Source organism: Rhinatrema bivittatum, chromosome 10 (assembly GCF_901001135.1).
Source record: "Rhinatrema bivittatum chromosome 10, aRhiBiv1.1, whole genome shotgun sequence".
NCBI lineage: Eukaryota > Metazoa > Chordata > Amphibia > Gymnophiona > Rhinatrematidae > Rhinatrema > Rhinatrema bivittatum.
In genome coordinates this window covers 25049046-25121134 of record NC_042624.1, presented here as the reverse complement: position 1 = coordinate 25121134, position 72089 = coordinate 25049046, and the positions used below count along the sequence as shown (strand labels likewise).

Genomic DNA, 72089 nt, shown 5'->3' with positions numbered 1-72089 from the left:
AAGTTAAACTCCAAAACAAGGAATCCTCAAGATTTGACTCTGTCATAGGAGTCCCTCAAGGTTCTTGATTATCTCCGACCCTATTTAATATCTATCTTCTTCCTCTCTGCCAACTTCTTACCGACCTCAATCTAAAGTACTTCCTTTACGCAGATGATATTGAAATCATCATCCATATCAAAGACACATACTCTAAAACTCTTGACTACTGGGAAACATGCCACCAGAAAATCAAACAAGTAGTAAACAACCTACACCTCATCTTAAACTCATCCAAGACAGAAATCCTACTCATCTCTCCTGAAAACAATATCTCCAACACTACTCTTCCCAACAACCTACCTACCACACAAGTTACAGACTTAGGAGTGATAATAGACAACCGGCTAAACTTCAAGGCACATATCAACAAAACAACCAAAGACTGCTTCTATAAACTCCAGGTTTGGAAGAGGATAAGACCTCTTTTCCATGCTCAAGACTTCAGAACGATCATCCAAGCAGTCATTTTTGCGAAATTAGACTACTGCAGTTCCCTATTGCTAGGTCTGCCCTCATCCTATTCCAAACCACTACAGATGGTTCAAAATTCAGCAGCCCGATTACTAACAGGCGCAAGAAAGAGAGACCACATATCTCCCATTCTGAAAGAGTTACATTGGCTACCCGTCCACTTCCGTATCATCTATAAAGCCATATGTGTCATCTTCAAAACTATTCATCAACGCATCTTATGCACTTTAGCTGATGACAAAGGAATCGGAAAATCTCTCAGAAATAAGAATACGCGTGGGAACACAAGGTCTGGATGAACAGGCACATCATTTGAGGACAGATGTCAATCCCAGCTAGGGACACAAGCAGCGTAGGAAAAGAAACTAACCAGGATTCCCTCAGTAACGGCGAGTGAAGAGGGAAGAGCCCAGCGCCGAATCTCCGCCACTCCGGGTTCGGGGATCTGAACCCGACTCCCTTTCGATCGGCCGAGGACGACGGAGGCCATCGCCCGTCCCTTCCGAACGGCGCTCGCCTATCTGTTAGGACCGGCTGACCCATGTTGAACTGCTGTTCACATGGAACCCTTCTCCACTTCGGCCTTGAAGAAGAATGCTCAGTCTGTTTAAAAGAACAAAATTAACGGACCCACTCAAGGAATATGCTCAGTCTGTTTAAAATAAGAAAATTAACGGACCCACTCTGAAGGTCAATGCTCAGTCTGTTTAAAAGAACAAAATTAACGGACCCACTCAAGTACAGGCAGGAACAGCAACGGAGTTAAAACACTTGTGGGAACACAAGGCCTGGAGGAACAGGCACATCATTGGTGGACAGAGGTCAATCCCGGCTAGGGACACAAGGCCTGGAGGGACAGGCAGGCACAGCAATGGAGTTAAAACACCAGTAGAAACACAATGGCTGGAGGTACAGGCAGGAACAGCAACGGAGTTAAAACACTTGTGGGAACACAAGGCCTGGAGGAACAGGCACATCATTGGAGGACAGAGGTCAATCCCAGCTAGGGACACAAGTCGCATAGGAAAAGAAACTGACCAGGATTCCCTCAGTAACGGCGAGTGAAGAGGGAAGAGCCCAGCGCCGATTCTCCACCACTCCGGGTTCGTGGATCTGAACCCGACTCCCTTTCGATCGGCCGAGGACGACGGAGGCCATCGCCCGTCCCTTCCGAACGGCGCTCGCCTATCTGTTAGGACCGGCTGACCCATGTTGAACTGCTGTTCACATGGAACCCTTCTCCACTTCGGCCTTGAAGAAGAAAGCTCAGTCTGTTTAAAATAAGAAAATTAACGGATCCACTCTGAAGGTCAATGCTCAGTCTGTTTAAAATAGCAATATCAACAGACCCACTCTGAAGGTCAATGCTCAGTCTGTTTAAAATAACAAAATTAACGGACCCACTCAAGTACAGGCAGGAACAGCAACGGAGTTAAAACACTTGTGGGAACACAAGGCCTGGAGGAACAGGCACATCATTGGTGGACAGAGGTCAATCCCGGCTAGGGACACAAGGCCTGGAGGTACAGGCAGGAACAGCAACGGAGTTAAAACACTTGTGGGAACACTAGGGCTGCACAGTAGATGCCGGTCAGACACAGCGATTCATGTCAAGAACATGTGCTGCAGTGCTTACTGCTTACATTATCTTGAGCATAGGAGGCAATTGGAACTGCTGCAAGGCTCCTTTCAATAGCTTTTATTCATTTTGCCATTCACAAGGAAAATCGGGAAAGCCAAGCACTGGCAGGTTTACTTTCAAAAACACTAGCATTTCCATCAAGACCGGTGAAAGCCTTGAGCGGTGAGGGCTCATGATATCCCCTGTCATTGAAAAAACACGTTCACTGGGCACACTGTTGGTGGACATGACAGATATCCTTCAGCCACTTTGGCTAGGTGTGGCCAGACAGTGGACTTGTGTGCCCAATATGCCAGCGGATCTGTCTGCGTATTCTCTATCGGCTCTGAGAGATACCGTTTCACTGACAGCTCTGCTGCTGTCTCCTCCTGTGCTTGGGAGGGCTGAGAGTCACTCAATCCAGTTACTTTCTCTCTCGCCTGTTGCACTACTGATGTATCTTTATGGCCAACATGCCTTGGGCGTTCTGACGTTGAGGTGGAGGCACTAGTAATAGTATCTGTCACTGACACAGTCCTTCTCCTGCCAGGGCTAGCAGCAGCACAACTCTGTGACGTGCCTGCTGTTTGCACCTGTGCTTCAAGCCTAATCTGTCTCCGCCTATGGTGCTCCTGTTCACGGACCTGTGCTAACAACAGCTCCTTCACAAATGACAGACAATTGGTCTGTAGGGCGATTTTACCTTTCACACGGGGATCACAGACAGAGGCGAGCATGTATGTGCTGTCCTCTGTTAAAGGCCTTAATCTGTCTTTCACCTGCTGCTGCAAAACGTCCACACACTGCAGCACCTCAGCAGTCATTCCCTCTTGCCGTTTAATGCCTTCCAAATGGTCATCCAGGAATTTCACTATAGGGATGATGTCAGCCAAGGTGGAACTTCTGGAACTCAGCTCCTCCGTGACGTCCTTGAAGGGCTGCAGGATTTTTACCAGCTGACTCATGACTAACCAATCGTGATGCCCTAGGGGATTCTGTACACCTATGTCTATTGTACCAGAAAGTTCATGAAGGGGTGTCTGCAGCTCCAATAACCTCTCCAGCATCATAAAGGTGGAATTCCACCGGGTGGGAACGTCTTGAATGAGACGCTTCTGGGGCATATCCAAAGCAGTCTGATTTTCTCGGAGAACCTGCCCCGCCCTGACACTTCTGTGGAAGTGTGCTGCTATGTTCCTGCACTTCTGTATTAACCTACGCAGGTATTCAGTCTCCTTGTCCTTGGACTCCAAGCCCAAACCTGACTTCACTACCAGATGCAGAGTGTGTGCAAAACATCGGATGTTCTTAAACCGCCCATCGCTTATTGCCTTAACCATGTTTGCACCGTTGTCTGTGACAAAAAAGCCTGCCCGCGTTTTACTGTCTCGCTGGTGTACTTTCCAGCTCGCCAGCATCTTTCTGATGCATGCTAGAATATTGCCAGCGGTATGGGCATGGTCCGTCAGGTGGGTGTTCAGTAAAGCCCACCTCCACCCTGATGCTTGTTCAGTAATAGAGCTGCTGGCTGCCCCTGCCTCTGCCATGTCCCACCAGTGTGCTGTCAGAGAGAGGTAAGAGTGTGCAGCATTCATGGCGGTCCAGATATCGCAGGTGAAATGCACTCTTCCGTCTGCCTTACCTAGCAGTGCTTGCACGCGACTGACACAGTGCTTGTACAGGCTGGGGATGACCTTTCTACTAAATGTGGTTCTGGAGGGGACTTTGTAATTTGGAAGTACGACCTTCAAGAAACGTTTGAAACCCACATTCTCAACTAACTGCAGGGGCTGGTCATCAAGGGCAATCATTTCCCCAATGCTCCTGGTTACTACTTTTGCGGCTGCCTGCCTCCTACCCCGGGATAGCGTTACCGCACTCCACCCCATTTCCTCCATGGTGCATTGTCGCTTCTCCCACATGTCAGTGGGTTTCTGGCCTGCCGCCTGACTGCTAGAAGGGTATGAGGGCGTGGGCTGACTCTGCTGCTTTCCTACCACTGCACCCTGGTTGGAAGGGGAAGGGGTCCCCTGACGGAAAATGCTACCATCCCCAGATGGCAGTAATCTTGTTGGGTGTTGCCTCTTAACATGATACTCCATGCCAAAATTTGACAGATGTCCCAGTTGCTTGCCTCTGCTAATATCCCTGGCACAGTAATTACACCGAGCATAACGCGGGTCTTCTGTCACTTTAAAATGTGCCCAGATCGCAGATTTCTTTTGTGATCCTCCTCTCTTTCCCGCCCTGGGGGTGGATGGTGGCACTGGAGTTGAGGTACTACTGGGTGTGGGTGGTGCACCCACTGCACCCGGCGAAGCAATGCCAGCGGGGGCAACAGTCACCCTCTGTCTCCCTTCTGACAGCTCTTCCTCCTCCTCGATATCAGTGGAATGTCTCCCCTGCCGCAGATTTCTGGAGGTGGAGGCTAAAACAGGACTAACTGACAATTCTACCGAAGATTGCTCAGGTATAACATCTTCCGTTTCTGATGAGAATCCCATCCAAGAAGATTCTTCTTCTGAATCAGAAGCTAACAGTGCCAGCGCTACCTTGTCACCGCAAAGTTTTGCAGGACACTTCTGTCCCCTGGATGCTCTTGGGTGTGTAACTTTTGTCTGGCTAGACTCTGCCTCCTCTTCACTCTCCTCCAAAACTACAGTGCCAGAAACAGGTGCTGGCGATTGCAAAGTTTCATGGTCTGATTTCTTTTTTTTTGCCATGGAACTGCCATCCCCTACAAAGACGTTTGATTGCGACAGTTGCCTTTTTACCTGTACTGGTGGTGTTGCGCTGGTGTCTTTTGCGGTGCCTCCGCTGCCATTCCCACTAAGTCGCTTGCATCTCCCTTTCCCTGACATTATGGATTTAATGTCAATGAGTACTAGTGGTAACACTGCCCACTGTCCCACAATAATAATGTTCGGTCAGTTTAAAATAACTAAATTAACAGACCCACTCAAGAAGAATGCTCAGTCTGTTTAAAATAACAAAATGAACGGACCAAGTCAAGGACAATGCGGTTAAGTCTGTTTAAAAATAGCAGATTGAACAGACTCGCTGAAGGCCAATCTTCACTCTGTTTATGCCCACTGCCTGCCTGGCAATGCACGGAATGTGTCTGTCTGTGTGTGTGCAGTGAGTGCACAGAGAACAAGCTTCCTTTTCAGTAGATATGAGGCAGGGTACTCCCAGCCCTGGAACTGCTGCCCACCCAGCACTGAACCACTCAAGGACAATGCGGTTAAGTCTGTTTAAAAATAGCAAATGTAACAGACTCGCTGAAGGGCAATGTTCACTCTGTTTACAATGCCCACTGCCTCACTGTCTGCCTGGCAATGCACGGAATGTGTCTGTCTGTGTGCACTGCAGTGCACATAGAACTAAAGTAGATATGAGGCAGGGTACTCCCAGCCCTGGAACTGCTGCCCAGTGCCCACCCAGCACTGAACCACTCAAGGAGAATGCTTTTAAGTCTGTTTAAAAATAGCAATGTAACAGACTCGCTGAAGGGCAATGTTCACTCTGTTTACAATGCCCACTGCCTCACTGCCTGCCTGGCAATGCACGGAATGTGTCTGTCTGTGTGCACTGCAGTGCACATAGAACTAAAGTAGATATGAGGCAGGGTACTCCCAGCACTGGAACTGCTGCCCACCCAGCACTGAACCACTGAAGGAGAATGTGTTCACTCTGTTTACAATGCCCACTGCCTCACTGCCTGCCTGGCAATGCACGGAATGTGTCTGTGTGTGTGCAGTGAGTGCACAGAGAACAAGCTTCCTTTTCAGTAGATATGAGGCAGGGTACTCCCAGCCCTGGAACTGCTGCCCACCCAGCACTGAACCACTCAAGGACAATGCGGTTAAGTCTGTTTAAAAATAGCAAATGTAACAGACTCGCTGAAGGGCAATGTTCACTCTGTTTACAATGCCCACTGCCTCACTGCCTGCCTGGCAATGCACGGAATGTGTCTGTCTGTGTGCACTGCAGTGCACATAGAACTAAAGTAGATATGAGGCAGGGTACTCCCAGCACTGGAACTGCTGCCCACCCAGCACTGAACCACTGAAGGAGAATGTGTTCACTCTGTTTACAATGCCCACTGCCTCACTGCCTGCCTGGCAATGCACGGAATGTGTCTGTGTGTGTGCAGTGAGTGCACAGAGAACAAGCTTCCTTTTCAGTAGATATGAGGCAGGGTACTCCCAGCCCTGGAACTGCTGCCCAGTGCCCACCCAGCACTGAACCACTCAAGGAGAATGCTTTTAAGTCTGTTTAAAAATAGCAAATGTAACAGACTCGCTGAAGGGCAATGTTCACTCTGTTTACAATGCCCACTGCCTCACTGCCTGCCTGGCAATGCACGGAATGTGTCTGTCTGTGTGCACTGCAGTGCACATAGAACTAAAGTAGATATGAGGCAGGGTACTCCCAGCACTGGAACTGCTGCCCACCCAGCACTGAACCACTGAAGGAGAATGTGTTCACTCTGTTTACAATGCCCACTGCCTCACTGCCTGCCTGGCAATGCACGGAATGTGTCTGTGTGTGTGCAGTGAGTGCACAGAGAACAAGCTTCCTTTTCAGTAGATATGAGGCAGGGTACTCCCAGCCCTGGAACTGCTGCCCACCCAGCACTGAACCACTCAAGGACAATGCGGTTAAGTCTGTTTAAAAATAGCAAATGTAACAGACTCGCTGAAGGGCAATGTTCACTCTGTTTACAATGCCCACTGCCTCACTGTCTGCCTGGCAATGCACGGAATGTGTCTGTCTGTGTGCACTGCAGTGCACATAGAACTAAAGTAGATATGAGGCAGGGTACTCCCAGCCCTGGAACTGCTGCCCAGTGCCCACCCAGCACTGAACCACTCAAGGAGAATGCTTTTAAGTCTGTTTAAAAATAGCAAATGTAACAGACTCGCTGAAGGGCAATGTTCACTCTGTTTACAATGCCCACTGCCTCACTGCCTGCCTGGCAATGCACGGAATGTGTCTGTCTGTGTGCACTGCAGTGCACATAGAACTAAAGTAGATATGAGGCAGGGTACTCCCAGCACTGGAACTGCTGCCCACCCAGCACTGAACCACTGAAGGAGAATGTGTTCACTCTGTTTACAATGCCCACTGCCTCACTGCCTGCCTGGCAATGCACGGAATGTGTCTGTGTGTGTGCAGTGAGTGCACAGAGAACAAGCTTCCTTTTCAGTAGATATGAGGCAGGGTACTCCCAGCCCTGGAACTGCTGCCCAGTGCCCACCCAGCACTGAACCACTCAAGGAGAATGCTTTTAAGTCTGTTTAAAAATAGCAAATGTAACAGACTCGCTGAAGGGCAATGTTCACTCTGTTTACAATGCCCACTGCCTCACTGCCTGCCTGGCAATGCACGGAATGTGTCTGTCTGTGTGCACTGCAGTGCACATAGAACTAAAGTAGATATGAGGCAGGGTACTCCCAGCACTGGAACTGCTGCCCACCCAGCACTGAACCACTGAAGGAGAATGTGTTCACTCTGTTTACAATGCCCACTGCCTCACTGCCTGCCTGGCAATGCACGGAATGTGTCTGTGTGTGTGCAGTGAGTGCACAGAGAACAAGCTTCCTTTTCAGTAGATATGAGGCAGGGTACTCCCAGCCCTGGAACTGCTGCCCACCCAGCACTGAACCACTCAAGGAGAATGCTTTTAAGTCTGTTTAAAAATAGCAAATGTAACAGACTCGCTGAAGGGCAATGTTCACTCTGTTTACAATGCCCACTGCCTCACTGTCTGCCTGGCAATGCACGGAATGTGTCTGTCTGTGTGCACTGCAGTGCACATAGAACTAAAGTAGATATGAGGCAGGGTACTCCCAGCCCTGGAACTGCTGCCCAGTGCCCACCCAGCACTGAACCACTCAAGGAGAATGCTTTTAAGTCTGTTTAAAAATAGCAAATGTAACAGACTCGCTGAAGGGCAATGTTCACTCTGTTTACAATGCCCACTGCCTCACTGTCTGCCTGGCAATGCACGGAATGTGTCTGTCTGTGTGCACTGCAGTGCACATAGAACTAAAGTATATATGAGGCAGGGTATTCCCAGCCCTGGAACTGCTGCCCAGTGCCCACCCAGCACTGAACCACTCAAGGAGAATGCTTTTAAGTCTGTTTAAAAATAGCAAATGTAACAGACTCGCTGAAGGGCAATGTTCACTCTGTTTACAATGCCCACTGCCTCACTGTCTGCCTGGCAATGCACGGAATGTGTCTGTCTGTGTGCACTGCAGTGCACATAGAACTAAAGTAGATATGAGGCAGAGTACTCCCAGCCCTGGAAATGCTGCCCAGTGCCCACCCAGCACTGAACCACTCAAGGAGAATGCTTTTAAGTCTGTTTAAAAATAGCAAATGTAACAGACTCGCTGAAGGGCAATGTTCACTCTGTTTACAATGCCCACTGCCTCACTGTCTGCCTGGCAATGCACGGAATGTGTCTGTCTGTGTGCACTGCAGTGCACATAGAACTAAAGTAGATATGAGGCAGAGTACTCCCAGCCCTGGAACTGCTGCCCAGCCAGCACTGAACCACTCAAGGAGAATGCTTTTAAGTCTGTTTAAAAATAGCAAATATGAGGCAGAGTACTGCCAGCCCTGCCTGGCACTGCCCAGGATAAAATGTACAGACTCACTCAATAAGAATGTTCTTTTTTTTTTTTCCCTAACAAAGAATCTGTTCTGTGTTGTCTATCAAATCTGGTTCTGTTCTGTGTTGTCTATCAAATCGGGTTCTGCTATCTTCTCTGCCTCAGCCTGCCTAAGCCCACCCAGCACGATCCCAATCCCACCTCCCCACTGAATCGCTGAAAATGTCCGTCAGTCCTCGTGCTGCTGCTGCTTTTATAGTGCTGCTGGCTCGTCAGGAAATCCTCAGAGAAGCACGGAATGACAGCGCGATTCGCTGCATTCAGTGCTTCTCTGAAAAGGTGAACGCAGATTCGCTGCGTTCCGGTATCCATGCCGACCTGTCCCACCCTTTCCTGTGAGTCACTGAGACTCACAGGACAGGGTCAGACAGGTTGGCATGGTTACCGCAGGGGCGCCGCCATTTTCAGGTAATCCGGGGCTCCGAGCTCGAGTCGCAGGTAATGGCGGCGAGAAAGCGCGCGCATGGCGATTCGCCGTATCCGACATATCTATGTTCATTTATGTCGGAAATCTGCTCGTATACGCCCCATCTTTTTTTTAAGTTAAAAAAAAAATTTGAGTTGCGTTTTCCATATGCGGTCAATCCGAATGCACATCCCTATTTCTTGTATTTCATCTATGGCGTGTTTATCCATTTCCTCTGCACTTTCAAGCTTTATGAAGAAAGAACCAAAGATATACATAAGTAAAGTACTTGGAAAAAAAAAGGTTAAAACCATGTCTTGATTCCACAAAAATGCATGAAACCTCAGAATACACTTAATAAAGAACTGCCCATTGATCATCATCCAACTGTATCCGTCCTATTCCATCGCAGGACGCTTGCTCCAAGCAGCTTCCTCCAAATGTCTTCGCTCTGCCCTGAGGATCTTTTCCTGATGTCTGAAACACTGCCAAATCAATGGGAAGAAATCAAATAGGATTCCAAGCTGTCTTCTTGAAGACTTTTCATCAGAGTTGGTGTGGCTGTGTCTTCTTGAAGACTTTTCATCAGAGTTGGTGTGGGTGTGGCTGTGGTAGGGGAAGGAGGGAGGGAGGCTGTGTACATATTCAGCCAAATTTTAAATCCCCCCCCCCCCCGCACGCAAACAGGGGTTATGCGTGTGGCCGGGCCTTGCGTGCACCGCGCTCATCTTCAAAGGGGCCCGGCCACGCAGGTAACCCCTGTTACATGCCAAACTGCCGGGCCCAGTAAAAGGGGCTGTCCAGTGGGCAGGAAGGGGCGTTCCAGGGGGCAGGGAGGGGTGGGGCTAGAGGCAGCCGGTACAGCGGCCATTTGCGCTGTACCGGGGAAAGATCGGAAGGCGCTCCATTGGAGCTGTAAGCAACAAAACAAAAAAAAAGACAAGTAAGAGAAAGGGTTTAGAGGGTGGAGTAGAGAGGTGGGAGGTTAGGGTAGGGGGTAGGGAACTGGGGAAGGCCTCAATGCGTCACTGCGTGGAAATTAGAATTATCTACCCCCTTGCACGCAAAATCCACTGCGCATGGGCATGCGCTGGGTCCACGTGCCTTTAAAAATCTACCCCTTAGAGTGCCCAATGTTCGAGTCGGTTAAAATAATGGCTTTCTTTTTAACAGCAAGTATACCTGGCCAACCTTCCACTCTATGTGCAAACTGTCTCAAAGCAGACTCACAAATGGTGACAAATTTCTGTGGACTGTTTTGGGTTAAATGTGCCCTGCATTTAAAAAATGCACATGCCCAGGAGGCATATATGTGTGCATACTTTCATGGTGAAGATACGCAGTATTTTCTAACCTGCATGGTGAAAGCATATAACTTCTGCCCGAATCCACCAACTGCACACCATGGAAAATGACCCTCCCAGAGTCTAACTGTAAATTATTTGCAGAGATAAAATGAAGTATTGATTTTCTCTTTTTTTTTCTTTTTGGGTTTCATTGCTTTAGAGACACTCAAACAAAAGCAGGCCCTTTAGTTGAATTTTAAAATGTGGAAGTTAAAGACATTAATACGGTTAGATTTGGAAGGGTTAGTATGTCTGATTCCGGCACTGAGCATGCACAGTTACGTCCTCCGATTCGTTTTATCTCACATTTTTATTGCACATTTATTAAGTTTCCTCTGGTTAATTGTGGTATATATTGTACACAGCTCTGTTTTACAAATTTAATAAGATGTGATTAATTGAAAACGTGAATAAACGTGTAGCAATACAAAGACAACACAAGCACTATGACCTAAAAGCTGGAAGCCTGTGATCAGAGCGCTGTGTCGGAATCCCATGTTTATATTCGCTGAGGACTCCTGATAACAAGAAAGCTTGCTCACTATCGGAAATTATTCACTTAGAAAACACCTAAAGGTCTCCTTGAGTAAACTTGTGGCTGAAACTTTATGTTCCAAAGCAGGAACGGATTGCAGGAAAATATCAACCCAGGGGATTTTTATCCAAACCAGTGCACGCTTTATCTGTCCAACTTCCTTGTGTGCTTTCCCTGCGACACATGCTTCAACAGTTCCCAAAAGCACATCAAGCTGAACCTTGAAAGGTACATCATGTGATCTGGAGCCTGACAGAATTCAGCCAAAAAATCTCCTAAATAAATCGTACATTTTTCCTAAATAACTAAGAAGTAGAGCACAACCTATACCAGGGGTGAGCAAACCGAGCTACAGTGCCCCTTCCATCCATGCAATCAGTTGGGTGCCCCACAAATTTGGTTACATCTCTGGTCTGGTGTTAGTCTCTTGCCAACCAATCAGTTCTTGAACCAGTTGGCAAGTAATGAGAAAACGACACTGCCAGTCAGTGTCTGGCACACATGCACTCTCAGACGCATACTGTATCAGATACACTCTCTAGGACACAGGCACCCACTCTGACACACAGACAGATTTTCATATTGAGGAAACTTTATTGGCACACGTTCTTAGGCACACATACACTCTCAGACACATACTGTATCAGATACACTCTCTTGGACACAGGCACACACTCTGACACACAGACAGATTTTCATATTGAGGAAACTTTATTGGCACACATTCTCAGGCACACATACACTCTCAGACGCATACTGTATCAGATACACTCTCTTGGACACAGGCACACACTCTGACACACAGACAGATTTTCATATTGAGGAAACTTTATTGGCACACGTTCTCAGGCACACATACACTTTCAGAGACAGAAAGTATGTATGGGAGCGTCTTTCTTTCTGATACAAAGAGACACCAATACACTGAGAGTTTATGTGTAGGTGTGTCTCAGTGTCAGAGAGATACCCATAAACACACTTTGTGTCTAAGAGAGCAAATGTATGAGTATATGTTTGTGTGTGTATGTCTCTCTCTCTGACACAAAGACACATGTACACACTCTCTGACTCTCAGAGTATGGGTGTGTCTTTGTGTCTAATAGAGAGAAAAACAAACACTCAGATACACTCTCTCGGACATAAAAAGTATGTGCATGGGTGTCTCTATCTGACACAAAGACACACACACACACACTTTCTCTCTCTCAGATACATACATTCTGCTGCTCATGTGCTCACATACGAGCTAATTTTAACCCCCCCCCCCCATACACATACACACACACACACACACACATATACACACACACATGCGCAAAACCCAGCAGATATGCATGTGGCCGGATCGAGCGCATTCTCTAAATGGCCCAGCCATGCGCGTATCTACAGATACATGGGGAAGAGCCGGGCCAGGGTCTGGAGCGGGCTGGAAGCCGGCCGGGACAGCGCCATTTTGGCTGTCCCAGGGAAGCACGCGCCGACAACCGGCCAGCGCACTGAACTTACTTCATCTATTCAGATAAAATAAGCTCCGAAATAAAAAAAATGAATGTAGGGAAAGGGGTTTTAGGGGAAAAGGCAGGCAGAGTAGGAAGGGGGTACTTCCTCTTCCTTAATTGGAGCGGACTGGGATGGAACTGGAAAAAAGCCCGATTGCGTTGCTGCATCTATTTAAAAAAATCCCCCCTCCCCCCGTGTGCGCGAGTGGGGCACCCGCCAGCTCATGCAGCGCGTGCATGTTATAAAATCAGCGCGTCCATGTGCGCGCGGGTTTTGAAATCTACCCCACAGTGAGAGGCACTGCCGTATCATTAGGTACAGTATTTGTTTGCTGCCAGCCCTTTCCCAGCCTGCAACAGCTCCCTCGCCTTTCCCATTCCCAACCCCTTCTCAGCAGGAGATTCGCTGGCTCCACAGCGAGCTCGGCCCAGCCACCTCTGACGCAAGGCTCACCACCACTGCACAGGCACTGCCTCCTGGCTCACCCACCTCCCTTTCTGTGACTGTAGTTTGCATCCACTTCTCCCACCACCACCATCACCACCACTCTAGCACATTCCCGTTGACTGTATGTTATACAGTCTGCAGGTCTTTAATGGTTCCCCAACCTCTGCTCTGCCTACCTACACCAGAAGAGGGGAGGACCAGAAGTGCTCCATGCTGCCCTGGCCTAGACTGAGGTGAGCTGCTGTCACAGATGGACGCAGTGCAGCCAGGTTGGTGTAAGAGTATTAGAGGTCATAGACAAACCTAACAGCCTTGCATGCCCTAGCCCCACACTGCCCAAACACAATTAAAAATAATGCATTTATGTAAATAGGGTAAATAAATGAATACCTGCCCAGGAATCGCCGGTGGGCTAGGGAAGCCCAGGAATTGTTGAGGATTTTCACTGAGCACATTGTGAAATTGCAGGCAGAGCTGAACTGGAGGCTGAAGGGGAGAGATCAGGTTGCAGGTTACTATCACAGAAGTCTAGACTAAATGGAAAAGAACCCAAACACCTTAGGAAACACTGGGGTAGATTTTAAGAAACTGCACCCGCGCGTACGTTTGTTCGCGCGACCGGTGCAAGGCTGCGCAAAATTGGCAGCCTGCACGCGCCGAGCCGCACAGCCTGCCTCCGTTCCCTCCGAGGCCACTGCAAAATTGGGGCGGCCTTGGAGGGAACTTTCCTTCCACCCCCCGCACCTTTCTCTCCCTTCCCCTACCTAACCCCCCCCCCCCCAGCCCTATCTAAACCCCCCCACCTTTGTTGGCAAAGTTATGCCTGCTTGAGGCAGGCGTAACTTGCGCGCAATTCCCCAGCCCGGGAGCAGTTTCGGAGGCCTCGGCCACGCCCCCAAAACGCTCCCAGGCCGGAACCACGACCGCGACCCCGCCCCCGGATGATGCACCGCCGCAAAACGCCCCCCCGACACACGTCCCGGGGCTTGTGCGTGCCGCCGAGCCTATGCACGCAGGGGGAGTTTCGGGCAGGTTTTAGGGGGGTACGCGCGTATCTTACACGCGTACCCCTTTGAAAATCTGCCCCACTAGTTTTATGTATCACAGTGCGTGTAATGGAAAATATTTGTTAATGTATTGCTGACGGAGGTACAAATTGGTTAAAGTAATTTTAATTTCATAGCTGGTCAGCAGTGTTTAACAGCTTTAATAGTCGCATGTGAGAAAAGTGGATGATTCATGATCTGGTTCTGAGTTGACTGAACTGAAATTCATACCACTTCAGCAATATTATTTCAGAGAGTCCCATACTGTACACTCCACCTATAGATAAAGGTGTTGCAGTGTTGATCTCAGATCCTGTATATAAAAGTACTTCTGTGTTGTTTCCTTACAGGATTAATCTTTGGAATTTGGAAGGTAGAAATCCCATAACTTGTTCTTGTCTTTACTGGCAAATTTATTAGAATGGGAGAACAAAAGTCAAATATTTTTCTTGGGGTGGGGCAAGATGGCCGCCAGATAGGTCGCACAGGAAGCAAGCTCCTGCAGCGGCGTTTATCTTTTTTCTAAATTCATATAGAAAATGCCTCATACGAAACGTAAGGGGAAAATCCGGGGAGCCTAGACTAGCTCCCCGGTAGTTGACCCTTACCAGTCGCGCATCGAGGGATTCCTGGCTGGAGCATCTGCAACGCCTGAAAGGCAGGTCGCTGGAGGGATGTTGGGAGAACGAACACTTTCCCCCCTGACCTCGAATGTCACCTTGAGCCCAGGCGATCCGACGAGACCAGAGCGTCTAGCGCAGGGAGAAGAGTCCCCGCCCGAGTTTGAACGAGGCGGTGAACAACAAGAGTCTCCTGAGCCAGGGTGAGAGAGCACTGGGTCGACTCGAGGGGAGACGGATGCCACACGAGTTGTGGAGCCCCCTAGACAGCTGAAGACGGGTCCGGGAGAAGAACTAAGGACCTTCACTGCAGATACCATTGCAGGTAACATTCATAGCCTGGAAGCACAACGGGACTTGGATGGAACCCGAGAGGAACCTTCTGCAGTTAAAGTAAATCTAGGATTGCCTGAAGATATAACTTTGGGGAAAGTCTGGTATGCTCTTAAAGCCATTGATTCAGTTTTAAAATCGATTGCTCAGTCTATTACGGAAGTTAAATTGTAAACTAAGGAAAATGATACCATGATTGGTATAAATAATGGGAAAATCCAACAACATGAGGAAAGTTTGTTAAAGATGGAGTCCTTACAGCACAATTTTGCTAAATCAGAAACTATGGCTAAAAGAAGAATTGAAAGATTGGAGAACAATTTAAGAATGTTGAATTTGCGTGTGATAAATTTTCCAGTGATTAGAATGATTTCCCCAGTTGAATTATTTAAAACATATTTGAAAGATGTTTTAAAAATACCAGAAACTGCTTTGCCCATTTGCACTAGAGCTTATTACCTCCCACAAGCTGTCTCTGAGGCTGGAGGAGAAGACAGACCTTCTATGGATCTTTCTGAGATATTAGAGTTATCGTTGGAAGCAGAGGTCAAAGAAAGGAAAGCAATGTTGATAACTTTTGCATTTATTTCTGATTGTAATTACGTACTAAAAATGTTTTTGAGAAACAGATTGGCTCTATTTTATGGAGCCAAGATCTGGATCTATCCCGATGTAATAAAGGAAACGCAGCAGCGCAGGAAAGATTTCTTAGTTATGAAACAAAGGGTTTGGGATTTGGGTGCCCGTTACGTATTAAAATTTCCCTGTAAATGCTGCGTCAGGTATCACGAGAACAATTATGTTTTCTTTGATCCTAAACAACTGCAGGATTTCCTTGTAGGCCATTCCCAAGATGTTCCTGGAGTGTGATCGACTAAAGTAACAGTTGTGTACCTATCTATAGGTAGTATAATTTAATAATATGCTTATTTCGTTCTGAAATTTCACTTGTCCCAGAATTTCCTATGTTTAAGTGCATAATCTGGAAATATTTTTTAATTTCTAAGTTGGAACTACTTGTTATTTCATCCTAGCTGGATGATAAGAAAAATATGTATACCAGAATGATGTACTGAATTTCAACATATTTGATTTATGTAAGAATATTTGAAATTTTGAAAATTAAAAATTAAAAAAAATATATATTTTTTTCTTACATACAGGCCAATACAGTACAGTGTGCTCTGGTGGAGCGCACTGTTAGCCCACATTTGGCCGCGCATTTTTGACGCACTATTTTTACCCCTTATACAGTAAGGGGTAATAGCACATCGAAAATGTGCGGCCAACCACTCCCCCCCCCCAAACTAATAGCGCCCGCAACATGCAAATGCATGTTTATGGGCCTATTAGTTATTCCCACGAGATACAGAAAGTAAAATGTGCAGCCAAGCCACACATTTTACTTTCAGAAATTAACGCCTGCCCAAAGGTAGAAGTTAATTTTGGCCGGCACACCCTCCGACTTAAGAACATAAGAACATGCCATACTGGGTCAGACCAAGGGTCCATCAAGCCCAGCATCCTGTTTCCAACAGAGGCCAATCCAGGCCATAAGAACCTGGCAAGTACCCAAAAACTAAGTCTATTCCATGTTACCGTTGCTAGTAATAGCAGTGGCTATTTCTAAGTCAGCTTAATTAATAGCAGGTAATGGACTTCTCCTCCAAGAACTTATCCAATCCTTTTTTAAACACAGCTACACTAACTGCACTAACCACATCCTCTGGCAACAAATTCCAGAGTTTAATTGTGCGTTGAGTAAAAAAGAACTTTCTCCAATTAGTTTTAAATGTGCCCCATGCTAACTTCATGGAGTGCCCCCTAGTCTTTCTATTATCCAAAAGAGTAAATAACCGATTCACATCTACTCGTTCAAGACCTCTCATGATCTTAAAGATCATAGCGATATTAAGTTGGAGGCCTCAAAAATAAAAAAAAATTAAAAATTGCCCCGCGGGTCGGAAGACAGATGCTCAATTATGCCAGCGTCCGTTTTCCGAACTCCTGGCTGTCAGCAGGCTTGAGAACAGATGCCAGAAAAATTGAACTCCTGTCAAAAAGGAGGCGCTAGTGATGCACTAGTGTCCCTAGTGCCTCTTTTTACCACGGGCCTCATTTGCATGCGGGCTGATACTAAATCGCGTGCACAGGAGAGTGGCCTGTGCACGCATCAGGAGAGCGGGCACTCGCTGGCTCTCCCGCACTTTCTTCTGTATCGGCCCATTTATAAGTTCTCAAAAAGCCTGCATAATTAGACAGGGTTGATATAGCTATCTTTTGATTTCTGTGAACAAGAACTTCAGTCTGAATTAGATGTTGAGACACACACTAGCACCATTGTAGCTGTGGAAGTTTGGCAGTGTGAAGGTCAGTATTTGTTTTTGATTTGGTTTGGGTTAGTGTTGTAGGTAAACCACTGTATCCTGAGAATGGTAGTGCAGGTCCAGCGTATGCCATCAAGCAGTGTACTCTATTCCTTCATAACAAGCCAGCAAAGCTTCACTTCATTCCTGGGTCAGCATTCTATATCCAGCATTTACAAGCAGTGCTCTCAAAATGTATTACCCAGAAATAAAATAAAGATAAGTGTGAACAAACGAACTGTAACCAATATAGTAAATTGCACTAGTACCACACACATGGACAGACAAGAGTGAGATCATAGTTAGTCATTGAAAGGTTAAAGAGAAAACCTGTTCATACTTACCTGATGGGAATCCTGGAGAATTCTAAAATATCCTGAAGAGCTCGTAATGATAAAAAGTTAACACAATGAATCAGACTTCTTGAATTAAAGTCTAAATTCAACATTTGTTCTCATTAAGAAAAGCTAAATAAGAAAAATACTTTTCTGATATCTTGGTGAGAAGTAATCCTTGTAAAGGAACCAGGTACTATTCAAAACACCGTCTTAAAAACTAGAGTGAGAGTCACAAATAAAAATTGTTTTGTATATCAGAAGCAATATATTCTCATTGAAAATATTGACATTACTGAAATGTTTATTCTGTTATACTTGCTTCTAGAAGTGAAGAACCTGAAAAATTATCCATTTGCCTGCAAAATAAAATTATTTATTTGATTCCAGAGGTACCTTTGAGATCATTAGTCTATTTTAATTTATTTCTTGGTGAAACCTTAAACAAGAGCTAAGACACAAAGAACAGAGATGGCACAAGGACCCCAACCCCACTTCACTGTCAGCCTACAAAGCCACCATGCACTCTTACAGGAACATCATACTCCGCACTAAGAGAGGTTTCTACACCAGCAAAATCCACAACTTCCTCTACAACGCAAAGGCCTTGTTCTCATACATTTCAGTACTCACAAAACCCTCCCCTCCCTCCATACCAGAGGACAAAGCCCAAACTAAGTGTAATGAACTGGCAACTTTCTTCGAGAAAAAAATCTCCAACCTTCTAGCCCCCCTCATCCTCTCAAATACCCAGCCTCCTCCACCCTACACCTCCCCAACACACAAAAAACAAACTTCGATTCCTTCGAACTCACTTCATCCCTAGAAATCAAATCCATCCTCAAAACATGAAGCCTTCTTATCACCCTTCAGACCACATCCTCACAAAACTTCTACTCACCATCCCTAACACCATCTCCAAATCTCTAGCCGAATCATAAACTGCTCCCTATCCCAAGGATCTGTACCTGACCCTCCGAAACTCGCCTCGCTTAAACCACTACTAAAGAAACCCAACTTGGATCCTGTAGACCCCACCAACTTCTGTCCCATCGCTAACCTTTCTTTTATTGCCAAACTAATGGAGAAACTGGTCAACACCCAACTCTCTGACTATCTAGACTACCACAAGATACTCTATTTTATTTATTTATTTATTTAAAGCTTTTTTATACCGGCATTCATGAAAGAATCACATCATGCCGGTTTACAAATAACAAGGAGGGTGATAACCTAGAACATTTAACAGGTGACAAGAAGTAAGACAAGAAGTACCCTGCTCAGTTCGGATTCCGTAAATCCCTAAACATAGAATCCCTCCTAATCTCACTCATGGATAACATCCTCATGGGCTTAGACAATCTTACCTATTGGCATTGCTGAACATTTCGGCAGCATTTGACACCGTGAATCATTCCATTCTCATTAACCGCCTGACCGACATTGGCATCTCAGGTACAGTCCTCAGCTGTGGGCATGGAGAAAAGCCTTTAAAGAGCGATTCATATGCTCAGCTTGTCCATTGGCTTGAGGGTGGTAGGTTGTTGTCAGACTGATGTTAATGCCGAATTTACGACAAATAGCACGCCAAAATCTGGCAACAAATTGTGGACCTCTATCAGAGACAATGTCCTTGGGTAGGCCATGTAATCTGAAGATGTGACGAAAGAACAGGCATGCCAACTCGGGAGCAGATGTTAGGCCCGGTAGAGGGACAAAATGGGCCATCTTTGAGAATCGATCTATTGTTACCCATATAGCGGTTTGGCTCTTAGATGGTGGCAAGTCCACGATGAAATCCGTAGACAGGTGGGTCCACGGTTCCTCAGGAGGTAGAAGTGGTTGAAGTAAACCCCAGGGTCGACCGACCGGGGGTTTTGGTTGAGCACAAGTGATACAGGATTTAACGTACGCTTTAGCGTCAGAGACCATAGTGGTCCACCAGAAGAACTGCTGGAGCAGCGCCAAGGTTCATGCTCATCCTGGGTGACCAGAAAACTTTGAGTCATGTGCCCACCGGAGGACTCTTTCTCGGAGTCATCGAGACACAACAGTCTTCCCAGTAGGGACTGGGTGAGATGCAGACAAGCAGATACAGGCTAGATCGATTATGTGACCAGGTTCTTCCGGAATATCTTCTGGCTCAAAAGAGCGTGATAGGGCATCCTCCCGGAGGTTTTTCCCAGCTGGATGGTAATGAAGTTCAAAATTGAACCTGGAAAAGAATAATGCCCAACGGGCCTGGCGGGCGTTGAGCTGTTGGGCATGGCTCAAATATTCCAGATTCTTGTGATCAATGAATACGACAAACTTGTGTTGAATGCCCTCTTACCACGGGCGCCATTCTTCAAGGGCCAGTTTAATGGCGAGTAACTTGCAAACTCCGATACTATAATTTAGTTCTGCAGACGAGAACTTGTGATAGTAGAATGAACATGGGACTACAGATCCAGAAGCGGTGCATTGGCTCAGGACTGCCCCAGTCCCAATTGCGGAGGCATCCACCTCAACCAGGAATGGGCAGTTCGGGTCTGGGTGATAGAGACAGGAACCAGCTAGGAAAGCTTCTTTGAGGCGGCGAAAGGCTGTAATCCAATTTCAAGTATCTTGGCCCTTATGAGTCAATGCAGTCAGAGGGGCTGCCAAGGTTGAATAATGTGGAATAAAATGACGATAGTAATTTGAGAATCCTAAGAATCGTTGTAATGCTTTAACTCCCACGGGCTGCTGCCAATCTTGGATCCCTTTGAGCTTGATGGGATCCATGGAAAATCCTTGTTGTGAAATGATGTACCTGAGGAAAGGCAGACTGGACTTCTCAAACAAACACTTATCCAATTTTGCGAATAAGTGATTCTCGCGAAGTCGTTGAAGGACGGTACAAACGTCCGTGCAGTGTGTAGCCAGATCTTTAGAAAAGACAAGGATGTCATCAAGGTATGCCACAACCTTGGTATATAGTAGGTCTCTGAAAATTTTGTTCATCATTCGTTGGAATACTGAAGGCACGTTACAGAGGCCGAAGGGCATCACCAGATATTCATAATGCCCGTCTCTGGTTTTGAAAGCTGTTTTCCAAATATCATCAGGGCGAATCCGCACCAAGTTGTACCCCCCACGTAAGTGCAACTTGGTGAATATGGATGCCCCGTGCAGACGATCAAATAGTTCTGAGATCAGAGGCAGAGGGTACTTGTCTTTGTGGGTAATCGAAATCAGGCCATGGTAGTCGATACATGGCCTGAGAGACCCATCCTTCTTAGTCATGAAAAAGAATCCTGCACGAGCAGGAGATGTAGAGTGTCAGATGAACCCCTTCGAAGGTTTTCTTGAATATGCTCTTCATTGCCTTCGTCTTGGGAAGAGACAGAGGATAAGTATGCCCTTGGGGAGGCATGGTCCCAGGTAGGAGTTCTATGGGACAATCAAACCTCTGAAGATCATCTGCTTTTTGCTTAGAAAATACGTCTTCAAAATTGGATGGCACACATAACAGTACCACCTCTTTTACGCCGCCCCCCCCCCCACACCCCCCCGTGGAGGTCTGGGTTTGCTCAGATGGGCCCGATGAAATTGCAGGAAGAGGGTTTTATCCAAGATGTTTCGAGCTGGTTCCCACAAGTTTTCTTTGGGGCCATAACCCTTCCAGGAAAGGAGGTATTCTCACCAGCGGCCCCTTCGGTGGATGTTGAGGGCTTCGTATACCTTAAAGTTGATATCAGTCTCAGCCACCAAAGAAGATGATCCAGGAGACTTTCATGAAGGTCAGGCAGGACCACTAGTTTTAAAAGAGATATGTGGAACATATTGTGGATTCCCAGCATAGGCGGCAGCCGAAGCTGATATGTAGCTGGTCCAATGCATCGAGTAATCGAGAAAGGTCCAATATACCTTGGTGCAAACCTTTGAGAGGGTATCTTGAGCTGGATATACCAAGTGCTCAACCAGACTTTCTGCCAGGAAGGAATTCGGGAGCTGAGCATCGGCGATCTTCAGCAGATCTCTTGGGACAGAAAGCAGCTAGGTGTAAGCGAAGGCAATTTTATCCTCAAGGATCTAGTTCAACTACTGTGTATAAAAACCCATCCTCTGGAGACCTCCTTGTGCATTGCTTCTATCTATGGAGAACCGCTACCCAGTCGAGTATTCCTGACCACAGAGCCAGTTCAACTTTGTACTAGCGCCCTCCACACGGAAGAAATTGAATTACTGATACTGGAGAAATCCATTCATCTGGTAGTCTTAGGACTACCCTGACTCCAATGTCATTCCCCTCAATTTGATTGAGGGTCGCACTAGCTGGTGGAATGGGGTTCCACCTGCCATCAGTCTTGTCTACATAAAGTGGTGCCGCCACCTGTGGTTCCTTTGGCAGCCACCTCTTCAGGTATACCCGCTTCCTATGCGCACTGTTAGCCCCCGTTTGGCTGCGCATTTTCGACTCGCTATTTTTACCTCTTATCCAATGGCAGGAGTTAATTCCAGCTGGCACCGGAAAAGTGTACAGAAAAGTAGAAAAAACTGCTTTTCTGTATACCCTCTGACTTAATATCATAGTGATATTAAGTCAGAGGCCCCAAAAATTAAAAAAATTAAAAAATTAGAAATTAAAAAAAAAAAAAATTAAAAATCTGCCCGCAGCCCGGAAGACGGATGCTCAATTTTGCTGGCGTCCGTTTTCCGAACCCGTGGCTGTAAGCGGGTTCGAGAACCGACATCTGTAAAATTAAGCGTCGGCTGTCAAACCCGCTGAGAGCTGCCGCTCCATTCAAAAAGGAGGCACTATGGACACGCTAGTGTCCCTAACGCCTCCTTTTACCGCAGGCCCTAATTTGCATATGTTTCTTTACTGAATCGCGTGCCCAGGAGTGTGGCCTGGGTGAGTGTTGGGAGAGTGGGCGCTCCCGCACGTTTTTCTGTATCGGCCCGTATGTTTGCTAATGCTGTTCATACTTTTACTCTGCATAAACTTCTTTCTTTATTGGTATACCATAAGCTATTTATTTATTATTTATTTATTTAAGGATTTTTATATACCGGGGTCCGTAAGAAACATCACCTCGGTTTACATTCAAACATTAATTCAGCAAAGAGCTTTACAATATAACATAATAACTGTATGAATATAAAACTAATTATAACTTTGTAAAAAAAAAAAAAGAAGATTAATATAAGAGTGTCTGTAGAAATATTCTGAAAGGTATATAATAGAACTCAGTTTATTGATAGAAGGCTTTTTTGAATAGCCAGGTTTTTAGGTTTTGTTTAAATTTTTTGTGGCAAGCTAGTGGTTGGCCTGCATGTTCAGTGCTTCTGCTGTATTCTGTGCAGAAACCTGGGAGATTTCCTTGTGTGTCTACGCCTGCCCTGCCCTGTCCTATCCCTGCAGACTAGTCCTCCTTTTACCTGTCCTTAATTTCTCTGACCCAGGCTGCTTTGATAGCTGTTTCCTCCAGCTTATTATCACAGTAAGACTCTATCTTCTTGTTCTGCCTGTTAATAAAGGTTGGAATTGAAGCGACCACCTCTGTCTGCAAAGTCAAGACTGAGTAAAGCCAGCTGTGCAGTTACACATAGGAGGCTTTCTTTTGTTTGTCAAAGGAGTTGTTATGCAGGCTCCAAGTAAAAACGTACTAATACTAATACTCCTTAAGTTTCTATAGTGCTGCTAGACATCTGTAGTGCTGTACAAATACACTAAGAGACAATTACTTCCCTGTAACCCTTACAAACTAGTCAAAAAAAATATACAGAATGAAAAGGGCTTCGGGAGTTCCAGTTATAAAGAAAATGGTTAAAATGAACAAGGCTATAATCACATAACATTTCTCTGAGACTTTTTTTTAGGAGACATTTTCCTCCCTTGAATTTTCCAATGGCAAATACGATTCTTCAACAGAATTTAAGCCACAGCATTTTGTTTATGCCTTGTTCTATGCTGTCTCTGAAATTTTTAACCTCTGACATTTTTTTTTTATTTCTAAGGAATATGCTAATACTCCGTTAAGATTCATTAGCGGCCAATAGCTTGCCAACTTTCAATTTTTCAAATATTTCTTGGAACCTGCAGCTGTTTAGTTAAACTTGTGGTGGCTGATAAGGCATAACAAGGGAGGACATGCTGATTCTGATTAGTATCAGCTCGTACCAGGAATTCTGTTAAACTTTTAGCCTGCGATTTCATTTCTCAGGGATGACAAGCTATGTAACAGGTTGAAACTACACAGAGATTTAATATGATGAAAAATATAATTTAATTACATTTAAAGGCCTAACATATACAATATATAAAGCATAAGAAGGTAGATATCCAAAAAATATCCAATATATAAAGCATAAGAAGGTAGATATTCAAAAAATATCCAGCTGGGAAAGTTACCAGATAAACATTACTGGCTAACTAAGCCACACCACTGAATATACTCAGGTAATTTGTAGTTATCTGGCTAACTTAGCCAGATAAGGCTGAATATTGCTACTTATCTGACTAACAGGGAGATGCATCAAGCTGTGGTGATGCTCTAATGTGTAGCAATATTGCCTAATATACACATTATTTTGCATCTCCCCACCCAGGTTTCCTCCCCTATTACAATGGCCTTCTTTGCATGTGATTTGAATGCATTAATAATGCAAATGCATACAAATAAGGTCATTACTAGGCAGTCTGATGCAAATGTTTTATCGCAGCAAACCGAGGAGGTGGTCAGCCAAGATAAAATACCTACATTTTTTTGAAAAGCAGTAAATGTGAGGCGGGAGGCCTGGGACTTTAACGTGAGTCCTGAGGCTCCCACTTCACATTTAAAGAGCCGGAAAAAAAATAAAAATAAAGTCGCACAGCCAAACGGAGAGGTTGAGCGGGGGTCAGTGAAGGTCACTGCTACATCTCAACCCGGGGCCATGACTCCCTCAGACTAAAAATAAGTACAAAATGCAGCCATTCAGTGATGCCTCTACCCTCCCCACCCCCAAAGTCCAATGATAAATTGTAGGGCCCTGGACCTCCCTCCCGAAAGCTCAAATACAAAAGAAAGTGGGCCCCTGAGCCCCAGAGCCTCCTGCTAACCTCCTCCTTCCACCCTCCCCGCACTCCTCAAACCTTAAAATCACACCCGTGGTGGAGCTGGTAAACACCTCACACCCAGCCTGATCGGTGCCAAAATGGATCTGGCCTGACCTTGCCCCAGCCATGTGACTGGGGCAAGGTCTGGGGATTGGACCCATGACCCATGGCTGGAGCAAGGTCAGGTCAGTGCCTTTTTAGAAAATGGCGCTGACCGGGCTGGGTGCAAAGCTGTTCGCCAGCTCCACCACAGGCCCCGCAATGTGATTTAAGTTTCGGAATGCAGGAGGGTGTCGGTGGGTGACCCGGTGCTTGGGGTCCTATTGTTTTGTATTTGAGCGAGGAAGGGGGCCTATGGCCAAGACCCTACAATTTATCTTTGGACTTTGGGGACTGGGGAGCTAGGGCCACCGCTGTGCAGCTAATTTCGTACATCTTTTTTGGTTTGGGGAAGCCAGGGCTGCCTCAAGTGGCAGTCCCAGCTTGAGACTGGGTTCAGCACTGATCCCCCATTTTCTTGGGACACTTTTATTGGGGCCAGCAGCCCTTTAAGGAGATGGTGGTCCCTTGAGGTTGGTGTCCTCATTGCGTTGAAGGGTCACTAGGCATATTATTTTGTCCTACGGTGTTTGGCCACAAGACAAAAGAACACGCTATAGAGCCTCAATGTTTTTGAGGGGAGGAGCCCCATTATCACAGCGACACCCCTTGCAATAGTGGGAGCCCTCCCACAATTACACTTCAAGGCTTAGTGGCTCTAGGCCCAAGTTAACTGGATAAGTAGTTCCTCCCTTGAACACACTCATTCTGCCTACCACCTAGCCGGATAAATAGTTATCTGGCTAAGTAGCAGCCATTGAATGCTGCTGGATATTCAGATGCCACCACTTAGCAGGATAAGTCTGAACTTACATGGCTAAGTGGTGCTGAATATTGACCTCAAAATACAATCCCCATCTAATTCTCTCCCTCCATATATCTATTTATTATACTTATATATCACCTTCCTCAGTGATAGACGCATGCACAGCTCTTCCCCTAAACTCCCCAATACCACTACCCAAACTCTCAAAAGTCAATCGTCCCATATTCCTCTTTGATTTTTTGATTGTTAAGACTAATCGGAGAAAATTTTAAGACTAATCGGAGAAAATCGGAGAAAATTTTAAGACTAATCGGAGAAAATTCTTTTTCAGTCAATGCACAATAAAGCTCTGGAGTTTGTTGCCAGAGGATGTGGTTAGTGCAGTTAGTGTAGCTGGGTTCAAAAAAGGTTTGGATAAGTTCTTGGAGGAGAAGTCCATTAATGGCTATTAATCAAGTTGACTTAGGGAATAGTCACTGCTATTAATTGCATCAGTAGCATGGGATCTTCTTAGTGTTTGGATAATTGCCAGGTTCTTGTGGCCTGGTTTGGCCTCTGTTGGAAACAGGATGCTGGGCTTGATGGACCCTTGGTCTGACTCAGTATGGCAAGTTCTTAAGTTCTTAGAGGTATAATCAAAATAAACTTAAACATAACCAATAAGCCTTCTTTCGCTTGATGCAAATCCATCATAGCTCTCTGGTTCAACAGCAGGAGGAAAAGGGGAATTGAATTTGAACAGCAACCAACAAGGGCCCCAACGTTTGCAGTCTGGGGAAACAAATAAGTATGGCGGTAACTTGCTGATATGGCAGTTATTATTCTTAACCAATAAGCCTTCATACTTTTGATGCAACTCCATCATAGCTCTTTGCTTCAACAGCAAAGTGTAACGGATTCAAACAGCAACCAATTAGGTCCCTGGCTTTTACGGTGTTGGAAACTGAAAAGCATGAGGGTATTGGGGAATTGGATTCAAACAGCAACCAAAGAGGGCCCTGACTTTTACAGTCTGGAAAACTGATAAGCATGGTGGTAAGCATGGTGCAGCAGATACTACCTGCTTGCTGGGCAACTGGATGGGCCATTTGGTCCTTTTCTGCTGTCATTTCTATATTTCTATATTATGCTTGCAGTGTGGCTGTCATAGCAATGGTACAAATGTCTGGGATCATTCAACCACACTGCGATCCCAGCAGAAGGGTTTTCAAAGGTACCAGGTGGGTGAGAGGACTAGTATTGGGTTTGGGAGGAGGAGGAGGAGGGAGGGGGAAGAGGAGGAACATGAGTGTGTATCAATTGTGCCTTGGCAAGAGGGGCTTACACTCATGTCACTCACAACAGGTTGCTAAGGCAATGAGCTCGGCGAACACGTCCCCGCAATGGGCCATCACTGCGTTGGTCACCCAGATACAGGAACAAAATATGGAATAGAATGGTCTCCTGAACAGGTTCATGTATCAGGCCCAGCAGTAACTTGATCAAGTAAATGGGTTACTACAGACCTTGTGTCTCAGTGATACAAGTCCAACGTCTGGCCTCAGTCCTAGTACAAGCTTTGGTGAACCTTACACTTGCACCCATGAGGACCATGGAATCCATGAGGTATAGTGGGAACCTCAAGGGGTGCAGAGAGTTTCTCAATGTCTGCAAGTTGCATTTCGAGTTACAGCCAGCACTTTTTTTTCTGATGTCAAGATTATGCATATTCTTTCCCTGTTGGAATGTCCTGCTCTCACCTGGGCTTCTCCCTTGTGGGAACAAGATGCCTTACTCATCAGGAACTTGGATAACTTCACATCACAATTTTGTCTGATCTTTGACCAACCTGAGAGTGTCTCATCTGCTGCCATGGAACTTCTTCGTATTCATCAAGACACTTGCTCAATCGGTGAGTATGCAATAGAATTTCATACCTTAGTTTCTGAACTTGGTTGGGGCAAAGATAGCCAATCCACCATTTTTTTTGGCATGGTTTATCTGGGAGAATATAAGATGAACTAGCAGCTTGAGATCTTCTCCTGGCCCTAGAAGCACTTATTGCCTTGGCTATTTGAATGGATCTAAGATTTCAGAAACAAGCTCGAAATAGGAAGAGCTCCCACTGGTCTACTCCCATAGCTCCCAAGCCCTTAAGTCGCTCGGATTCCACCCCAGAACTACTGAAGGTTGTTGCCTTCGAAGAGCCCATGCAATTTGGTAACACCCAACTTTCAGTCGATGAAAAACAAAGATGAAGACGGCATAAACTTTGCCTCTACTGCATAACAATTGATTGCCTTTAACGATTTATTGTAACTGAACCTTTTGTGGCACCTGTTAGAATGTGCTATAGTACGCATCCACCTACATTAATTTATGTGCCTACATGTAAACCGTTGCGATGGTATATAACTTAGCGACAGTATAGAAAAGAATTTAAATAAATAAATAACCTAGGGACATTTTGTCAGTAGGTGCCCAAAATACTTGGAAACTCCAATGAAACAAGTCTAGTTGGGAGGGCAGTTCTTCACCATCCTGTTTCTCCTCCACAATTGATAGTACCAGTGTCCCTCACCTTTGAGAAATAGTCCAAACTGAAGCTTTAATAGATACTACAGCCGGGGGCAACTCTTTGCAAGATTCATTGTTACACAATGTGACTGCCCAACCACCAGCTTGATTACTCCTCATGTTATTTCTTCCATTTTAGGAGAACCCTTACCTGGTCATGTGACCGCAGTCACCTTGCCCATCACTATGCAGATAGGATCTCACCAAGAGAAATCTTCTGTTCTATGTGTTACCTAAGACATCCAGTTCTCTTGTATTTGGACTTCTCTGGCTTAGACTCCATCAACTGTTTATCGACTGGAGCACCTTACGGATTAACCACTGGGACCCACCCTACCAGGAGCATTGTGCCACTTCATCTCTGAGTGCTTCACTCTGGACTTCCTTGCCTGAAGTACTGGATCTGCCGCTCCTGTACACATCCTGTTCCAGCTTATGTTATGAGACACAACCAGAAGCCTTAGCATCTTGCAATTCTTCTGACTGTCCCAAATCTCTGAAGTCCATTGTCGTGGAATGACAGGACATCTGGAACTAGGACCTCTGAAACATCAGGACAAGGCAACGAAGGAGCTCCGACGGGGAACGAGACCAGTAACAAAGAACCATCTCAGACACACGAAGACCACAGAGGACCTGGACCGGCAAGGAACACTTGGAACACTCGAAACTTGGAACACTTGGAACTCAGGATCATCAGGACTTCAGAATGACAGGACATCTGGAACTAGGACCTCTGAAACATCAGGACAAGGCAGCAAAGTGCTCCAGAACATCATGACAATACAACGAAGGAGCTCCGATGCGGAACGAGACCAGGAACAAAGAACCATCTCAGACACATGAAGACCACAGAGGACCTGGACCGGCAAGGAAAAACATGGACAATCATGGGATCCAATCCAAAGGCCTCGAGGAACTGGAAGTGAGCCCTTAAATAGGGCTGAATCAGGAAATGAAGAGGACTTCCAGTGGGGTCACGGGCTTTTCCCACCACTGGCCGTTTAAATGCAGTGAAGAAGCACGGCTACGCACCTAGAGGAGGGCCCAGGGAGTGAAGCAGGACATGGACAGTTATGGCCTCCAGGCCGCAAAGGTGAAAAGCAGGCAGGCGTCGGGAGCAGCCTGCAGGCCACAAGATGGCATCTACAGCGGTTTCCAGAGTGGCACAGGCCGCGAAGAGGATTCCCAGAGGGCCGTGAAGGAGAGACTCAGTGGCGGCTTCCTGCCGCATGAGGTGTCCTGGCAGCAGCGCTAAGAAGGATTCATTGGCAGTTTCCTGCCGCATGGATGGAGATGTGCGGTGGTTTCCACAAAGATGAAAAGCAGGCAGCAGCTTCCTGCCACTTGAAGGTCCCAGCAGCGGCGGCACTAAGGCCACAAAGACAGAGGTGGCAGCGGCAGCTCACAACCGCGAAGGGAGATATCGGCGGCCCCTCCTGCCTCAGAATGGTGTCAGCCTGCACAGAGGTGGCAGCGGCGATGGTGGCAGTAAGTGGAGGCCTGCTCATGGGATGGGGTCCACGAGCAGGTTCGTAACAGAAGCTCTAGATTTCAACTTTCTATCTAAAAGTTATTGATACCCACATGTACCACAACAACCAGCTCCTTTCCAGCACTGTCTAAAATCATATCTAGGTGGCACATGAAGTCCTCCATCTTTGCACCAGGCAGGCAAGTTGCCAGTCATACTCACTGCTGGACACAGGCCCCTGAAGACACATCCTCAGTGTGAGAGGATCCTAAATTATATGGTGGAAGGTCCTAGCTACAGGATGATTTCCTACCACACCAAGATGATGCATTCCTTCCAGGCAACTTTGCTTCTCCAAGGCAGCACATAGAAGGGGCTTCCAGACTGGAGGTATGACTGCTCTACTATTATGTCCCTGAAGGTCTCCTCTATATACCTTTGCCTACCCCAGCTACTCCAGATTTGCCACCTTAGCCTCCAGAGACTGGACTCATTCTCTGAGAGTCAAGAGCTCTCTGCACCAGGTGCACACATACAATCTCTCAGAGCTGTAGCCAGGCAATGTAGTGCCTATGGCGAAGTGAAAAACTGCACCCTCACCCATTACACAACACATGACACTAAGGTTTGGGCCTCTTGGATGCTATAAGCAGTTCCTGATTCCTATTGGCTTCTTGAATTCCTGCCCTGATCAAGATACTTGGGTTCTTCCTGCACTAGGGTGAGCTCAATGAGAGATCACTTACATGACCCCAGTTAATCCCTTAGAGGTCTATGTACTTCTGTACCTACTGGAAATGTAGACATGTCAACCCCTTGTTTGGTTAGGAATGCTGGATGACTAGATTTGTATATAAAAAGACCGTTTAACTTGTTTTCAATTGTACCTATTCTACAATGATTTAGTATGTGTTCACTCAGTTACTTTTATTTATTGTAGATTAGAAACCCAATGAAAGCCAAAAGTGAAAATCTCATGACTATAAAACAATTTTGCGTAAGCAGTGCCACATTCCATTGCTTCATTCAATGTACCCTCCCTGATTTGTCAGTACCAAGGTCTGTTTACTCCTGCACATCCAGCAAATGCTTTTTAATGTAGTAAACTAAAATAGCTAACACTGTCTATCTGATCAGATCTCTAAACCTGTATTTTAAAGCAGTATGCATGTCTCGTGTAGCTAAAGCAAGCATAAATTAGAGTGATTATCCAAGGTAGGAGTTTTACCATTAATTGAATGGAGTAGGATTTGTACTAAAGAGCAACAGCAAAGTACACTTGTGCAAGGATTTCAAAGTGTTTCTTCATGCTACGATGCAGGGAGACAAAACCCCTAGTCCAAAATTGACGTAATGTTTGCACCCCTTGGCAGGAGATATGATGTTTATTGTGCCAGAAGTGCATAATGCATACCTCCAGTATTAGCCACTAACCATTATAAAGTATTCCTGTTCAATTAGTTCTTATTTTACAACTTTCAGACTATGCTGCCACCCTCTATCAACCACTGAAATTAGAGGTAGAGATAAGTAACACAGTTTAACAATTAATACAGAGAAAAATGAGGGCTACAAAGATCTGATTTAGACTCCTTCTACCCCACAATTCTATTCACAGATAGTCTTCCCTTGAGGAAATACTGTTTATCCTTCTTCTGGATATTCCTCTGGAATATGCACATCACCCATAACTCAGCCACAGAGGTTAAATGAAGCTCACCCACAGGGTACTTGCCAGGTTCTTGTGGCCTGGTTTGGCCTCTGTTGGAAACAGGATGCTGGGCTTGATGGACCATTGGTCTGACCCAGCATGGCAATTTCTTATGTTCTTATATTCTTATCACAAAATAGAAACCCAGTAGAGTCATGGGGCTCCCCGTCCTACATATTTCTCCCTGGGCAGTATTCCAGTGACCAGGGCCTAGCTTAGGGGCCCATCACACATGAATTGAAAGGATAAGTTGGCAGATTGAAAGGATAAGTTGGTCATTTTCTCTTGTCGCCTACTGTGTTACTATTAGGCCAATTTGGCACTCTGGCTTTTGCAGAAAATGTCCTAAACCCAGGATGCCAAGATGTGGTCACCTAGATTTAAGTTGCTAAGCCTTGCCTGAAAATGGGCACCTAAGGGTGCGCAATTCGATCCTCTTCACTGATCTCCTTCTTTCTGAACCTCAATATTTAAAACCCACTGTACCCCCAACATGCAAGCCTCTCCCTCCCTCCTACCAATCCCTACCATCCAGCAATCTGGGATCTCCTTTATCCTCTCTCCACCTTGGTACAATGATTGTCTGGTGGCCAGCCTCTTTCCCAAGAAGATGCCGAAGTTCATCCACACCCCTCTGGAAGCTCACCTTATCATTCCAGAGGGTCTTGCATTTTTCTCAATCTTCTCTCCGCCTGGCACTGCTGGTGGTGCTATTCAGCACAGGCCTGTGGTGATGGCAGGATGGAAATGATGTCCCTCCTGGCTGTGAAAATGCGAGTCCCTCCAGGATTACAAAATGAAATTCCAGAGGGATGCAGGTGGATACAAGCATTTTCTTGGGAAGGGGGCACTGACCATTAGGTCATCATTGTACCAGAGAAAGGGGAAGAGGGGGGTCATAATTGTAAGGAGTTTGAGCTATCAGGATTGGGCAGGAGGGATGGAGAGGATTATGGCTAGGATGGAGTTGGGGTTATAATTTTGGGAGGAAAGAGATCTGCACAGCCAGGTGATCACTTACTAATTTAGGGATCTAGCACCAAACATCAATGCTACATCCCTAAATTACCTTCTCTGACCTATCTTTACCTGCTTACCTAGCCATTCTTTAGGCCCCTAAATTATCTTCCCTGACCTAAGTTTGACTTTCTGTTTATCCATTTTTATGTCCCTAAAATGAGACACCTTGTGAACTTAGGTGTCAAATGGGGAAGAGGAAGGGGAAGGGATGTTCAGATTTTCAGTTCAGTAGGCATCTAACTCTTTACATTCATAAATGAAATATTTATTTTATTTTATTTATTTATTTAAAACTTATCTACCGTCATAGCAAATAAAATCTGATCAAAACGGTTTACAAATAATTCCAATTTAATAGAATAAAATGTAAATAAAAATAAAATAAGGTAAAGGTTTTTTGTTTTTGATTTTTTATTTATATTTTATGCTTTTACCTAATTTACAAAGATAGACTTTGATCAGAAATCACAAACATACATTTTCTCACATTTTTATAATTATTCCATACAGAAAACTATATTCAATTATTTAAACCACAATCGTATCAAAAAAAGAGAGAAGGGGTGAATATCATTTAGGGAGTCTCAAAAAGCTAAACAAACAAACCTCTGAAACCAGCATAGCAGGCTAATTTCTTTTACCCTCACCAATATTTAAACTTGCTTTTTCCCTATGGCCCTCTTTTGGAGAGGAGGATACAAAGACCTTCTTTCTAGAGTCTAGAAATACTCTGAGCTGTTCCGGGGCATAAAATATATATACATCTCTGTTATAGGTAATCACGCATTTGCATGGGTATCTTAAAAGAAACAGCCCCCAACGTATTTAATTCCTGTCTCATAGAGAGAAAGGCTTTCCTCCTATCCTGCGTTATCTTCGATAAATCTGGGAAGATTTGGACACATTGCCCATAAAACTTTCTCCCATATATTGAAAATAATATTATTTCATTAACAAACTCACATCTGTTTCAGTAGCCATGGAAATAAGTAATGTCAACCTCTCCAAGATATCAGTTAAATTATTTAAATCTAACTGTAGCTGATTACCCTCTCTAGATTTATTTTATGGAAGAAAATAGACTTTATTCACAGATGGTAAATGATCATTTGGTATTCTCAAAGTCTCTAACATATATTTCCTCAATGTTACTCGAGGTTGCTCCCCTATAACCTTAGGGAAGTTCAAGATTCTTAAGTTTAGTCTCCTCGGTCTATTTTCTATAGATTCCACTTTTCTGTTTACCACTTGCTTATCTTGGATTAGTGCATGACAAATATTCTGCGTCGACTTTACTTCTTCTTGTAAAAGAGTAATCTTGTTTGTATTTTCCTGTAACAAATTATCGTGCTCCTGGGACACTTTATCCAGCTTTCCAGATAGCAAATTTAACTGCCTTGCAAGCCCCTGAAAAGTGGGGCCAAAAGAGGCTACCAACTTCCGGAGGGAGTCTAGAGTGACCATGTCTGGTTTAGAGAAGCCCTTGCACACTAGTCCTCCCTGCAGGCCTCCCAGTTCTTCCTCTGCCGCGAGTCCCCCAAATTCATCTGACCGAGGTAACTCACCGCCTCCACCGAGGCTTGGCAGGATTGGGGCCGCAGCGCCTAGCGTTTCTAGGCTTCCGTCGCTTCCGCTGTCTCCGGACCACTCCTCAGCTTCCACTCCCTCCGACTTATTTGCAGAGCTCTTCGGTTCGACGTCTAACGCCATGGCTGCTGAAGGAGATTGCCGTCCTGGCACGACCGGATTCTGGGGGGGGCTGAGAGATGTTTCCCCAGATGCAATACGACGCTCCCAACAGTGATTCGTCAGCAGGGACTTTACCTTCCCCAAGCGGGTAAAGTGCAGCCAATTCCGGGATCGTGCGTTGCCCTGGTAGAGTTGGGGGTATGGAGGGATACACCCTCACTCATCCTTTTCTCTTGGGGGGCATTTTGAATTTCTTTAGAGGCAATATCCAAAGTTTTTCAAATAAAACCTCGAGCAGCTCCAGACCGCCGTGGTTAGCCTGCCGCCATCTTGGCTCCACCCCGGTGTGAAATAAGGTAAAGTTTTAAGAGTAATAAAGTTAGAGCAAAAAAATACAATTGGTAACATATCAATATAAAATAATAATTTTATGTTAATAGAAGTTAATAAATCTATTTTACTAAAACAAAAAAGATTGAAATAAGATAGTTATATCAACTAGAGAAGAGTAGAAGAAAAGAGATACTTTGCCTCTTATTCTGTGTTTTTAAATGCTTCTTTAAAAAGATATGTTTTTAATGACTTCTTAATGATAGCAGATAACGTCCAAGTAGCCCATCTAGTTGCCCAGTAATTTGCTTACAGTAGTAACTACCATGTTGTGCCCTCTGTTAAGGGTAGTAACTGCCGCTCCATGCAGGTTACACCCATACCTTGTTAAGGGTAGCAATTTCCGTTCTTTGTAGGTTACCCCCATGCAGAAATGTTAAAAGTTAACATAGGTTACCCCATTTCTTTATTTCCATCCTCTAGCCTCTAGAGATTAGCATTTAAATCTTTGAATATTTATATGCCAAATTTGGCTATGTGATCAGACTGTCAGACCAACCTTTCAGACCCAGTACTCATGACTCATGTAGCAAAGGCAAGCATGAATTAGAATGATTTTCAAAGGCAGAGGTTTTATCAGGGATTGAATGACATTCTTGGATGATCCCAATAGTAGGGTTTATATTAATCAGCAACAGCAATGTACGGTTGTGCGGGGATTTCAAACTGTCTCTTAATTTCATGATGTAAGGAATCTTTGGTTTCCTTTTGAAAAGGAATGTACAATCTAGCTGGGGAAATTCAGAGAGATTTAGTGAAGAGAGCTATGGCTTTGACTCCCCCAAGTGAGAGTTGTAGATAATGTGCTCTAGCAGTATATATATAAATATAAAGCTTGCTGTCTGTGGAGCACTGCAGCCGGCCTCACTCACCCGATGCCGTGACGCCATGGCAAGGACAGCCCTGGGCTCCCTTGTAGCAATGGGGAGCCGCCACCGTGGTCCTGAATCTTCGCGGCCCCGAGTGCCACTATGCTCAGGGTGCCACAGATACCGTTGTCTCCATGCACTCCCTCTCCGCAGCAGGAGAACGCTACCAACTTCAGCTTCTGAATCAAGACTCCCTAGGCACACACATGTGCCTCTCCTCGTGATTTAAAAGGCCCTTGGTGGCAAAAGCTCCGCGGTCCTCTCTAATCACATCACCATCTAGGGACTACTTAAGGCTGGTCCCTGCCTTCAGCCAGTGCCTTGGCAATAGGTTTCCTTGCTCCTGAGAAGTGGATTGCCGTTCCTGAGTTCATTATGTATTCCATGCCTTCCTCCTTCTTCCCTCGGACTGCTCATGGCTTTGACTTGGACCAGATTCTAGGGATGTACAGCAGGGATGGATTCATCCCATTCAGTATTCGTATTTGTTGGGACCCAAATTCGTTGCATCCGTTCTCAAGGGAACCCGATCCGTTCATTAGTTACATATATATTCATTTCCCCCCAAAAAAACCCATCCCAACCCTTTAAATTTAATTAATTACAACCTCCCACCCTCCTGACCCCCCCAAGACTTGCCAAAAGTCCCTGGTGGTCCAGCGGGGGTCCTAGAGCGATCTTCTGCACTCGTGCCGTCGGCTCCGGTATTCAAAATGGCGCCAATAGCCTTTGTCCTTACTATGTCACAGGGGCTACCGGTGCCATTGGTTGGCCCCTGTCACATGGTAGGAGCACAAGATGGCGCCGGCTGTCCCTTGCTCCTACCATGTGACAGGGCCTAGGCTGGGAGGCCTTGGAGGTACTACGATATATGTAATGTGGGGCCTTAGCAGGCCTCAGCGTTTCTAGTGTTCCTTGCATATCATGGCGCAGGTTAAGATTGTTACAATGAACGTGGATGCATCCATTCTCCGATTAAGAGGACTAAATTAAATGCTGAAAACACAAGTGGCTTTCCTACAGGAAACTCACCTAGGGGACGGGGAACACACTAAGTTACGGAGAGATTGGGTGGGCCAATGCTACTATTCCTCTTATAATAGGCGACAACGGGGGGTTGCCATCCTCATCCATAAAAACATGCCGTTTCAACTTTCACGTACCTGCCGGGATGAGGAGGGCAGGTATGTTGTAGTGGCGGGCACCCTGTACCAACAAAAGATCGTTTTTTGTAATGTTTATGCCCCAAATATGTACTCTCATGGGTTTTTTGTTTCCCTGATAAATGTACTGGCTGACTTTTCAGATTACAGCTTTAACATAGTTGCGGATAAGCACCTGGATATCACCCCCACCTAAGTATCCCTCTAGGGCTGATAATACAGAAGGAATTAACCTGTTGTGTCAGGAATTGCACCTGATCGATGCTTGGCGGATACTTCATCCACAAGACTGTGATTTTACCTTTTTTTCTCATTCCCATCGTACATACTCTAGGCTAGATTATTTGTTGATTTCGGATCAATGCTTCCCTAGAGTAAAAGAGGCTAATATTGGGACCATTTCCTTGTCTGACCACACCCCTGTTACGATGATCCTTCAGTGGGGTTTGGGGGCCCGCCCCCCATTTTCATGGCACATGCGGCTGGACCTATATTTGGATAAGGAGTTCCATAAATATTTGCAGGCCAGCTGGAGGGAATATGTTGAACACAATGTTACTTCAGAGGTTTCCCCTACGACAGTGTGGGACGCGGAGAAGGCGGTCATTAGGGTGGCTGTGATCGCCTACGTAGCCAAGAGAAACCGGCAATGTAACGCAAAAATCCTAAGACTTACTGCGGTTCTTAAGGCCGCACAGAGGAATTGGCCAGAGGTGCCTCCTCCTCTGAATCCTCAGAGTCCCCCTCCATAGTGTTTGGATGGGCCGTTATACCTAGGATTCTCCAAACCCTCAAAGAACTGTTTTCATGTGAAATCCTTGATCTTTTCCTGGGTCATGATCCAAGGGATGCCTCCAGCTGCCACCCCGTGGCTTTCCTGGCTAGGTATGCTTTGTGCAGCAGCACAAAGTCCGATGAAAAGGCTGAAGAATTGCCAGAATCTTCCCCCAGGAGGTCTCATCCTCACCTGACTGTGCTCCCTGCCTTTCCTCGGAGCTCTGAATGGCAGGGGACAAAGGCAGCTCCTGCAGCAGCTGCAAACGAGGACAAAATGGCTGCCATTCCCGTGCTAATCAGGAAGTCGGCCACGGCCTCTCCAGATGCTCCAGCAACTTCTTTAGGTCCCTGCTGCTTTTTGGGCACTGCCATAGCCTATCTCGAACTGCCCTCTCCACCAGAGAGGCAACAGGAACTAAGGTTGGTTCGGGAAAGCCTTGCGTGTGCATCGCCGCATGAAGTGCACTTGTTGCTGCTGGCCATGTCCCAGCCTTCCCTGACCGCATGTTTGTGCGAGCCACTGCTGAAGAACAACTGCCCCAGACCTGGGAACCATGCTGCTGCAGAACCGGCACCTGCACAACCCTGCTGCTCGATCCTCTTCCCCTCAAGTATGGTGGGTTTTTTTTAATAAAACTTTAAAAAGAAACAACAGCTATCTCTATGGTAGCCAGAAGAAAGTGGCTGAAGAACTGCAGCAGGTTTTACAAGTCCTCCTGGGGGAGAGGGAACTGGCACCACCAGCTGTCTACCCCCTGTGGTGAAAGGACTGAGCTATACAAGGGTTCCCAATCCCCTGCTCATCCCTCCCAATCCCCTGCTCATCCTTCCCAATCCCCTGCTCATCCCTCCCAGGACCTAACAACCTCCTGGGAGGGAATCTTCTCCGTATTCTAGCTCTTATTTATTATTATTTTTTAAGCTAAACTAAATTTCTAGACTGTCGGTTTTGCATCCCTACCATCTGCTGGAGACGGAGAAATACTGAGGGACTGCAGATGACACACTAGGTTATATGGCAGTGTCAGTAAAACTTTCTCTGTCTCCATCTGCTAGAAGGGAGGAAAAGCCCAGGAGTCTGGACTGATCTGGGTATGAACAGGGAATCCAACCCTCATAGCTCCCTTTTGGCTTAGACAGATTTTGGTTTCCAGTTCTTTAGAATCTGTTCCTGAGAAAACCAAGAAGTTGGACATTTTTTTCATTATATAGAGCCAAGAAGTGTTGCTCACCCTAACATCCAGGTTCTCGCCCTTACAACTTAGATAAGTTGTTCAAAAATCTATCTTTCTGACTTCTAGAAAGTATTCCATTAGGTTTAGAAAAGCATTTGTTGTTTCTCTTCTGTTAAAATTATAGATTATTTCAATTTTTTAGTCATTTAGGGTCTGATATTAAAAAAGCTGAGTTCCCAGATTTAGGCGTCTAAATTAGGAGCCTCTTTTCAGACAAACATAGGAGTCTAAGTTTTCAACTGAAAATGTATATACATTTAGGAGCTTAAAAATTTAAGGTTTGCTATTCATTATCCTAAATGTAGGATCCTCAATTAGGTGCCTAGTTCTGAAAATCAGAGCTAAACTCCTTTGTTTCCCACATTTCCTTAGCTACCTACTCTTTCATTTCTTAAATTTAGGAGTCTAATGAAACCAGGACCCTAAATATAGGTACTAGGCTGTACTAAATTTTCAAAAGAGATAACAGAAGCCTAACTCCAAAGGTTAGGAGCCTAAACACTTTGAAAATTGGCCACTTAGATTTTATACTGTACTTTTATGTCCTCTTCTCCCTCCCCCCCCCCCCCATACGCATACAGTTAGAATAAAATTGATATCACAGAGCCCAATATTAGCTGGGAGCTGACAGTCACTAATGTACATGGCATTCTTTAAAACAGAGCTACAGGAAAGACGTTTAATACTAAAGAAACATGCAAAAGAATATCCCAAACTATTAAAAATAATATTAAACATGGATATGGAAAGAGGAGGAAAACTCATAATGGTAACAGAAGCTATTTCTAACATGTCAAAGAAGTAGAGGGAAAAGGAGAAGAGAAATAAAAGGTGACAAAGAAGAAAAAGAAACTTAATCAGTTGAATTTAAGCATGTTCCTTTTCCTTCTCAATAATCTAATAATTAGAAATATTGGAAAACTGCAGCAAAGAAGAGCCAGTACTTTAAGAAGTAAAGGGATTGAAGAGGATTGCTCCATTGTTTTATTATCCAGTTGTCGAGTTTTTGTGGGTTTGATAATTCGGTCTCTTTGAGTCAGTATAGCTTGCCTGGCTCCTTCCCACTTTCCAGGTCCTCTCAGGCGGTACTGATATGGTGTACATGGTCCAAAGAACACTTCCTTGGCTAGCTTTGGATCCGTAAGGAGAAGGGAGAGCAAGTTGGGCTTCACATCTATCTGTATGGCAAGTTCATCCAAGTATTCTATGAAGTCCACTTGTAAAGTGTGGCGTGGGCTATCCACATAACTGGGAAAGGAAGAGAAACACAATGATCAATACATCCTGCTTTCATAACTACAAATTACTCAACAAGAACCATAAGAAGAGTAGTTTTACTTTATTACCAGAATGATAAGCATCCTAGACAGTTATGTATTTGGTCACAACAGTCTGGGCAGCAGCATTTAACACCCTCACTTCCACCATTTAGTTTGAGACCAACCAACATCAAAGATCTCTTGAGACCTGGAATGCCTCAACGAGTTCATGGTCATTCAAGCTCCTTCTTTCTCCAATCTGCTATTAGTCTCCTACAGATGCACACCTATCCTTAACTCTCCCCACTGAGAGTATTCTTTGTTGCTTACACCTGTAGTCCAGACTACAGAGCCCAGGGGTGTCTATAGAATTTGGTCCACAGGTACCTGTTTATTTATTTACCTTCTAGCTAATCTTCAAAGTAAAACCACGCAGTTTCCTTTTGAAAATTAGCTACAAGTTATGTGGGGACGAAAGTACCCATAGACTTTGCAACTGCAATAAATGGGTTGGCGTCACACTTGAAAATATGGGTGTCGATTTGAAAGTGCAATCTACATGGGTCTTTTCCTTCCCCCAACTCATCTCCATCCTCAGCATGGCCCACTTTTGTGATGGCTAAAGCTAGTTGCCTAGTAACAATAGATTACTAGCAAGATTCTGTTTTAGACATTCTATCGTGTGAGTATTCCTATTCCATGAATACCCTGAATCTTGGCACTCAGAAAGATTCAGCATTGTCCTTACAGCCTCAGGTTAAAGCAGCATTGAAGAGTGCTATTTTAAACTCCACATGCTTCGGTATATGAAACCGTTTTAAGAGTCCGGTTTTAGAATAGTCGTTCAATCTCTAGTTATTACCACATTGGATTATTGCAATGCATTGCATGTTGGTCTTCCTCCCTCTACCTTGAAGGCCTTACAGTCAGTTCAGAATGTGGCCATCAGGATTATTACTGGCTCTTGATATCAAGACGACATAAACTTGAAAAAAAATGTGTTATTTTTTTATTAGAAAGCATATCAGTTACATCAAGGAAGGTATATAAGAATAAGTAGAAGACAATTACAATTTACAAATTATTGAATTTGAACCCCCCCCCCTCCCCACAAATCCTCCGAACTGCATATGCCCGTCAATATTAGTATAACAACAAACCAATAATGCAATAACTGAAGAACATGAGCTTGTGATTAGAGAATGTACAGCCTTGGATATAATTAGGATGACAGAATTTGCTGGCGGTTGTTCGCCTGTAGGATGCTTGATGCTTTACTCAGGTCTTATCATATATAACTTTGTTGCATAGTTCTGCTGTTAAAGAGGACAGAAAACCTGACCATGTTTGTTGGTGAAAGAACTGCTTTTTAGTCAAACTCTCTCACAATTTTCCATTCTAACAGATATAAATCCAGCATGGATGTTCTCCAAGCAACGAAGTCTTGGCTTGTGTTGCACTGGAGGTGTATCTTGGCCTGGTGCAGGATTGGTACGGCCCTCTGGTCAGACCCAGAAAGCGCCTGCTACCAGGAGGCAGAGCACACTAGGAGACAGAGGCTAGCTGGAGCTTCACCAATAACAGTCCGTAGTTTCCTCAAGTTGAGCCCTTGGGTACCCGGACCGCCTGGACTAAGGTGGGCCTCAGATGGTCTCCCGGAGAGGTATCGGAGAGGTGTGCCTACCATGAGAAAGGATGTATGGCTGATGCAGTATGGATGAGCTAGACCTGAACCGGAAGCTCTGGAGACCTCAGGGAGGCAACCGTTCAGGGAGGTCCTCTGGGTGAGGCAGGCACGCCTGTAGGTCTAGCCAAGTGGAAGCCACGGTTGGTCTCTAAAGCAGGTTGGCCCACAGGTCGCAGGAGGCCAGAAGAGAGTGTCCGAGTGAAGCGCAAGGGTTAGAGCCAGAGTATCAGTCCAAGGGTGGTCAGCCAAAGCAGGGATCAATACCAGAATCAGTCCGTGAGAAGTCAAGGCAAGCGAAGGTCGGTTCCAGGCGGCAGACAATAGATTGGTCAGGCAGGCAGTGGTCAGTTTCAGGTGGCAAGCAGAAAGTGGTCAGGCAGGCAGAGGTCAGTACCAAAGTTCAGTCCGGATAGGTACTACCTGGGGATGATACAGGAACATGAAAACATTGGAACAGGAGACACTGGAAACACGGAGGCAAACTATCACACCAACGGTGTCGATCCAATTGCAAAGGCGAGGCTCTGGGGGAAGAGTCTCGCCTTAAATATCAGGGCTACATGATGTCATCTCTGGGCACCGTGGGCCGCGTTCCCGCACTGGGCCCTTTAAAGGGAAGCGCAGCCCCCCACGCATGCGCCTGGAGGCGGGGCCAATGCCAAGGCCCACCTAGTTACTCGAGGTGAGGTTTAGGTATTAGTGTAGGGGGTTAGGGGCCATTTTGGCATTCAAAGTGAGACGTACGAACAGAACAGTGCTCTCTTGTGAAGATTTGATGACCTTCGGAGTGAGGAAACTCACCCAAAGCTGAGATTTGTGCAATGTTCTCTCAACCTAGCTTGATGGACTCTCTACCTGGGTAATATCAAGCTAGGCTGAGAGAACATTGCACAAATCTCATCTTTGAATGAGTTTCCTCACCTAAACCTCACCTCGAGTTACTAGGTGGGCCTCCCATAGAGATATAAATATCTACCTAGTGTACATAGGCGACCTAATGAAAGAGGGCAGGTTCTCCCTCTTTCATTAGGTCGCCCTAACAACAGGGAGTACTGTGCAGCTTCAGCCCCTGCTTGCTTTTCATATTTCTCCCATACCAGTAAACCAGCATTCATATATTGATCATCCCACTCAGGATCCCCATAAGGACCTCTAATACACTGACGAGCTACATTCATATCTCTGGAAGATAAAGAACCCTGTTCTTTATCTTCCAGAGATATGAATGTAGCTAATGATCCAGAGATATGAATGTAGCTAATGTAGCTAATATGAATGTAGACCTAATGAAAGAGGGAGAACCTGCCCTCTTTCATTAGGTCGCCCTAACAACAGGGGGTACTGTGCAGCTTCAGCCCCTGCTTGCTTTTCATATTTCTCCCATACCAGTAAACCAGCATTCATATATTGATCATCCCACTCAGGATCCCCATAAGGACCTCTAATACACTGACGAGCTACATTCATATCTCTGGAAGATAAAGAACCCTGTTTTGGATACGGAGACATATCTCCTCTCCTGTCCTCAGTCCAGCTAGATAACCTATCCACCCATAAATCCACATAATATCTACTAGCTTCTTTCTCAGCCACTATTTCTTTTGGTGTTTGTTTACACACACTCTGGACTACCATAATCAGATCCCCTTTTTCATCTCTACAAGCTGTCTCTTCATCCTTCCCTTCGTGTGTAATTACACAGCCCTGCGTCTTACATTTTCGGGGTGGCTGTTGTCTAGGAAAATAATTTCCTATCTTAATCGGTTTTGTCTTACCCTTTTCCCGTACGCTTTTATCCTCTCCTGACTAGTATGAGGGCATTATGGCTAGGTGCTCGCTCTCTCTCCTGACTAACGTTCCAGTGTATTTTAAAGGACAATCATCAAGCTCATTTCTTGGTTGGGGCCTCAAGAAAAGTTCTTTAGCCACTTTGCTTTTATTTGTATTTTAATTGCATTACAAAATATTTCAAAAAAATATATTTGGGGCTTATATCAGATTGGACTCTGATTTGGGCCAAAGATTCTCCTATAAAACTTCCATTAAATTTATTCAATAGCATTATTCAATCAATCCTCTTGTATGGGAATAAGATCTGGGATTTTTTATTAACCCTAAACAGTACAGAGCAGAACAGAACTCCTGCATCTCAAGTTCTGCAAACAAATACTCTGTTTCCACAGAAACACCACTAATAATGGATGCAGAGAACTAGGATATTTCCCCTTAAAATTCACCATATATTCAAATTTCAGCAATATCTCAGTAACAGCAATGCAAACTCCCTCCTCTACCAGGCACTCTCTGAAGAAGCATAAAATCCTGCAAAAAACAAACATTCTAGCAAACCAACTATTTCCAAACAGCACTAACACCCAGAACCTCAAACACTATCCTACCTACAAAAAGGTAGCACTGCAAATATTACACTGGGATAAGAACTCCAATACATCTCCTATTGGAACAACAGAAGAAAGTAGAATAGCAGATTGCTACCAATCCTTACACAAAAGCTACATACTAGCAGTATACCTCATCTTGACCATACATGCAGAGGAGAGAAAGACCACCAAATACAGAATAACTGACCGGAAAATAGAAATGTGCAAACAAAAATGAAATGGAACTCTCAAGAAGCTAGAGTACACATGCAGTGCAACACTGGAGAACTCAAAACAGGAATGAATTTCTTTCTGTACTAAGCAAAATAAGAAGTTAAGAGATGCATATTTCCAAAGCAGCATATTTCAGTCCTAAATTAGTAATGAAATGCTTTCTAGTACCTTTGTTTTCTTGTCAAAAGATATCTTATTTTCTCTTTTCTACATCTCCTTTAACCTTGCCCAGGGTTCCTTTTCCATTTCTTCTCTCTTCTCCTGTCTTCTTCACTTTATCCCCTGCATCTGTAAGATTTACCTTTCACTTTCATTTCTTTTCTTCATTTTTTTTTTACCTCTAGCCAATCATAGCTAGATTTCACCCCTCCTTCCCCTCATCTTTCAGTCAATCTCTCTCTTTTCTCCTCTCATCTATCCATCTTTCTCTCTTACTCCCACCACCTTCCTGTTGGAGGTTGTGGCAGCCTCGAGCTCGGGACGCTCAAGGCTTGGCACTCTTGTTGCGTGACGATGGGATGGAGCGCAACCTAGAGCTCTCCAACATAGAACAAGGAGAATGTGTGCCCTTGCAGAGAAGAAAGTCCAAGTCTGGGAATCAGGAACCCTGAATCCTCCGCTGACCTGCACACCAATGAGGCCATCAACGCAATGGTGGTCTATGAATGGTCCTCTGACCGTTCCAAGCCCTTTTGGACCTGCCACAGGGTGTAGCAGAGGCTGCAGGCTGGACATAGGTCATGGTGGAAGGAGGTTGGGATGAAGATAGGAACTAACAGGGATGAGCACAACCCTCAGGCGCCTTACACAGCACTTGGGACTGGTCGCAGATCACACTGTCCCCTTCATGCCCTACACAGCCAGGTGGCGGGTCACGGACCACGAGGAGAATGGGACAGGCTCGGGAAGTCTCATAGCGCAGGTTAGTAGAAACCCCTTGGATCCTCCGGAGTCGGGACTTGGGAAACGAGATAAAGCCTTGGAGCTTGGAAACTCAGAGTAAAAGCAGGGAATCTCCAAAGGTACAGGTCCCACCAGACCTGGAGCATTAGGACCGGGAACATGATGGAACTTGGGACGTCAGAACATTAAGTAACATCAGGACATCAAGAAACATCAGGACATCACGAAACATCAGGACAGAGACCAGGAAGATAAGAAGAAAGGTGCAAAGAAGGCAAAACAATTACCGGCATGGTTAAAAGGGGAGGTGAAAGAAGCTATTTTTGCCAAAAGATCTTCATTCAAAAATTGGAAGAAGGATCCAACAGAAGAAAATAGGATAATGCATAAACGTTGGCAAGTTAAATGTAAGACATTGATAAGACAGGCTAAGAGAGAATTTGAAAAAAAGTTGGCTGTAGAGGCAAAAACTCACAGTAAAAACTTTTTTAAATATATCCAAAGCAGAAAGCCTGTGAGGGAATCAGTTGGACTGTTAGATGATCGAGGGGTTAAAGGGGCACTTAGAGAAGATAAGGCCATCGCAGAAAGATTAAATGATTTCTTTGCTTCGGTGTTTACTGAAGAGGATGTTGGGGAGGTACCCGTACTGGAGAAGGTTTTCATGGGCAATGATTCAGATGGACTGAATAAAATCACAGTGAACCTAGAAGATGTGGTAGGCCTGATTGACAAACTGAAGAGTATTTAATATAACTTGCCTAATATTACACACGATGTAATTTTGGTATATAATGCTTACCATGTAAGCACTTACGTTTCTGCTTATTTGCTTTGTTCTCCTGTTAGAAATTGTTTAACCTATCCTTTCCTCTAACTACCAAGTTCCACATTCCCTGTTATAATGTAATTTCCTGCTTCTATTGTTAACTGGTTTTTTCCCCCTAGTTCATTGTAAACCGGTACGATAAGACCTGGTCTTGAGCATCGGTATATTAAAAGAATTTAAATAAATAAATAAATAAATATTAAATCACCTGGACCGGATGGTATACACCCCAGAGTTCTGAAGGAACTAAAAAATGAAATTTCAGACCTATTAGTAAAAATGTGTAACCTATCATTTAAATCATCCATTGTACCTGAAGACTGGAGGATAGCAAATGTAACCCCAATATTTAAAAAGGGCTCCAGGGGTGATCGGGGAAATTACAGACCTGTTAGCCTGACTTCAGTGCCAGGAAAAATAGTGGAAAGTATTCTAAACATCAAAATCACAGAACATATAGAAAGACATGGTTTAATGGAACAAAGTCAGCATGGCTTTACCCAAGGCAAGTCGTGTCTCACAAATCTGCTTCACTTTTTTGAAGGAGTTAATAAACATGTGGATAAAGGTGAACTGGTAGATGTAGTATACTTGGATTTTCAGAAGGGGTTTGACAAAGTTCCTCATGAGAGGCTTCTAGGAAAAGTAAAGTCATGGGATAGGTGGTGATGTCCTTTCGTGGATTGCAAACTGGCTAAAAGACTGGAAACAGAGAGTAGGATTAAATGGGCAATTTTCTCAGTGGAAGGGAGTGGACAGTGGAGTGCCTCAGGGATCTGTATTGGGACCCTTACTGTTCAATATATTTATAAATGATCTGGAAAGAAATACGACGAGTGAGATAATCAAATTTGCAGATGATACAAAATTGTTCAGAGTAGTTAAATCACCAGCAGATTGTGATAAATTGCAGGAAGACCTTGTGAGACTGGAAAATTGGGCTGCAAAATGGCAGATGAAATTTAATGTGGATAAGTGCAAGGTGATGCATATAGGGAAAAATAACCCATGCTATAATTACACAATTTTAGGTTCCATATTAGGTGCTACAAGCCAAGAAAGAGATCTAGGTGTCATAGTGGATTACACATTGAAATTGTCGGTGCAGTGTGCTGCAGCAGTCAAAAAAGCAAACAGAATGTTGGGATTTATTAGAAAGGGAATGGTGAATAAAACGGAAAATGTCATAATGCCTCTGTATCGCTCCATGATGAGACCGCACCTTGAATACTGTGTACAATTCTGGTCGCCGCATCTCAAAAAAGATATAATTGCGATGGAGAAGGTACAGAGAATGGCTACCAAAATGATAAGGGGAATGGAACAGCGCCCCTATGAGGAAAGACTAAAGAGGTTAGGACTTTTCAGCTTGGAGAAGAGACGGCTGAGGGGGGATATGATAGAGGTGTTTAAAATCATGAGAGGTCTAGAACAGGTAGATGTGAATCGGTTATTTACTCTTTCGGATAATAGAAAGACTAGGGGGCACTCCATGAAGTTAGCATGTGGCACATTTAAAACTAATCGGAGAAAGTTCTTTTTCACTCAACGCACAATTAAACTCTGGAATTTGTTGCCAGAGAATGTGGTTCGTGCAGTTAGTATAGCTGTGTTTAAAAAGGATTGGATAAGTTCTTGGAGGAGAAGTCCATTACCTGCTATTAAGTTCACTTAGAGAATAGCCACTGCCATTAGCAACGGTAACATGGAATAGACTTAGTTTTTGGGTACTTGCCAGGTTCTTATGGCCTGGATTGGCCACTGTTGGAAACAGGATGCTGGGCTTGATGGACCCCTGGTCTGACCCAGCATGGCATGTTCTTCTCCAAGCTGAACAGTCCTATCCGCTTTAGTATTTCCTCATAGGGGAGCTGTTCTATTCCCTTTATCATATGTTCCCCCTCCAACAATCACTCTCTCACCCTCCTTGAATTCCAGCTGATCCTCTGTCTCAACCTCAAGCGCTCTAAGCAGACCTCCTCTATTAACCTCCTCCCTCCAGCAGACCCTCTCTCTCAACCTCTGCTCCTCTCAACTGTCTGGCACATCCAGCCCATTTCATGTCCATACAGATGATTCTCTCTCTCCCTCAAGACCTTTTTATAATCCCAAATGATCCTCTGTCATCTCATTCTATTAATCCCATCTCTATTCCCTCATCATTCTCTTCCCCATCCTCTCTCTCTCACAGCATCTTCTCCTCCCCTCCAACCCTTTTCTCACATTACCCCCAGCTGATTGCCTCTCATCCTTCTCCTCTTCTAATGCTGCTGACATTTAAGGCACTTGTGACCCCCCTTTTGGGGTCCCAACCCACAGTTTGAATGATGCTTCTGGCCTTTTCCCTCACAGTGCACCCTCCACCTCAACTCTAGTGCCAGCATCATCACCCTTCAAGAATCCAGAGAGTAGGCCGCAAAAGACATCCATGGTATGGAGGCACTTTAAAGTGAGAAAGGACCCATTTCTTGTTCAGTATAGACATGAGTTGAGGAAATGTATGGGGTGTTTGGCAAATGTTGATACACAGCATCACCTACTGAAATAAAACCTGCTAGCTTTGGCATCTGCCACTCAAAGCAGAAGCTTTAGCAAAAGGGTTGACAAGGGGAAGACTCATTTCCAAGTTAAGCCCCTAGCCCTTTCCAGCAGTCAGGTGGCAGGCCATCAGCCCCCAGCCACGATGGTGTTCTGTATCACTGTCCTGAGAGAAGAGGCAAACAGCCTCCAAAGTAGTAATGAGATGCATCAGGGAAATGGTTTTCCTAGATGGACAGCCCCTGCAGATAGTGGAGAACCAGGGATTTAAGAATCTGCTGCATCTCTTAGCCCCAATTAAAACATGCCCTTCAACACCTCATTCCACATTTTGTATAATCAATACTGTAATCTCATGCAGGCGCAAGGCAGAGGAGAGTAAAGTGCATTTCTCCAGCAACATCTGGACCAGTGGAGATGCTATGCACACTTACCTCTCCCTGAATGCACGCTGGTGAGAGCTGGCCAAGGGAGGGGCAGGCAGCTCTACCGGAGACTGAGAATCAGGGTGCAGGGAGGCTGTGCTGCACCCGCGGGTGATGGATACCACCTATACTTCATACAATATCCTAACTAGCAATAAGAAAGATGCTGGATGACTGGCAGCTAGACTGATGTGACAGGAGTGTTCTTGCTGGGTTTTTTTGGACAGAAGTACAAATATGAGAAGGGGCAGTGGAAGATGGTACACTTGCTGCACCTAACAGTAAGGACTACCATAGGACTGGGGCCCAACGTAACACAGAATTCCAGTCCTAAAGGACCTGATAGAGAGGTGTAGGAGAAAAATGGGCCATTTTCATCACAGCTTGAAGGTTGGACAACTTCTCCATGAGAAGCAGAAAGAATCTTAGATGCCCCATAAGATTTAAGATGGAAACAAATCCTTATTCGTATTCCTTAGACTTATAAAAGTGAAAGTAACTGGTAGGAACTTAACCCATATTCTGATTTACTGTACTATTATAAATATTTTACACAATATGTAAGACAAACGTATACCGTTTCTCCATTTCTTGTCTTGTCAGGGCAATATCAGCTTTCATGTCTTTCGCCGAGGGCAACTTGCTCAGTCCTAGAAATAATTTTAAAAAACTGTAAGCTTTAGAAGGAATCTTGATTTTGCTGAACAGGGTAGAACATTTATAAGTTTGAACAGGGAAGGCAATGGGACGTCCAACTGATGGAGAGTCACTATGGATGCCATTTCAGATTAAAGACGACATACTATAATTATTGTATTAGAATAATAACTCCTTTCCATGTGATTTCTGGATTTCTGTCAAGTCCCACTTTTCCGACACTAGTCCCAGAGCACTCTGGTCTTTATAGTCTAAATGCAGAATAATAAATACCAGAATATATAGGGAATGTCAGCTAGCAAACCAGCACTAAAGACATCTCTGTCTTCCTACCTGTTTGCTCTTTCCCTTGAATTATTAGCACAGTTGATAGGATATTTCAGTGCTTTTGGTAGTTTCCTATACCATAAACTGGCCCTCTATTTATGGTGCTTTGATATATTATAAACTCATTAATGGCCTTTCCTAAACCTTTTAGCTTGTGTAAGGAATAGAGGTTGGCCAAGTGCTACAAACTCTGTTATACTAAGTCCAAGGCTTTGCTGGTTATTAAACCTAAATTGATGCTGATCTCCTTGAAGGAGACCATCCTATAAATATTCCTCCAGATCTCTTAGCTACATAAATACAATAATAACTTTTCTAATTAAGCCTGCTTGTAATTGCCTGCCTCTACTGTCTTGGATTAAGGAGGATCTGAAAAGATGGCATCAGCTACCTATGTTTTGATTGGGCAGGATAACCAGAATTCCTGCATATCCTTGTTTTTCAAATGCTCCCTGCCGAGTTCCTTAACTCCTTTCTATGTGAATGTGGCAGAATGAGGGTAAGTAGCATATAGGCCAGATTACTGATAATGTCCCAGTCTCTTGGGTCCTTTGCACTTTCTTTTAGAAGCCATCTCCATCTCCTAAGTTGGTTTTAGTAGGCCCTTAAATCAGGATTGCCTTTCACCTTTCTTACTCCTTTGAACAATCCTTCCTACATGAGCTAAAGGTTTAAATGCAGCTTTGATAGGCCCTTAGCCAGATACTTAATCATTTTGTCACAGATGTGAGCCCTTGGGCTATGGCGTGGTTGACACAGCCAAGTAGGCAAACCTACTAGGCCCTTGTTGACAGCAGGTGGACTCGCTCTTATTAGGATGAAGTCTAGGGCTTCACCTATATCAGCCCCCTTTTCCCACAGGTAGAGCTCTTGGGTTCCAGGGGCCAGCAGGGCTTAGGCGAGAGTCCTGTAATAATAACCGCTTAGGTAAAGTCTAGCAGACTAAGGTCAGGCTGGGCAGCGAGCAGATGGTGTCAAAATCCAGGCAGTGGTCAAGGCAGGTGGAGATTGTTCGTGATCTGATGCCTGATGAGAGAAGCAATCAGATAGGGGTTAGCAATCTGTTATAGATCTGTTAGTAGTTAGACTGCGGAGTAGCAATCTGTTAATATTGGCTCCTAAGAAGGAGGGGTCAGCAATCTTGTAGTGTCTCAGATATCGTCTTCTAAGTAGTTAGCGATCTGTTCAGGATCTGATATAGTTGTGGGTGGATCCTTGGGCCAGTGGCAGATGACCACGCCCCCAGGGGAATATCCCTAGAGGGACCAAAGGAGCAGCTGCAAAAGTTAAGAGTTTACATCAGGCAAGGACATTGTTTAAGAATAACATCATGGAAGCATGTATTCCATGCAGTGGTGTAGCGAGGGGGGCGGGGGGGACCAAGGCCCCTAGGAGCCAGGCTGTAGGGTGTAAGCTGATTAAACAAAAGCATTGGTGAAAGTAGTATAAGTCCTCCTTCCCCCTCTAGATTCATCCACTCACCCACCTATCCTAAAAGAGGAGCAAGAGGAGAACGGGCCCTTGCACCTGCTCCTTCCTCCCCTGCCAGGGCCTTATTGGCAAACTGGAACCATGTGGTACAAAGCGAGACACCGAGATCCCTCAGGGGAGGAGGGAGGGGGAGGAGTTGCCTGAGTAGCTACAAGGCCCTGTACTTCTCTTTCTGATAAGGATAGGCAGGTGAATGAATGAATGAATCAGAGATCATTGGGAGATGGAGCTAATATACCAGGGAATGCCTTGGGGATCTTTTTGGGGGTGGGGGAAGAAGTCAATGGACTGGGAATAGCTTATGGAGAGGGAGAAACTAACGGACCCAGGATCACTTGGCAGGGGAGGCAGTGATTGAATGGACTAAGAATTGCTTAAAGACGGGAAGGACTGGGGATTGTTTGTGGGGGGGGGGGGGGGGAGAGCAAGGCGTGAACAGACTGGGATCGCTGGGATGGGAGAGGTGAACAGACTGGGGATCACTGTGGTGAAGGAATGAATGGACCAGGGATCACTCTGAAGAAGTAGTGAGTGAATGAAATGGGCAACGTCATGGGGTGTCCATTGGGATCTCTATTAATCTGAAGTCCAATTCACCTGACATGTGACCAACACACTTCTCGCCTGTACAGCACCTGCCTTTATGTGCATGTGTGTGAATGCATGTGAGAGAGAGAGAGCATGTATGACTGCCTGTGGCAGAGAGAGTGCATGTGAGTGTGTGACTGCAAGTGGGAGAGAGTGAGAATGTGTGTATGTGTAATTGCATGTGAGGGAGAGAGAGAGCAAGTGTGTCCGATTGCATATGGAAGAGAGATAGCAAGTGTGTATGTGTTGAAGAGTGTGTATGTTAGGGAGAGCAGAGAAAGTTAGTGTGTACATAAGAGAGGGAATTTGTGTGTATTTGTGTGAGATCTTGTATGTATATGAGAGAGGGAGTGTGTGTATGTGTGAGAGCCTATACATATAAGAGAGAGAGTGTGCATGTGTGTGAGAGCCTATGCGAGAATGAGATAGGGAGTTAGGCACTAGATTCCTAGCAGTGGGCCAACTGATAACCTACCAGTGGTCTTCCCATAACTGGACAACAGGAAGAAAATGAGGACTACCAGTAAGGGGGTTGAGTCATATGGTGGGTTGTGACTGAGAGGGAAGAGAAGAAAAGGTATGAGTAAGGGAAGGAAAGGAAATGAGATTTAGGGATGGGAAGGGGGATAGGGATGGGAAGGGAAGGGGGATAGGGAGGGAAGGGAAGGGGTGAGGGTGTTGAGTGACAGAGGAGAGGGAAGGGGTGAGTAGGAGTGAGGGAGTAAGTGACAGAAGGAAGAGAGGTGAGAGTGAGGGAAAAGTGAGTGACAGGGAAGGAGTGAGTAACAGAGGGAAGGGAAATGAGTGAAGGAAGGGAAGGGAAGGGGATGAGAGCAAGGGATTGGAAGGGTAGCGATGGAGAAGAGGGTAGGGCAGTGAGTGGTAAGTGACAGAGGGGAGGGGAAGAGAGTGAGGAGGAGGAAGGAGGGAGGGAATGACAGAGGGAAGGGAGGGGTGAGAGGGAAGGGATCGGGGAGAGTGGAGTGAATGTTTTAATGATTGAGAAGGAAGGGAGGGTGACAGTGAGGGAAAAGGGGGTTGAGTGACAGGGAGGGAGGGAGAGTCACAGAGAAGGGAAGGGGAAGTGAGGTAGTGGAAGAAGGGCGTGAGAAGGGTAGAAGGCTGTATGTGAATGAACGTGTGTCTGTGTACATGAGAGTGAGAGAGGAGAATGTTTTTGTGTTCCCCCTCCCCTCCACTAATCCAGGACAATCTGAGGGCGACTGGAAATCAAAAGTTCCCAAGTACGGCAAGGGGAATATTTTCTATCCTTATTAGTTTTAATTATTGGGTGTTATTTAATGTCTCTGCTTTTTTGAAATATTTAATTTATTTTGGGGAAATGTTAAAAATTGTTTTTATCCTTATTATTTATTTGATGCTCTAATAGAGAATAGAGAATGAAACATATAATGCCTCTGTATCACTCCACGGTGCGACCTCATCTTGAGTATTGTGCACAGTTCTGGTCACCTCATCTTAAAAGAGACATAGCAGAATTAGAAAAGATACAGAGAAGGATGACCAAAATGATAAAAGGTGGATGGAATGAAATCCCTATGAAGGAAAGCTAAAGAGGTTAGGACTCTTCAGCTTGGAGAAGAGACGGCTGAGGGGAGATATGACAGAGGTCTATAAAATAATGAGTGGAATGGAACGAGTAAATATTAATCACTTGTTTACTCATACAAAAAGTGCAAAGACCAGAGGACACACAATGAAGTTACTAGGTAACACATTTAAAACTAATAAGAGAAAATATTTTTTTACTCAATGCTTAATTAAGCTCTGGAATTCATTGCCAGAGGATGTGATGAAAGCTATTAGTGTAGCTGCATTTAAAAAAGGTTTGGACAAGTTCTTAGAGGAAAAGTCCATTAACCATTATTAAGGAAGCATCACAGAAATCCACTGCTTATTCTTGGGATAAGCAGCTTGGAACGTATCTGCCCCTTGGGATTCTGCCAGGTACTTGTGACCTGGCTTGGCCAGTGGCCACTGTTGGAAACAGGATACTGGGCTTGATTGACCTTTAGTGTGACCCAGTATGGCAAGTCGTATGCTATTAGGGGCAGATTTTAAAAGCCCTACGCAGGGGGGTTACGCGTGCTGAGCCTATTTTGCATAGCCCCAGAGAAGCGCGCAATCCCCAGGGTGCACGTATGTCCAGAGGCTTTAAAAAAGGGGCGGGGAGGTCCAGGGCGGAGGCGTGGCCAGAGGCCTCCGTAGGGCCTCTAGGCTGTGGGATCGCTCGCCGGCACTGGGCCGGCGCACGCAACCTACGCCTGCCTCTGGGCAGGCGCAACTTGAAAAATAAAGGTCAGGGGGAGTTTTAGGTAGGGCTGGGGGGGCAGAAGGAAAGTTCCCTCCGAGGCAGCTCCGATTTCAGAGCAGCCTTGGAGGGAACAGGGAAAGCCATCGGGGCTCCCCTAGGGCTCGGCGCGCCCAAGGTGCTCATGTGTGCAGCCCCTTGGGCGCGCCGAGCCCAGATTTTATAACATGTGCGCAGCTGAGCATGCATGTTATAAAATCTGGCGTAGATTTGTGTGTGCAGGGTAGCGAGCACAAATCTACACCCACACGTAGGTATTAAAATCCGGCCCTTAAGTTCTTAGATGTGCGATTGAGCTACCAGCTCTGTATTCTGGAGAACGTTTGAGCTATTCCTCAGATGAGAGATCAGTCAGTTCCCATTCCTCATTGAGGGCTGGCAGAATTCTAGTTGGCCAAAATTTAAATTCTAGTTTCTAATTTCAATTCTAATTTCAATTCTAGTTAGCCAAAATTTCAATTCTGAAAGCTTTACCCCTTACTGAATAAGGGGTAAAGCTAGTGCGTCGAAAACGCGCGTCCAAATGCTCCGTCGGAGCGCACTGTACTATATCGGCCTGTATGTTAAGAGAAGGGAATGTTAACTGCCCATCAGACACCCCCCCACGGGCTTGCACAGGTATCTCATTGAAAAACCAAACGATAGCCTATTAGCAACCTTCTTTGTAATCTACTCAAGGGCCAATAACGGAGTAATATTTCCAGCTCTTTATTCCCTGGTAAATTGGATTGTTCAGGTTTATCTTTTAGATCCAGATTGCTGGATTTTCAAAAGATTTAACCAGGCGTTAGCCAGATAAACCTAATAGATTAAAATCAACCCCAATCTGACCTGCTAAAATGCACAAGAGCCTGACTAGGACGGGGATGGAATTCAGCCAGTTGGTACTGAGATTTGTCGCCATGGCCTTTGCACCAATTCTCTTATATTTTCTATATATTTTTCCCTTGAAAATAATGCATTTACATTTGAAAATGTCATCTACATGAGTTATTTCCCTCCCTGAGCTAAACATATTAATTAATTAATTAGGCCACCTTATGTTACCTAACTAAATGCCCACAATTTGATAATCCCAGCATGAACGTTTAGCTGGGTAAGGGCGGAGCAATTTTCAGACACCCAAATTTACCCAGCTAAATGACTTCCTCATCCTCATGGTTTGGTAACCGAATAAACTCTTTACCAGAGTTGTTCCCAAACCTGTCCTATTGAGTTTGCAGCCAGTCATGCTTTCAGGGTCTCCAATGTATGCACATTGATTTCAGGCACAGGCAGTGTAAATATCCTGAATACTTGTTCCCCATTTTATTTCATTAATTACTAAAACTTTCATTCCTTTTGCATGTAAGGCATTGCTTATTTTGTTTTTTTGTCTTTGTAATTACTATTTTATCTACCTTTTCCTTCCACGGGGCTCCAGCGGTGAACTTGGCCTGCGCGTTCGGCGCTGAAGCCCGTCGGGGTAAGGCCTCCTGTTCCGCTCACCCCGATCGGGCTCCCTCGCCGATCGCCGGCCCTTCTCTTCAGCTGCTCACCTACCTGAAAGGACGCAATCCTCCGCCTCCAGCCGGCCGCGATCGGAGCCGCGAACCCCTGCCTCCAGCCGGCCTCGACCCGGACCACGAGCCCACGCCACCAGCAGGCCCCGAGCCGAGCCGCGAGCCTTCGCCCCGAACCGCCCACAAAAACGTCGCGGCGGTGACGTCAGAGGTGCGACCGGCGGGGTATTTAAACTGCCGCTCTCCTCTTCTTCCTCCTTTTCCTTCCACGGGGCTCCAGCGGTGAACTTGGCCTGCGCGTTCGGCGCTGAAGCCCGTCGGGGTAAGGCCTCCTGTTCCGCTCACCCCGATCGGGCTCCCTCGCCGATCGCCGGCCCTTCTCTTCAGCTGCTCACCTACCTGAAAGGACGCAATCCTCCGCCTCCAGCCGGCCGCGATCGGAGCCGCGAACCCCTGCCTCCAGCCGGCCTCGACCCGGACCACGAGCCCACGCCACCAGCAGGCCCCGAGCCGAGCCGCGAGCCTTCGCCCCGAACCGCCCACAAAAACGTCGCGGCGGTGACGTCAGAGGTGCGACCGGCGGGGTATTTAAACTACCACTCTCCCTGGCGTCGCGCGCCAGGCGTCGCGCGCACGAAGGAGCGCGACAAAGGGGCCTGCCCCTTTGTTTCGCCCCTTCGTTTCGACCCTCGCTTCCCGGAGCAGTTTCACACCTATATTACACTAGAGCTCAACCAGCGTCCAACATGCTCACGTCCTTCCAGCTCTCTTCCTTCAAGCAACCACCCAGCGCCCTCTAAGTAATCAACCTTCCTGCGCCCTCCCATCAAGCACCCTGCAAGCAAACTCAGCAAGCATCCAGCCTGCGCCCCTCTCAGCAAGCACTCAGCAAGCAACCAGTCTACGCCCTCACAGCAAGCACTCAGCAAGCAACCAGACTACGCCCTCACAGCAAGCAACCAGTCTACGCCCTCACAGCAAGCACTCAGCAAGCAACCAGTCTACGCCCTCACAGCAAGCAACCAGTCTACGCCCTCACAGCAAGCACCCAGCAAGCAACCAGTCTACGCCCTCACAGCAAGCAACCAGTCTACGCCCTCACAGCAAGCACTCAGCAAGCAACCAGTCTACGCCCTCACAGCAAGCAACCAGTCTACGCCTTTTCAGCAAGCATCCTTCCAGCGTTCTTCCAGAGCACTAACCAACCAATTATTTATCTCCTAATCTCAGCCTATCCTCCCATCTGCCATCCGCCTACACTCTGCGCCAGCCAGCTAACCTCCCACAATGTCTCTTGCTCTTCCAATACCAATCTTACAACACCGCCTCCTATCTAAAAGAACATCTACCAGACGAGCCCCTCACAATAACTTAAAAACCCTCACCCCTATCTTGATCACACCAATTACCCAGCTTCTAGGCCTCTCCCTCTTTTCACTCTCTCTTTTCAATGCACAATCTCTAACGAAGAAATCCCTAATTTTCAATGATTATCTCACCGACGCCAAGCCAGATATCTGTGCAGTAACCGAAACATGGCTTAAGCCCTCAGATACAGCTTTAATAACCAACTACCTACACAAACCTATGACTTCTTCTCACTCCCGAGACTGAAAAAAAGAGGAGGGGGCATCCTTCTGGCTACCAAAAAAAGCCTTAACTTCTCCCAACATCCTTTCAGCTCTAACTCAAAACTGGAAGTCGGCTTCTTCACCTCACAACATCTTCAAATCCTTCTTGTCTACGCCCCCCCCGGGACTCCTAGAAGCAGAGGTCTCCCCCCTCCTTGAAATCACCACCATGCTCATCAACCTGGATACTCCAGCAATCATTTTAGGAGATTTCAATCTGCACATAGACAATCCCTCACCATCTAACAGCTGCGTAACACTCATCACAGCCCTGTCTGCTATGGGATTCCAACAACTAGTCAACGAACCCACACACAAAGCGGGTCACACTCTGGACTTGATTTTCGTCAACAAGGGCATTACGACTACATCCAATTTGAAGAACAAAAAGGTTCCATGGTCAGACCACACGCTCATCTCTACCTCATTCACGCTGGAAAAATCCAACACTCCCTACTCCCCCTCTCCTTCATTCCATTACAAGAGGCGATGCTCACCAGAAGACCTTAACAACCAATTGGTCTCACAGCTACCCCTATTAGACCTCACTGACCCGAACACTGCCATTCGCTCCTGGAACAACATAACAGAAAACATAGCCAACAAGCTCTGTCCTTCAACTACAAAAAGATCTCACACCAATGCATCCAACAGACAACCGTGGTTCACTAATGAACTCAGAAAACTAAAACAAAGTTTAAGAAAAAAAGAAGCGACCTGGCGCAAAACCCCTTGTGACATCACCATTTTTTCATACAAATCCACACTTTACCAGTACAAATCTCTCACCTCAAAATCAAAAAAAGACTATTATGCATCTAAGATTCACAACCTGGTTTTTGACGCCAAAGCCCTCTTCGCTTATGTCTCCAGCCTCACTCAAACCATTCCGCGAGAAATCCCAGGCAACATGGCACAACCCAAAGCAGAAGAACTCGCTCAGTTTTTCCAAAATAAAATCACCAATCTCTTAACACAACTGCCTTCCAATACAGCCGACCTCCAGACATATCAACAACCTGCCCTCAAAAACGTCAGCTTAAACACCTTTGAACCCGTCTCTTCCACGGAGATACAAACCATCCTGAGAAGAATGAAACCTTCGTCTCATCCTGCAGACCACATCCCCTCCAAACTTCTTCTAGCTATTCCAGACACAATAGCCACTTCATTGAAAAATATCATCAACTGCTCTCTAGCCCAAGGAACCTTCCCAGATGATCTTAAAATGGCCTCAATCTCACCGCTCCTAAAGAAACCCAACCTAGACCCGAAGGACCCTAACAACTTCCGCCCCATAGCTAACCTCCCATTCATCGCAAAGATCATGGAAAAAACTAGTGAACTCTCAACTCTCAGATTTCATCGAAGACAACAATCTTCTCTTCATCCCACAACACGGCTTCCGTAAAAATCGAGGCACAGAATCCCTCCTCACTTCGTTGACAGACCATATCTTACTGGGCCTCGACAAAGGAAACTCTTTTCTATTGATCTTGTTAGACCTATCAGCAGCGTTCGACACGGTCAACCACACCATCCTCTTAAACCAGTTATCATCCATAGGAATCTGCGGCACCGTCCTATCTTGGTTCAAAACCTTTCTCAACAACAGAGGTTACAAAGTTAAACTCCAAAACAAGGAATCCTCAAGATTTGACTCTGCCATAGGAGTCCCACAAGGTTCTTCATTATCTCCGACTCTATTCAACATTTACCTGCTTCCTCTTTGCCAACTTCTCACTGACCTCAATCTAAAGTACTTCCTATACGCAGATGATATTCAAATCATCATCCCCATCAAAGACACATACTCTAAAACTCTTGACTACTGGGAATCATGCCACCAAAAAATCAAACAACTTCTCAACAGCCTTCACCTCATCTTAAATTCCTCCAAGACAGAAATCCTACTCATCTCTCCGGAGAACAATACACCTAACATTACTCTTCCCACCAACCTACCTTCTGCACAAGTTAGAGACTTAGGAGTGTTATTGGACAACCGGCTAAACTTCAAGGCACACATCAACAAAACAACCAAAGACTGCTTCTATAAACTCCAGGTCTTGAAAAGGATAAGACCTCTCTTCCATGCTCAAGACTTCAGAACGATCATCCAGGTAGTCATTTTTTCAAAATTAGACTATTGCAACTCCTTATTGCTAGGTCTGCCTTCTTCCTATTCCAAACCATTACAGATGGTGCAAAATTCAGCAGCCCGACTACTAACAGGCACAAGAAAAAGAGACCACATATCTCCCATCCTGAAAGAGCTACATTGGCTACCCGTATACTTCCATATCATGTACAAAACCATATGTATCATTTTCAAAACTATACATCAATGCACTTCCCTCGATCTTCAATTTCCTCTCCAAGTATACAACTCGACAAGACCTACCAGAGATGTTTATAGAGGCACACTCCAAGTTCCCCCTGCAAAAACGACTAGACACATTACCCTAAGAGATCGCGCCACCTCCACAGCTGGCCCCCCTTCTGTGGAATTCATTGCCCACAGATCTCAGACTGGAACCTTGCCTCCCAACTTTTAGGAAAAGACTTAAGACTTGGTTATTCAAGCAAGCTTTCCAAGACACAATTTAATGACACAATCCAAGGACACAACCCAAGGACTCCTCAAAACATTCAGCCATTAATCATGCCATTTGTACATAACTTGTAATGTGACTTGTATATCGTTTAACCATTTATTCTTTCCTTTTTCTTCCTCTTCACCAAGTTCTGCCACCCTTGTTAATTGTAACTGTACTTTCGGTCACCTGAGTTCTAGTTTGATGTATTTAATGCACTCCCGTTTCATGTAAACCAGCAAGATATGTTCTCATGATTGCCGGTATATAAAAACCTTAAATAAATAAATAAATAAATAAATAAATAAATCTACTTAAAAAAATTGGCATATCCTTGTGATGGAAAAGCTGACCACTTTTGCTATAGTAAAAGTACTTTTGCACTATCTGTATCCACCTTGGGATCTTTTTTTTTTTCCAATACAGTTCTAATGCTCCAACTCTGATTGCCAAGCCCTCTCAATCTCCTTTTTTCTCTATTATTTTGTTTTTTTTCTCTTTGCCCATTAAAAGATCCGCTATTTTGTTTTCTCCAGCTATTTGGAAGTTCATTCTTTGCTTAGTTTTGTGGATTTGAAGAGGCCTGTAATTACTGAACATTTTATGTAATCTCTGCAACAACGCTGTCTATAATAAGATGAGCTCTCTGATAGGAATGTGTGTTCATGTAAAACAAATGCCAAAAAAAATCTAATCTCTGAGGCCATATTTGGTTTGCTCTCAATGAAATGAACTGAACATAGCTTCCTATGAAAATAATCAAACATTTTCAGATATTTTACAATTTGTGGCATTAAAAAAAAAAAGGTGGGGACCTCCCATGGTCCTGTTAAAACATAAGGCCTGACCCTACCCTGCTCGGCTTCACTCAGCCCCTGCAATCCCCTCATGCAGCCAAAAGAATAATCCAGCCCGGCTGGAGACAGCTCTAGGCCTGGTCAGGAAGCCATCTCAGGGCATGCTCAGAGCCTGCCACAACGGTGCTGGCTGTACCACAGCAAGGCGTCAACATGATGTCAGTTTGGGGCTGTCCTGCAGGCAGACGGCACGGTTTCTAAAGGACCAACAAGCCAGCAGAAGCGAGTGGACATCTCTCCTGTCCTTTTGCATGCAGGACCTGTGAAAAGGGTAAGTGGGGGTCAGGGTTGGAGCTCCCCGGCCCTGGCGTGTTGAAATGAAGTGGGGCCATGACAAGGCCATAATCTGGGCAGATGCTGGGCCAGCATCAAGTCAGCTCCAGGCAAGCCCCCAGGCAGGCTCTGGCAGGGGGGACATAATTTTGTTTGTTTTGGATTTTTTTACATTTAATTATTTTTCCAATTCAGCAAACAAACTAAACTGATAAAAAAAATATTCAAACCCCCCCCCCCCCAAAAAAAAAACCCCAAAATGAATAAATAAAAAATTGTAAGTTTTTTAATGTCTTTAATTAAAGTTTTCAAGAAAACCAGGGCTATAGAAAATCTCGTGGTGAGATGGGTTCAGATTGGAATAACTGAATCAGTTTAGAGCTGTGAATGCTGCAGTATTTGTTCTAGGCCTCAGATATCTGGACATGAATGAAGTATAGGCAAGGATGATAGATATGATTCGAGTTGAAATTCCCTCATGGTCCCTTCTGACCAGGACTTCAGGAGGTGGGGGGAATGGAGTGGGCAGTCAAAACATTCCATGTGTCCAAATTTGTAAGTCCTTTTGTTTTGGGCAACTGTAATACTTTGAAGGTTCAAGGTCTAAAAGTAAATATGAAAGTGCTACATTTTTTAATGTAATTTAACATCATGCTTAAAGCAGCAATTCAGAATCAGTTCTGGTTACATACTTTATTAGCATGAGAAGATTATGCTTTAGAAGGAAGGTAAAAATAACACTTCGTTTTCATTCATAGTCTGGGGTCAGTATGCATCAGGAAACTGATGTTCACTCCCTGGCCCCAGGAATCCTGAATTTGCCCACAATTCCTCTTCACTCACCTTTAAGAACCCGAGTAGCCCAGCGAGCTTGGATCTCTGCAATGGGTATGAAGGGACCAAGAGGCTGGACAAGCCCAATGAAAGCTACCGTCGCCTTCTCTAGGTCAAGAGGGAAGACCTGTTTATACAGGGGGATCTTATTGTTGTGAACCTTGAAGGCAGGATCCTCAAAGAAAGGAAACGAGAAGCTGTATCCTGTGGCAAAGATGACCACATCGATGTTCTCCTCCATGGTTCCATCTTCAAAGATGCGGCAGTTTCCGTGAACATCTTCACGTTTGGCTTTACCAGCACTTTGCCAGAATAGGATACGATTTGGTAGGTCATCATTGACTGTTTGGTTTGCTGGCTAATAATGCTGAAGTGTAAAGAAAAGGATAAATATTATACTGTGAATCAAGAGCTACTTCAAATCAAAACAAATTAACCAGAGGAGAACTCATGTGCTATCACAAGAGACTAAACTGCAACACAGTTCATATCATCATGGATATTTATTTCTTTATGTATATTCTGCCTTTTGGCGCTTCAAAGAGAATTACATTCAGAGGATAGGGAAATACCTGATTGTAAAAAGCATTTACACGCTTAAAATCAAGTACCCGTGTAAGGAAACTTTTGAAAATTGCTATACTTCTTGCCATTGAATTGTCCATAGGATTTGCCCATGTTAAGTGCACTTACGCATGTAAATGGATTTTAAAATTGCTATGATAGTATGTTACATTTACACATGTAACTTTTTTAAATTACCTCTTAAGTTTCTATCTCACTCAAGGTCAAACAATAATATGCCCATTATGTGGCACCATTTTTTTTTTTTGTGCAGGGAGAAGATAAATGGTTATCTAGAATATAATTTAATATTTAAAAAATATATAGTGCTGATATTTAAAACTGTTTAATGGGAGCGGTAAGTAGCCAGGAATAAAAATTGAGAAAAAAAAAGACAGAGAGGCTTTTCTCAAATCTTCAGTTCTAGAGATCTTCATTTTCAACTGTTTTCAAAAGTTACTGTCTAAAATTATATTTTTGGTTTCTTCCTTGTGGCTTCTGGACCATAATATTGGGCTATTTTGCCTCTTATCTGGTTTCTTACATTCTCTTGCAAGGAATCCAAAGGTTTCTGACCAAGTGACCACATATCCTCACCAGGGGGTAGATATGACAAAATAATAGTATAGGAGAGAAGTGAGCTATGGACACACCTGAGAAGTTGGCAGCTAAACGTTTAGGCTAAAAAATGCAGAATCATGCATTGGAGCTGTAAAAATCCAATGGAGCTGTACAGTATAGGAAGTGAAATTTTTCTGTGCATGAATCAAGAGCAAGAATCTGGTATGATTGTTATCTAATGATATTAAGGTTGCCAATCAGATGAATAAAGCAATGGCAAAAAACAGAAAAATGCATGGGTGCCTAGGGAGAAGAATGGTTAATAAAAATAGATGGTGATATTGCACCTGTATAGGTGTGTACAATTCTGGTCGCCGCATCTCAAAAAAGATATAATTGCAATGGAGAAGGTACAGAGAAGGGCAACCAAAATGATAAGGGAATGGAACAACTCCCCTATGAGGAAAGACTAAAGAGGTTAGGACTTTTCAGCTTGGAGAAGAGGACGACTGAGGGGGGATATGATAGAGGTCTTTAAATCATGAGAGGTCTAGAACGGGTAGATGTGAATCGGTTATTTACTCTTCGGATAGTAGAAAGACTAGGGGGCATTCCATGAAGTTAGCATGGGGCACATTTAAAACTAATCGGAGAAAGTTCTTTTTTACTCAACGCACAATTAAACTCTGGAATTTGTTGCCAGAGGATGTGGTTAGTGCAGTTAGTATAGCTGTGTTTAAAAAAGGATTGGATAAGTTCTTGGAGGAGAAGTCCATTACCGCTATTAAGTTCACGGGGAGGTAGGATCTTAAAAGAATACGCGATCGCGTACTTTTGTTCGCGCACCAGGCGCAAACAAAAGTACGCTGGATTTTATAAGATACGCGCGTAGCTGCGCGTATCTTATAAAATCCTGGATCGGCACGCGCAAGGCTGCTGATTTTGGGCAGCCTGCGCGCGCCCTCCAAGGCCGCTCCGAAATCGGAGCAGCCTCGGAGGGCACTTTCTTTCGCCCTCCCCTCACCTTCCCCTCCCTTCCCCTACCTAACCCACCCCCCCGGCCCTATCTAAACCCCCCCTACCTTTATCCATGGATTTACGCCTGCCAGAGGCAGACGTAAATCCGCACGTGCCAGAGGGCTGCTGGCCCGCCAAGACCCGACCCGGGGGCTGTTCGGAGGGCGCGGCCACGCCCCCGGAACACCCCCAGGATGAAACCACGCCCCCGGGCCCACCCCCCCAACGTCGCATCACGCCCCCGAAACGCCGCGTCATGCGGCCACGCCCCCGCCACGCCCCCTCCCGCCCCTTTTAAAAACCCTGGGACTTACGCGCGTCCCGGGCTCTGCGCGCCGGCCGTAGACAACACGATTCGACTGCAGGAGGTCGTTCCGGACCCCCGCTGGACTTTTGGCAAGTCTTGTGGGGGTCAGGAGGCCCCCCCAAGCTGGCCAAAAGTTCCTGGGGGTCCAGCGGGGGTCCAGGAGCGATCTCCTATGCTCCTGACCTCGGGGGACAAAAAACAAAATGGCGCCGGCGCTACCTTTGACCTGTCAGGTCAAAGGTAGCGCCGGCGCCATTTCTACAAGCACCGGAGGTCCGAGAGTAAAAGATCACACCGGGACCTTCCTCTGGACCCCAGGTAATTTAAGGCATTTTGGGGGGGTTCGGGAGGGTGGGGGATTTATTTTAAAGGGTCGGGGTGGGTTTTAGGGTTGTTTTAGTGTGCCGGTTTTCCCGCCCTCCCCCCCACTGGACCCCAGGTAATTTAAGGCATTTGGAGGGGGGGAGATTTATTTTAAAGGGTCGGGGTGGGTGCCTGAAGGGGTGCCCAGAGACAAGGGAGGATCCTGCACACTCTTGATATGTGCTAGTGAATTTAAAACTGGCAGCTCTACACTGAGGATCACATCAGCAAACAAGAAAGGATAATTGACAACATAAATACAGTGGGAAGTACAGAGAGCTACTTCTGCAACCTGATGTGGATCAAGATTTCACACAGCAGTGGATGAAGAGAGGTGAATTGAAACCCATGGATGAGAGATTGATAACTGTGTCCCAGGATAGTGGACTAAGGACAAGATGATTCACAGCCAGCATAGAAAAAACAGTTCCTGTTCATACCCCAGATCAATCCAGACATGTGGGTTTTGCATCCCTACTGTAGATGGAGGCAGAGAACAAAAACTTTGAAGACACTGCTACATAACTAAGAGTGCCACCTGCAGTCCCTCAGTATGTCTCTGTCTCCACAGATGGTAGAGGTGCAAACCTGCAGTCTGACAAAAAGAAAAAGGAGATAAGAGAAGAGGAAGAAGATCTTCATATGCTCCCTAAGGTGTTAGGCATCTTCGTGGGCCATTCCTCAGGTCAAACAGAGTGAGAAGGGGATTGGAGATCACTGAGCTGTTTAGCCTGCAACACCCAGGGGCCTGAGAGCCAGGGGTCCTGGCTCCCTCCATCTGCCTGAAGCCTTCTTTCCCTAGTCTACAACCAGGAGCACAAGGAAATACTCCTTTTGCTACTGTTATGGCTTTTTTTGGGCTGACTATGTCTCTTTAAAAAACCAAAAACTGGAAGAGTCAGTAGCTCAGCTGTGTTGAGCTGTCAGGGGTTGGCAGGCATTGGGGGAAGAGTCTGAGCCTCGCGGAGCAGGTGGACAGCAGGCACCATGTTCAGAGAGCTCCTGTTTGGGATCCAGGAAGGGCAGGTGGGCTTTGAGAGACGACGCTGCCCAGGGAGACAGGTAGAGTCTGGGATTATTAATTCTGTGTATCTGTGTACAATACTTGTGTCTGGATGTGGAATTGGGTAGTCGATGTCTGAATTGGGTGCTTTTTTCTCCTGGGCATCCAAAGCTTATTCTTTAGAAAGTCACCATGGGGGCAATTTTGAAAGAGACTTTTTCCACCTTCGAAGGGAAATTCAACAGGTTGCAGGCCTAAAGGTAGATGTGAATCGGTTATTTACTCCTTCGGATAGTAGAAAGACTAGGGGGCACTCCTTGAAGTTAGCATGTGGCACATTTAAAACTAATCGGAGAAAGTTATTTTTCACTCAACGCACAATTAAACTCTGGAATTTGTTGCCAGAGGATGTGGTTAGTGCAGTTAGTATAGCTGTGTTTAAAAAGGATTGGATAAGTTCTTGGAGGAGAAGTCCATTACCTGCTATTAATTAAGTTGACTTAGAAAATAGCCACTGCTATTACTAGCAACAGTTACATGGAATAGACTTAGTTTTTGGGAACTTGCCAGGTTCTTATGGCCTGGATTGGCCACTGTTGGAAACAGGATGCTGAGCTTGATGGACCCTTGGTCTGACCCAGTATGGCATGTTCTTATGTTCTTATGACACATGAAGTGACAAGTTTTCTTGGCATTCCGGGGGTCCAGGGCTGCTCGGAAGAATTGTCTCATGCCGATAATTCCCCTTCTTGACTTCTGACGCAGCAGTGAGGCTCGGGGCATGCTGCATGCACGGCAATAATGATGCTGGCCTCAGAGTGTTAGGGTTTTGAGGTATTGGAGTGGATTCTTGGGTACTGCAGTGATGGCCACTCCCACGGGGAGGAGCCCCGTTAGGAACCGCAGTACTAGGCTAGACTCAATACATGGAAACACAGTGAATTCGTATTTATTATACAGCTTGGTGGTACTGCCCAGGGGTGGCAGCAGTGAGGTAACCCAGTAGGTAGTCCAGGGGTCCTCGGGAGAGGAAACCAGTCCCACTTTCGTGTAGATGGTAAGCAGTGCAGAGTGGAAGAAAGAGCCCGGATGTAGACTCCCAGCGCTGAAGCTGTAGATGGCACAAGCTGAGAAGTTAAGTTATTCACTGAAGCTGTATTGATGATAATCCTGGCAGGCAGAAGTAGTAGAGCTGTAGGCACCAAGATAGGGAGAGCAGGCCCTCGAGGAGCGAGTACCCAGTATCCCAGATAGGTACTTGAAAGAAAGCACAAGAGCCCCTGAGGAGTGGGTACCCAGGTTAGAGTTGACCCCGAAGGGTAGAAAGCTTCCAGCGGCAGCTGGGAGCAGCAGAGCAGCTTAGACCGGTAGGAGACAAGTCCGAGTCCTTGCTAACTCGATTTGTTAGCAAATGAAGGGAAGGCTAAATACCCAGATGGCATGACGTCACTCAGAGGGGACGCCCCCGAGGTTCCCACCATGACGCGGATAAAGACGTGGGTGTGTGTGCGCGTGCACCCTAGGAGACCCTCAGGAAATCCATGGCGAACACCTTCGCCATTGCTGTTCCGGGGACACCAGAGAGAGCAGCATGAAGACGCGACAGCAGCCATCTTCCCAAGGCTTGAGGAGAGAGAGATGAAAGGGGTGAGGCACAGGGCTCGAAGCCATCTGAGACCAACAGACACAACACAGAGCGCAGATGGGCCTGTGGTGTTAGGTGGGAACGGTTAAACTCGGCCACAATTTGCTCAGACTGTACCACTGGAGGGGAGGGAAGCTCCGCGGGAGCAACCGGCAGTAGGAGAGTCACCCGGTCACATGGGCCCATCGGAGAGGCCCCTGGGGAGGCTGAAGACATGACTAGGAAGAGGTGCACACACGGCAAGAAGCAGCCACCTCCCAGGGTGAACAGAGTCCCCTCTCCTGCTGTCCCCGGCAGTTTAGTCGAGGTTGTGGGATCAGGAGGAGGAAGGGATGTCTGAACAGGCCTCAGCAGGTGACCAGAGTAGTGATGTGGAGGATTTCTCTACATAATTTGTTTTGATCTTGCACAAGGCCTATGTAGCCAAGCGAGGAGCAGGAGATAAGTGGCCCCAGGGCCTGAAACCTTGGGGCATATAGACGTTACTTAACCCATTACAAAAGACTAATCAATAACACCAAGAGAGAATATTATACTAATAAGATACAAAACTTTAGTTACAATCCTAGAACTCTCTTCTTCATAATCCAGAACCTTACAAGAAATAACATGGAAGAATCGCTCCTCTCCCCGAAATTAAATGCAATGAGATTGCACATTTATTTAAACAAAAAATTCAAAATCTGACTACAGGTACTAACGATACTGATATTCAGTCAATTAAAATTAACTCAAGACAAAGAACTAAATGGGTCAACTTTGAAGAGACCTCATCAATTGACATAGAAGCTCTTATAAATAAAAATGAACCCCATGACACATCCCTGATCTGTCCGCAGCATTCGATACCATTAATCACACTATTCTCCTTGAAAGACTAACTGAAATTGGGCTATCAAATACAACACTACAATGGTTTCATCCACTCTCGACAACCATTTTCAATGTCAATAAAACAGAAGTTATAATTCTGGACCGGAGACCACTCCCCACTAGTTTGCTTTCACTAAAATTAGAAGATCAATCAGCCAAAATAAATCTTGTAACCCATACTAGCAACTTAGGAGTAATCATTGACAGTGAATTCAACTTCAAAAACACATTTCTATCAAATTCAAAGAAGGATATAATAAACTCTTAACTCTCAGGTGACTAAAACCACTTCTAACCCATTCTGATTTCAGAACAGTACTACAACTATTAATATTTGCAAACACAGACATTTGCAAACACAGACTATTGCAATTCTCGCCTACTCAGCCTTCCATTCAATCACTACAAATTCTACAAAATGCAGCCGCTAGAATCCTAACAGGCATGAAGAAATGCAACCATATAACTCCAACATTAATATCCCTACATTGGCTACAATAAAATACCAGATTGATTACAACATTTTATACATATTACATAAGAATATCTATGGAGATCAAATTGATTGGCTAAATGCCGCCATTCGCCTCCAAGTCCCACAATATAATCTAAGATCCGTGAATAAAGGTTTATTGACTATTCCTTCAGTTCAATCAGCCCACCTTAGTCAGTAAGAGCTAGAGCCCTGTCACTCGCAGGTTCTAAAATATGGAACTCCTTTCCAGCTAAATTACGGCTGCAATCTGACCTAAAGTCTTTCAGAATAGACTAAAGACATGGCTATTCAATAAGGCTTATCAGGATCCAAAATAACATCGGATAGTAAACCGCTTTATTAATTGTCTCCTTCTGTCTCATTTATTTTTTATGAGGTTTTACTGTATTTTGATTTTAATGCTGTTTGTTTGTATTACTAATATAATTAAATCCAGATTTTATTTAATTTTATTGTTTATCTTGATTTTAATCTATTTATATTTATTAATAATCTATTTAAATTTGTTTTACTTATTACTTTATATTACTGTAATTATGTGAACTGTTGTGATGGCTCCCACGAACGACGGTATACAAAATCAAATAAATAAATAAATAAGAGATCTAAGGTAGCCTTGGCTAGAGGGTTGGGTGCCTGCTCCACTGCATGCCTAGACCATCCTATAGGAGATGACTGCTCTGTGATTTCAGAAGGTTCAAATGACCTGCGGAATGATCTGGGAGATGAGCCAGGGGATGAAGCTGTGGACGTCAGTCCAGATATGAGCAAGGATGCAGATGACCAAGATGTTATGGCCGTCAGCCATGGCAAGCCACGACCGGGGCCGACTGTCATGGCCGCCAGCTGCAGCAGTCCGTGGCCGGGACCAGGTACTCACCTGCGGTGTCGGGTGGGCCTGGAGGCTCCTGCAGGAGCAGGGAGCCTCCTCCGGCGTTCTTCCCGCGGCCTTGGCCACTACCCAGGCTGGCCACGGAGCCCAGCGGGCTGAGTTGACTCCTCCCCCTTCCTGGCTGCCTTAGAGCTGTGCGCGCGGCTGAAGACAAGATTTAAAGGGGCCACGACAGGAAATGGTTGTGGCTCCCTTCTGTTAGGTATTTAAGGCAAGGTCTGCTTCTCAGACCTTGCCTTGGTATTAGCTTCTGGTTCCATATTCTGCGCTGGTGTTCCTGGTCTTCGTCCCGCTTCTGTTCTTCTTCCTTATTGGACTGATTCTTGGCTTCTGACCCCTGGACCGGCTGTCGTTCTTCATTTGGCTTGACCTTGGACTGGCTGCGGACCCTTCTCCTGGCTTACTACTGGACTGGCTGTGGCTCCTTTTCCTGGCTTGCTTCTGGACTGGCTGCGGACCCTTCTCCTGGCTTCGACCCTCCTGGACTGACTCGACCTGCAGGAGGCGCCTGCATCTAGACCAATCTTCAGTCCCGAGGGAGTCTCCTAAGTCCCAGCGGCCGGGTTCCTACGGGCCCCTCCTGGGGTAACCACGAGCTTCCAGGGCAAAGTCTTGTACTCGACTGGCGAACCTTCAAGCTTTGCCCTCCGGCGGTAGGGACCAGAGAAGGTTAACTCCCTCTTTGGCAGTGCTAACCTTACCTCGGTACAGGGGTCCACTTCCGGATTCGTAACACAAGAAGAGGTTCCTGTCACAGAAGGGGTTGACCCTAAGGTGGTCCGTCTGTTCCGCAAGGAGGAATTGAGACCACTTATTCCTCAGGTTCTGGAAGAGCTGGGAATTAAATTAATCCAGGAGGAATCAGATAATGAAGGTGTGGATCCAGTCCTGGATGGGCTTCGAGGACCACCAAAGGCTTTTCCATTGCCAAAAGAGTTGAAGAAGTTGGTGAAATGGGAGTGGGCTACTCCAGAAGCAGGCCTCAAAGTAGCCAGGGCAATGTTGAAGTTACATCCTTTGACAGAGGTGTTACCCAAGGTGGATGCTTTGGTATCAGTGGTGACCAAGAAGACATCCATTCCTGTGGCACAAGTGGCCACAGTGAAGGATGCCCAGGACCGAAAGCTGGAAATTCATTTGAAGAGGATGTTTAAAGTCTCAGCTCTTAGAGTGGTGATCTGTGGTAGCCTTATGCAGAGAACCTGTCTGTGTTGGGTGCAGAAGGCGCAAGAAAGAGGCTTCACCCCAGCAGCCAATTCCAGAGAGGCGGCCTGGTTGGAAGCCAGAATGGCCTATGTGGTGGATGCAATGTATGATTTGGTCTGGACGTCTGCAAGGAGCATGGTCTCAGCGGTAGTTGCACGCAGGAGCCTATGGTTGCATAATTGGTCAGCGGACAGTTAGTCCAAGTCACAGCTGTGTAATCTTCCTTTTAAAGAAAACTGTTGTTCAGGGAAGATCTGGAGCAGCTGATGAAGCATTTGGGAGAGTTGAAAGGGTATAGATTACCTGAGGATAAGAAGAGTGGCAAGAAAACTTTCCCTGCATGTTCCTGCTTCAGGGATATAAGAAGATTTTGTCCCAACAAGGCTGCTTCATTTTCAGGAAAGCAGAGCTCAGGAAGGCAACAGTCCTTTCAGGGCAACTGGAAAACAATCTGAGATAGCTCCGGTCAGGGGCTGGAGAAAGCAAATCCTCACAATGAAATCAAACTGGTCCACTTTTCCGAGGAGGCACTCAGAGGAAGATTAGCCCTCTTTTACGAGTTCCTCTGGTATGTAAAGCCAGACCACCATTTTCTAGGGTCTGGATTCCTTACTTTGCTTTGCAGAGGCAGTATGCTCTAGTTGTTCTCTGATTTTGCTGCTGTTTGAGTTGATGCCTCCATGGAGCCTTTTAGCTGGATGGGAGTTTCTTTTCAGCTTCCCAATCCATTTGTATTTTTAAACAGATTCATTTAAGTTTAGAGTACCCATTAACTAAGGACTCACTTAAGTTAATTTCTTTGATGCGCTAACATCAAGTGGAAGAGGTTCCCTTCATGAAAGAGGAATCTGAGATTATCAAGATCCAAGGAGGAGAAGGATGAGTTACAATCATCCAAGGGAGAAAAAGGAGAGAAGGGTGAAAGAAGTTGGTATGGACCCCAACCATGTCTAAAAATATCTATTGGAGATTTGGAGAATAGGAGTAACAGGAGTATCATTGTGATACTGGAAGAGAGAAGAGGGGTATACTTGGCGCCAATCAGGTATATGGGGAAACTAAGGTGTTCAGAGGAGAAAACTATATGGAGAGGTAGGAGGGAGATAACCGACTGTGATAAATGGATTTCACCTTTAATACATCACCAACTTGGGAGGGAAGTATAAAGCTTGCCCTATGCCAATGGGATGGGAGAGAAATCAGAATACAGACTGAATCAATTGGTTTTAACCTATTAACTTAAGCAAG

At 45.4% G+C, this 72089-nt stretch overlaps 1 protein-coding gene across 1 annotated transcript; it reads right to left on the bottom strand.

The window, feature by feature from the left end:
• Positions 1–39176: 39176 nt before the first annotated feature.
• On the bottom strand, positions 39177–63067 carry LOC115100352 (dimethylaniline monooxygenase [N-oxide-forming] 5-like). Its single transcript, XM_029618768.1, has 4 exons — positions 63023–63067; positions 61924–62272; positions 49403–49475; positions 39177–39817 (listed from the first exon to the last, which is right to left on the bottom strand). Exons 1-4 carry the CDS (start codon positions 63065–63067, stop codon positions 39427–39429), a joined length of 858 nt encoding a protein of 285 aa, XP_029474628.1. The 3' UTR covers positions 39177–39426.
• Between the last annotated feature and the right edge of the window lie 9022 nt (positions 63068–72089).

Bases quoted from the DNA above. Each gene is read 5' to 3' on its own strand.
- LOC115100352 (XM_029618768.1), bottom strand. From the start codon at position 63,067: ATGTGGTCACTTGGTCAGAAACCTTTGGATTCCTTGCAAGAGAAT. The intron at 49,476-61,923 runs GTGAGTGAAGAG...AATTATTTCTAG, and splicing joins GGCTACTCGGGTTCTTAAAG to GACTGAGCAAGTTGCCCTCG. The intron at 39,818-49,402 runs GTATACGTTTGT...TTCCTTTCCCAG, and splicing joins AGACAAGAAATGGAGAAACG to TTATGTGGATAGCCCACGCC.